This window comes from Ochotona curzoniae, unplaced genomic scaffold (assembly GCF_017591425.1).
Source record: "Ochotona curzoniae isolate NIBS_2020 unplaced genomic scaffold, NIBS_Ocur_1.0 contig_883, whole genome shotgun sequence".
NCBI classification, from domain to species: domain Eukaryota; kingdom Metazoa; phylum Chordata; class Mammalia; order Lagomorpha; family Ochotonidae; genus Ochotona; species Ochotona curzoniae.
The window spans coordinates 18,715,125-18,783,722 of NW_024466599.1; the positions used below are offsets into that span (position 1 = coordinate 18,715,125).

The window sequence follows — 68,598 nt, forward strand, 5'->3', positions numbered from 1 at the left end:
ATTTTCACCAGAAGAATACTATGCTATTAGATAGAAACACCTGAAACAGCTAACTAACCTGTATCCTATGATTACATCCTGGGATAGCTTCATGATGGAATAGCATTTAAGTGAAGTCTTCTACACCCGGTAGTGATTTTTTTTTTTTTACAAAGATTCAAGGTAATATATAAAAGGGATGCCCAAACTCTTATCTTATGACAGTGTCATAAGATAAACACTTTGACAAGGTGCCGTCAGGTGTCGGGAGGGTTAGGTTGGGGAGGAAGGCGACTCAGGCACACTGACATTTGAGACGTGTCTTCAGGATGTGCAGGAGTTGGAAGGGAAAGGTCAGCCCAAGCCGAGAAACGCACGTTCTAAATTAGCGGGGGCAGATACCACACCTGTGGAGATGCCTTGTGGCAGCTGCGCCTCCCATCCGCCATCTTTCCTTAAGTGAACTGAGGAGCCAGGACGGTGAGGAGCCAGGACGGCAGTCAGGGTAGATGATGGTCTCCCCTTGAAGAAGGTGGCCAGAACCTGCGTCCATCCTGGGACTGAAGCATCAACGCTCAGCAACCCTCAGCCGCAGGACGTCACCTATCCGGGAGCTGAGGCTTCCTGCGAGCAAAATAAGTCCCAGGGCCAACGAAGCCACCACATCACGGGCACTTCCGGTGGCGCCAAAAACGGCCCGCAATGGCGGAGCAGCACGCACGCACAATGGACTGCTAGTAGACCGTGTGAAGTTTCACACCCGGGAGGGTGGAAGGTGTTGAGGATAACCTGGCGTCTGAGAGCTACGACGAAGACAACGAAGACTACGAAGTAAGGGGCCAGGTCTAGTGGGGTCACTGTGCACCCAGCTCCTTGCCTTGGTTCTCCTCCAGGGCCTCCCCTCCACCCTTGGGGAGAGGAGGGACCCTGTCCCCGTTTCCCCAGAAGCGCCTCCCCCTACAACACCCACCCCCAGGCCAACCCCATTGGGCTTTCCTCCCTGGGGAGGACAGTTAGCTGGTGTCCCCAGCCCTGTCCCCTCTATCCTGGGGCTGACTCTGCCCTGGGCTTTTCGACGGGACCCCGGGCTGTTGAGCAAAGCTGACAGCAGTTCCTGACAGACAGCCCGCCCCTCCCCTGGCTTCAGCCTCCTTTTGAGCTCTCTCCTCCCTCAGATGTGGCAGTGTGCCAGAGGATGCTGGGAAGTGGAAGGGAGCCCTGGATGCGGCCCACAGCCTGGGCCCTGGCGTTTTCCCTCCAGTCCTACCGCTGGCAGCTGCTCTTGTCCTGTTGTGGTGTGCTTGCTTATCTTGTGGGACTTCTGCCATGCGCTTCCTCTCCTCTGGCCCAGAACATGTCTCATGTGGACCAGGCGGCCCGCCGGCTGTCCAAGAGAGGCTCCACCCTCTACGCAGTGCTGGAGCTGAAGAAGGGCGCCTCCCCGGAAGAGGTCAAGAGGGCTTACAGGTTCGCACCCAGCCTTCGTGGAACCCTTTTTTGATGCCTTACCTTCTGACCCACTTGTCAATCCCAGCAAGCCTTGGAACCAGATGGGCGCCATCACCCCCTTCCATGTGACATGGATAGGGATGGTGAACTTGGCTTCTTGGACCACATGCCTCAAGCAGGCCTTCTCAGTGGCTAGAGATGTATCCCTGTCATCCACCCTCACCCTCCCTCCATCCCCTCTTACCATCGCCTCCCCACACCACCCGTTTTGGGGGGTTTTGCCTGTGTAGGAGACTGGCCTTGCAGTATCATCCAGACAAGAACCCAGGAGACCCTCAAGCTGCAGAAATATTCAAAGAGATCAATACAGCCCATGCCATCCTGAGTGACCCAAAGAAGCGCAGAATCTATGACCAGCATGGCTCGTTTGGAGTGTATCTCTATGATCACTATGGAGAGGAAGGTGTCAGATACTATTACACAGTGAACAGTTGTTGGTTCAAGGTACATTCTGGGTGCTGGGGTAGGGCAGGGAGGGGAACCTGCACGGTAAAATAGGACAGCAGGGCCGAGGCCGTTGTCCCTCGCCTCTTAGACGCTCATCATCCTCTGTGCCCTGCTCACCTGTTGCTGTTGCTGCTGCTGCTGCTGCTTCTGCTGTGGGGCTCTGAAGCCTCCGCCCGAGGATGTCAGCCGCAGGAAACAGCCAGAGAACGTCCAGACTCAGCCTCCGCGGGCAGGTGAGGCCCCTAGGCAGGTCCCAGCCGAGCTGGGTCGGACAGCAAGGCGGCCAGAGCAGGTGAACCCTGTAATGTGTGTGCCATTAGGACAGTGTCGAAAGAGAAGGTGCATAATGTATTTCTGAGTGTCTTATCCCACACACCTGGAGTTTGAATGTCATGTGGGCTGCACCTGCCTTTTGTTTTTTGCCCAAAAAGATTTATTTATTCTTATTGGAAAGGCAGATTTACAGACAGAAGGAAAGACAAAGATCTTTCACCTGCTGCTCCGTTCCCCAAATGACCACAACGGTCAGAGCTGAGCTAATCTGAAGCCAGAAAACAGGAGTTTCTTCCAGGTCTCCCATGTGGGTTCAGGGTCCCAAGGCTTTGGGCCATCCTCTACTATTTTCCCAGGCCACGAGCAGGGAACCAGATGGGAAGTGGAACAGCCAGGACACAAAACAGTATCTGTATGGGATGCTGTTTTGTGCAAGACGAGGATTTAGCCACTGAGCCATCGCACCAGTGTTCTCTATATATCAATAAAAATTATTTAAAAAGAAAAAGTAAAGAGCAGTAACTGAAGAGAGAGTCAATGATGCAGTTAGAGCATCGATCTACTCAAGAGGAAGATGATAGTTACTCCCACCGCACACAATCTTCAAAGTTGGAATTTAACTGAAGTCCGCACTAGTGCCACCTAGTGGTGTTGTTGAGTAACTGTAAGGGAACCATTTTCTCACTGGTAGACTGAAAACTCGTTACTACATGTTTCTGTGTGTCATTGTACATATAAATTCTGTCATAGGAGCCAGAGGTGGCTTTAAAAGTGATGAAGACTTTGAAGATATTTAACAAGTGATGAAGGAAAATGAGGTATGTAAACTGAAATTAACATGAAAGAAATGAAAAGGCAGATAAACTAACTTCAGGTGAGTTGCCAGTGAAAAATGTATACCCGTATAAACCCCAAGTACTGACCTTATGGATATCAAGTTTGCTTCAAGTCCAGATGACAATCATTCCTTATAGTTAACAAGGTGCCATCTTCTTCTGCCACGAGATGCTGTCACAGTGCACCCTCTGCTGCTTAGTCCCCTGGACACATTGCAAGGAGAGCAAGTACCCTGTCCTGACCCTGACCCTGGTTCCTCTCCCTGTAGGAATCCCTGCTTCCAAAATATTGATGACACCCATCCCAGCCAGGACCCCATCTCTGCTCTTGACAGTGTGACTGGCCATATGTGGTTGCCCAGCTACTCTTCTTTTCCGCTGCCATCTCTCAGAGAACAGCCCTCTCATCGGTGTGTTGGAAAGTCTCCAGCAGTGGTAGAAGATTTTTCTCTGAGGATTCTTCCTCCTGGCCTACCTTGGTGTCCGGTAGATTGATGAGCCACTTGCTAACCAAGTAGGTGGACCCTGCGCTCTAAGCTGCTACGCAGTTAAACCTTCCTTTGCCGTAGCCTCCTTTGCTGCAACTGTGTGGACCAACAACTCCCAGATCAGCCAAGACGTTTATGGGCCGGAGCCAGACTCAGCAACACATCCTGAGTCAACCCAGGAAAGATGTGAGTGCCTTTGTTCCTTGGGGACATTTGTTCCACCTGTGGACTCTCCATGGACTCCAGCCACCAGCCCAGCACCCATTAGCCTCAGCCCTTGGGTGGGCTGAAGTTCAGGCATCGGCACCTGCTCACTCAGTCCTGTGGACGTCATCTTGTACAGGCTGGTTGCCGTGTGCTTTGTTCTTAAACCAGAGCATGAGACACGGTCAGGAAAAGGTAGGACTTTGCCGACTCTTTTCCTGCTCGTGCTTCTCCGTGCTGCCTGTTTCGTGTCCTCTCCACGCCACCTGTTTCCCGTCCACGCAGCGTCAGGGCCTAGGGACTCCTCTAACTTTTTCTCTCTCATCTGGGAGAAAGGTTTAAGACATGCTAGTAAATAAAAGAACTTTCATCAATCCCCGTGCATTGTCTTGGACCCAGAAATGACAGATCAAGAAAGAATCCTACAGAGAAAAAGAGAAAACCAGGACTGTTGTCTGTGGTAACTGTTGTCTGTTGTCTGTGGACTGTCTTGGCTTGCTGGGCCATCGGCAGGGACAAGTGTGGGGCCAGGCAGACACTTCCCAAGCCTTGTGATTGTGCTCTGAGATTTCCCTGGAGACCAACTAGCTCCTCTCAACCCAGCTCAGCGTCTCCCAATTTCCCAACAAACTAAAATTTCCTGGAGTGGCTCCAGTGTTGTGTGGGTGGAGCAGCATCCCACCCTGCCTCAGGAGCACAGCAGCCACCTGCAGCTTCTGTAGCCTCTTTAGGGGGAAGAAAGGGCTGTGCAAGAGCAAAACGTGGCTGGAAGTGTCAGACAAGAGGCCGTCTTCCTCGTGCCCCATTGCGAACCACATGGTCTTGGGGAAGAGGGGTGGAGTCACTGGCTAATCCGAGGAAGAGGAGACTGTTATCAACTCTGTCTCTCTTTAAGGTCTGGTCAGATCTTTCCTGCCACCCTAAACCATGGACTGATTTAGCTCATATTGTTGTCCTGGAAGAAGGACCCGTGCCAGAACTTGGGGCCAGGGGCTCCCAGGAGCCTTCTAGATGCCTGCCTGATATGTTTGCTGGCCCACCTTCCACTGTCGGCAGGGACACCTGCCTGTTCCCGCGTGAGTCAGGGTCACTCGCTCTCGGCGACAGCTGTGGCTCGCCTTACATGAGCTAAATTGGGATCTGGAATGTCATGCCGATGCCCCTCAGCTCCCCACCCCCACAGTGAAGTTTATCTCCTCTCAGGAGCCAGAGACAAACAGCACTGCCCACGGAGTGAGCAGGAGAGGGGGTCCTTTGGGAGGCCAAAGAGGATTTTAGAGAAGGGGAGAGACAGACAGAGCCACAAGTGTCTGGGCAGAATCCAGAGCAGAGAGACAAGAAGCGTCTGGAACCAACTCCCCAAGGGCAAGACAAGCTGTGAGAGGACGGGACAGGAGCTATAGCAGAGCCATTTCCAGAGTGAGCAGGAAGGAGAGGAGCAGCTACAGGCCAGTGGAAGTGAGGAGGGCAGGGTCTAGAGGCCCGGGCAGGCACGACCGCCGAGGGGATGAACTTCACCGTGGGTTTCAAGCCGCTGCTAGGGGATGCACACAGCATGGACAGCCTGGAGAAGCAGCTCCTCTGCCCCATCTGCCTGGAGATGTTCTCCAAGCCGGTGGTCATCCTGCCCTGCCAACACAACCTCTGCCGCAAGTGCGCCAATGACGTCTTCCAGGTTAGTGCTGGGTGTGGGCCAGGCCAGGCTTCCAGAGGAGCCCCAGCAGGTCACGGCTTGAGACCCCAGAAGCCAATAGTCAGAGCACTTCTGGGGGCCCTGTGCTGGGTAGCTGTGGTAGCAGAAGAGGGCAGGAGCTGGGACCCTGCGGATCCCCAGGCAAGCGTGAGTCAGCAGCTGCCCTGCTGGCTAGCGGGGACAGCCTGTCCTGGGGTAGCAGCTGGAACGACCTGAGTGGGAAGGGACAGGTCAGAGCCTGCCCTGGATTCTGCATTCCAGTTTGCAGCTTCAGATTTTGAGAACAGTGTGGAAAGTGAGGAGAAGGAGAGGCACTATGAGATTATGAAACATTGAAAACCGTAACCATTGGACCCAATGCAGTAGCCTAGTAGCTAAAGTCCTTGCCTTGCATGTGCCAGAATCCCATATGGGTGCCAGTTCTAATCCCAGTGGCCCCGCTTCCCTAAATAAATCTTTAAAAAACAAAACAAACAAACAAACAAAAAGTAACCACTGGGAGAAAATTCTATTCTGAAGACAGAACTGTCTCAGAAGGCAAAGTCCAGCAAAGTGGCCTAAGGCAGCCAGGAGATTAGGAACTGTCCATAATGTCGCTTGATGTCGTGACCCCTCCAGACTGCTCAGCATGGGGTCCCCTGCTGGCCCCGTGGGGAGAAGGCAAGGAGAGGTTGTGTCTCCCCACAGACAGATTTTTTTTCCTCGTAGTCACAGGGCAAAGCAGAGTGAGGCAAATTCATGTATCCTGGCTTTGTTGTTGTTGTTAAAGATTTATTTATTTATTTATTGGAATGTCAAATTTACAGAGAGGAGGAGAGACAGAAAGATCTTCCATCCGCTGGTCCACTCCCCAAGTGGCCGTAACAGCCAGAGCTGACCTGATCTGAAACCAGGAGCCAGGAGCTTCTTCTGGGTCTCCTGCGCAGGTGCAAGGTCCTAAGGCTTTAGGCCATCCTTAACTGCTTTCCCAGGCCACAAGCATGGAGCTAGATGGGAAATGGAGCTGCCAGGATTAGAACCGGCACCCATATGGGATCCCAGTGTGATCAAGGTGAGAACTTTAGGCACTAGGCCACCATGCCGGGCCCATTACATTTTATTTTTAATATTGTTTACATAGTTGAGAGGGATGCATGCCCACGTGGGTCTCGGATTAGGGTGGGGACAGTCGGGTATGGAGAAGGTAGGTGGGACACATGTGTCAGTCTTTTTTTTTTTTTCCTCCTGTGTCCTCTGGGGAGGAGGAGGCCTCAGGAGCCGCTCATTGCTGTCAGACCACACCAGCACCGATGGGGGATGGTCCTTTGATGACGCCCTAGAGACCAATAAGGGAAAGAAGGTTCTGAGGGTGTTTCTTGAGTGGTTTCGATAACCCTGAGATGATGTCGGGTTCGTAGCTCCAGGGTTGAGAAAATCTGTCCAAGGTCGTGTGCTGGTCAACAGGGTCCACCTCCGTGCGCTCACAGACCCAGCACCATGCCGCACGCTTGGCCAGAGCAGACGCCGCTTTAGCCACTGGTTTCAAAAGTGTAAGCGATGTATACTTACAAAGGGCTTTCTCGCCCTGTGCCGCTGCTGAAGGCTCTAGTGGTCTACGGATTAGAACAGATCTCTGAGAGTGGGTGGAATGCCACCAGAAAAGACCCTGTGAATGATTAAGAACCTGGGGTGGCCCCGGGCTGGATGGCTGAGCGTACGTGTCAGTGACGTGGTTATCATGAACGAGTGTTCATCTGCAGCACGCATTTGGAGAGAAGGAGATGGACATGGGGGGTTGTTAGCATAACCTTGGGGAAGCTTGTCTGGGGGGACAGAATGGTTTGGCTCCGTCAGACCAACCCGTGCTGCGCCCCAGCACACACCCTGTGTATATGCCACATGCCACCTTTCCTGAGTGCCCAACTGCTCCAGGCCTCTCCTGCCATCCCCCCATTGAGGCCCACTCCCTCCTCCTATTTAAAGTGTCCGTGCCAGCCTTCATGTGTAGCAGAGTCAGTAGTATTTCCACAACTAGGGGCCTGAGTGAGTCTTGTGGGAGAGGCCACGCCATCCCCCATCCCCTCCCCCGCCCCGCCCCGCCCGCACCTTCGCGGTATTTCCTTTGATCTAAGTAGCTCCCTGCGTGTCCATCAGGCCAAGATCCCAAGGAGGAAATGGCAGGCAGATTTTTGCCGTCCTTTCTCATGGGTTTATAGTGAAATCCCCTGAACCTGAAATATGTGAAATCCAAAAGTCCAGGAAGCTCAGTAATGCCTTGTGGTGTCATCGGGCAAAGGGACCCAGGCCTGGACACCACCCAGGGGAGCCAGCAGAGGTCTGAGCTACCGCCTAGGTGGAAGCCAGTCCTCTGTGTCAAGGCACTTCACACTTGTTTGGGTTCCTTCCAGCAAGCTCTAGAATCCTGCCTGGGGACCAGGGCAGCGGAAGATGGTTCAGGTCCAACCCGGTGCAGGGCATTTGGGAGCTGACATGATCCCCTAAGCTTTGGGGTGATTGTGTGGACCCTGCCAAGAGAGGAGCACCAAAGGCTGCTTTCTTCACTGCTCTATTTGGGAGGGCCTGGTGGGAGGTGACCCAGTTCTTCAGCCACACGGAGGTATATACGTCTCAGTACATCTCAGTAGCCCTCCGTCTGAAAGAGGAGCATATTTGGTTTTTTCACACGTTGCCTCCACACTTTGACAACTCTAGGCGTAATCAGATTGTTTTCTAAGTATGGGAACAAGAATAGGGCTTTTGATTCTTCTCTCTTCAGATTCTCTAAGATGAACAGACTCATAGAACATTGCCTAGGAAGGCCGGAGTTACTAACGGTGACAGCAGTGTATCACATTTTCCAAATCTAATCACAGACACTCTCACACAGCAAGGTCTGCGGAAAGTCCATAGGAAACGCACATTATGGAAACCCCGTGCTCGAGTGTCAGCATTCTTCATCCAAAATAAACAATTCCATTTTTCTTTTTTCCCCCCTCTTTTTTTAAAGATTTATTTATTCTTATTGCAAAGTCAGGTATACAGAGAGGAACAGAGACAGAGAGGAAGATCTTCCATCTGATGATTCACTCCCCAAGTGACCACAACAGCCAGTGCTGCGCTGATCCAAAGCCAGGAGCCAGGAACTTCCTCCAGGTCTCCCACACGGGTGCAGGACCCCAAGGCTTTGGGCCGTCCTTGGCTGCTTTCCCAGGCCACAAGCAGGGAGCTGGATGGGAAATGGAGCTGCCGGGGTTAGAACCGGCACCCATATGGAATCCTGGCACATTCAAGCCGAGGACTTTAGCCGCTAGGCCATGGTGCCGGGCCCAATTCCATTTTTCTATGAACTTTCAGAAGCAGCCTCATGCTTGCGTTTTCCAGACAGTATAGGAATCTGCATCATGAAACGTGTAGCTGTCACCCACTGCAGACCCTCAAGTCCCCTTCCCAGGTAGAAGGCACCATTAGCAACTTTCTTAGTTATCCTTAACAGAAGGGTTGCATGAAGCTGTGTGTGTTGGCACCTTCACACACATTCAAACCAGCCTCCCTGGTCTACACCTGCCTTCGTCCACCTGCTCTGCCACTCTCTGTGTTGGCCCTCTGACATAGCTGTACAGTGAGTGCTTCATGGCAATGGTCACACCAGACCGTGTTAACCTGTCACCTAAACCTGTTGGTTGCGCACAAGTGTTCCCTTGTCCTAAAAACTGCTGTGAGAGACGATAAGCAAGATGCTTCAGAAACCATGATTTTATAGGACCAGCTGACCAATCAGGAAGGCAGCTTTGAAAAGTGTAAACACATCATTGAAAGGAGGGAGGGGCTGTGCAATGGCTCACTTGGCTAATCCTCCCCCTTCAAGTGTGAAAATCCCCTATGGGTGCTGGCTTGTGTCCTTGCTGTTCCACTTCCCATCCCTGCTTGTGGCCTGGGAAATCAGCGAGGGATGGCCCAAAGGCTCGGGAACCTGAACCCATGTGAGAGGACAGAAGGAAGCTCCTAGCTTCGGATCAGCTTAGCTCCAGCCGATGCAGCCCTTTGGGGAGTGACCTAGCAGATGGAAGATCTTTCTGTCTCTCCTTTCTGTAAAACTGCCTTTCCAATTAAAAAAAAAAAAATCTTGAACCAGGCATGATAGACTAGTGGCTAAAGTCTTGCTTTGAAGCACCAGGATCCCATATGGGCACCGGTTCTAATCCCAGCAGCCCCACTTCCCAACCAGCTTCCTGCTTATGGCCTAGAAAAGCAGTCAGGGACAGCCAAAGCTTTGGGACCCTGTGACCGAGTGAAGGCAGTTGGCTCCGGGCTTCAGATTGGCTCAGCTCTAACCATTGTGACTGCTTGGGGAGTGAACCTTCAGATGGAAGATCTTCCTCTCTGTCTCTCCTCTCTGTATATATCTGCCTTTCCAATGAAAAAGAAATACTTATTTTTAAAAGCTTTAAAGAACTGTTTAAAAGAGATTGAACAGTATATAGGATTTAAGAACAAATTGCTCATAATTCTAGCTGCCCCCCCAAATTATTTTCATTTTTGCATGCAATTTTCAAACCCTTGTTCCCATGGGTGCTTTTGTATGATTGCTACCACAAGTTACCTACATCTTTTTAGAGCCCAAACATCTCTCTCTCTCTCTCTGTCTCTGAGCTGAGATCAAATAAACCATCAAAACATCACGTTCCCCCCTCCTTAATGTCTCCGTGCCTCTTTCCCCACACTTGCACCCACTCAGCCACCAAGAATTCTGACAAGAAGAAAACTGTTGGTGTGGGAATCTGACACAAACATCTTCCCATGTGTTTCTGTATTTGTAAATTCCCTTCACTCCTAAACTCCTTAAGGCGAGGCTGGGATTATTTTTAGCGCTCCCGTTGACTGGGGACACTTGCCTGTGGGCTGCAGCCTGTTGTGCAGCAGATGGCCAGAGGCTCTGCAAGAAGCTGCTTCAGGAGCAGCTTTTCTGCAAGGTGTCCGAGGAGGAGGGTTCTCCAGCCAGAGCCCATCTCTGTGATGCTCCACCCGACTTGCAGTTCTTGATTGGGTGTGACAGGCGTGCCCCCGCCAGTGAACATCCCCGAGCCTGCCTCGTGCTTTGGGCTGTCTGGCTCCCACAGCCTAGTTCTCTGACACCCTTGTGACTTGCAGAAACTTCTGTCAGGGTTTTCAGAGCCTTCTGTGGGCAAAAAATTGGGGCCACATGGCAACAAATGACTTAGTACTCTTGATTCTTCCGTTCCTACCATTGTCTTCATTGCTTTGGTACAAGTGTGAATCAGGTTGTGCCACCCCTTCCAGCCTGTTTACATATCTGTAGATTCAAAGAGTGTCTTAAACTGGTTTTTAACTTTTATTTTTTTTTAAGATTTATTTTTATTATTTTGTTATTGGAAAGGCGGATATACAGAGAGGAGAGACAGAGAGGAAGATCTTCCATTCAATGATTCACTCCCCAAGTGAGCACAACGGTCGATGCTATGCCAATCCATCCGAAGCCAGGAGCCTCTTCTGGGTCTCCCACGTGGGTGCAGGGTCCCAAAGCTTTGGGCCGTCCTCGACTGCCTTCCCGGGCCACAGGCAGGGAGCTGGAAGGGAAGCAGGGCTGCCGGGATAGAACCGGCGCCCATATGGGATCCTGGGCGTGCAAGGCGAGGACCTTAACCACTGCGCCACCACGCCGGGCCCTTAACTTTTGTTTTTAACTGAGTTTCACCAACTCAAGGAATAGTAGGCTGGATTTCCATGTGGTAAGGGCTTTGATTTTGTTGCCAGTGTCCCGGCCTGGCCCACTCTTCCTGTATCACTCCCCTCTCAGAGCAGGGCTTAGTTTATCATCCACACCACCCCTTTCTTTAAACTATTTAAAAGTAGATTGAGTGAGTGATTTGAAAGGCAGTTATGGAATAAGAAGAAAGAAATGTTCCATCTATTGATTTACTCTTCAAATCAGTGAAACAGCCAGAGCTGAGTCAGGCTGAAGCCAGTAACCTAGTGCTCCACCCTGGCCTCCCATGTGGGTGGAAGGGGCCCAAGCACTTGGGCCAACATCTGTTGCCCTCCCAGACACACTGGCAAGGAACTGAATCAAAAATGGAGCTGCCAGGACTTGAACCAGCACCCATAAGGGATGCAGGCATTGCAGGCAGCAGCTTAGCACACTGCTCCATGATGCTAACCTTACTGTCCTCTGCATCAGGCTCTCCCCTCGGTCCTCGCAGCCACAGCTAACCCCACTCACAGTCCCTTGTACACCCACAGTTTGGCTTTGACCAATAGAAACCCAAGCTTCCTCAACTTGTCTGACCTTCTGAACCCACCTGCCCATAACTCCATCCGTATATTTCCAAGCACCTGGTTCATGGTGCCTACCTAATCCTCCATCCTCATTGGCCTGGACAACAAGCCTGGGGGAGACTCAGCCTCCCCAGATCTGTGTCCCCAGTTAGCATCTCACCAGATAGCCAAGGAAGAAACACCCGGAGAGAAGTGTGGCTCTGTTAAGGTAATTGCACTTTCAGAGCATCTTGCTAGATGGAGTGCTTCTGTCAGCTTCCAAGCAAAATCTCGAAGGAAATAGGGAATGCTGCCACATGGCATGAAAGGACACAGTGCATGGCACGGGTGCCGCCCCAGGGCCCTGCACGTAGGCTAGAAAAACTCATTCCATTTTGTTCTTCACAAGAAAGAGCAGTTGCGCCTGTTCCGTGCCCTGTGTGAACAGTTACTTTTTAGATCAACACTAGGGTTAGTAATATTCCTTTATGTCTGTGTAGTGCTTTATAGCTTATAGGCAATGCAAACATGATTGCATTTGAGTTAGAAAAAAATGAGTGTCACCTCCATCTTACAGGGGAGGACGCAGGAAACAGGGTACAGTGGCATAAAGGAACAAAATGAGCGCCCTCAATCTAGCTGTTCCATTTCCTTCAGCTGTGGAATTTTCTCTATACATCACTCCATTGGCACATGAAATTCCATTTAATGGGACAGTCTCCCTTGTGTAAACGTGAAATGTAAGGAAAAAGAAGACATGTATGTGTACCATAGCGTCAGCCAGTTGTTTCCTATTTGGAAAATGGAAAGATAAGTGGGTGCTGGAGCTGAGGTTTTGCTAACTGGGTTTTAGCTGCGGAGAGCTGCCCTGTGTAGAAACAGTTAGCTGCGAGGGAACACGTGAGATTGCCATCTGTAGCCTAGAGCACACAACTCCTATTTGGGATGAGAAATTTTAGGCACTTACATTCAGGAAAGAGAGAAATGTATTTTTTTGTGCCATGGACCCACTTGTCAGCTATGAAACCTACGCATCTTTTTTTTTTTTTTTTTTTTTTTTTTTACTAACAATTGGTTTTAAAAGCCTGAACCTGAAACCCAGTACATACTTGTGCACAATGTTTTTTATTTTTATTTTTTAAGTTTAGATTTTTTTTCTATCTGGGACCAATGCCATGGCATAGTAGGCTAAACCTCCACCTGTAGGGGCTGGTGTCCCCATATGGGCGCTGATTCAAATCCTGACTGCCCCACTTCCAATCCAGCTCCTTGTTAACGTGCCTGGGAAAGTAGCAGAAGATGGTCTAAGGCCTTGGGCCCTTGCATCCATGTGAGAAACCCAGAAGAAACTCCTGGCTTCCCATTTCTTTCTTTCTTTCTTTCTTTCTTTCCTTTCTTTCTTTCTTTCTTTCTTTCTTTCTTTCTTTCTTTCTTTCTTTCTTTCTTTCTTTCTTTCTTTTTCTTTTTTTTTTAAGATTCATTTTTTTTTTATTGGAAAGCCAGATATACAGAGAGGAGGAGAGACAGAGAGGAAGATCTTCCATCAGATGGTTCTCTCTCCAAGTGAGCACAATGACCAGAGCTGAGCCAATCCGAAGCCCGGAGCCAGGAGCTCTTCCAGGTCTTCCACGGGCGCAGGGTCCCAAAGGCTTTGAGCTGTCCTCAACTGCTATCCCAGGCAACAAGCAGGGAGCTGGATGGGAAGTAGGGCCTCCAGGATTAGAACCGGCGACCATGTGGGATCCCAGTGCATGCAGGGTGAGGACTTTTAACCACTACGCTATCGTGCCAGGCCCAGCTTCCCATTTCTGGCAGCCCAGCTCTGGCAGTTGTGGCTTTCTGGGGAGTAAACCAGTGGATGGAAAATCTGTATGTATGTGTGTGTGTTCTCTCTCTGCATCTGTGTTTCCAATAATCCCCACCTCAGCTTGGGCTGGGCCAGGCTGAACCCATTGACCTGAGCTCAATCTAAGTCTGGCACATGGGTGGCAGGGAGTCAGCCACTTCAGCCATCACTGCTGCCTCCTCGGGTATGCATCGGTAGGAACCTGGAATCAGGAGTGGAGCCAAGACAAACCTGGTGCTCGGACATGAGGTTACGATCTCAAGTCATGTCTTACGTGCTACGTAAAACGCCGATCCCTAAAGTTTTAGGGACAGAGAGGCAGAGCTCCCATCTTCTGGTAACCCCCCAAATACAACAGCCAAGCCAGGTCAGAGCCTAAAGTCTGGAAATCTACCCAAGTCTCCTGCATGGCCTTCAGGGACGCACCTGCTGCGTTCCCAGGCCTGCACTAGCTCGGATCAGAAGATGGAGCTGGGACTCAAACTCAGACACTGTGACGTGGGACGTGGATGCCTTCCCATCACCCAACCCCGATTCTCTGGTTTCTCTTCAGATCAAATCTTTCCCTTTTACTAAAGATTTCCGTGGAGAAGGCCCTATCCCAGAATGATGCTTTTATGTATATAAAACATAGCATACACAATTGAAAAACATATGTCATCCAAATTTGGCACGCATTCTCAGTAGGTTTGTGATGTTGTTCTCAAGAGGAAAATTGCTTCTTGAAAGGGAGCAAATGGGCCCAGTGCAGTGGCCTAGCGGCTAAAGTCCTTGCCTTGCACGTGCTGGGATCCCAGTTATGGGCTTCAGTTTGTATCCTGGAGCCCCCGCTTCCCATCCAGCTCCCTGATTGTGGTCTGGGAAAGCAGCAGTCGAGGACGGCCCAAAGCCTTGGGACCCTGCGCCCGCTGGGAGACCCAGAAGAAGTTCCTGGCTCCTGGCTTGAGATTGGCTCAGCTCTGGCCATTGCGATCACTTAGGGAATGAATCAACAGACAGAAGATCTTTCTCTCTCTCCTTTTCTCTGTACATCTGACTTTCCATAAATAAATAAATAAATCTTTTTTTTAAAAAGGGAGCAGAAAAATCTTTGTCACTGTAGAAGGCGTAAGTGTGCCTCTCATACATAAAGAGCTAGGCGGTGTCTGGTATCAGCGTTTACCGGGGAATGTCTCTGCTCACCCAGGGAGAGGGCAGGCAGCACTCCTGAGGAAGAGCTTGGGGAACAGTGGGGTGCAACTGCCCAAATGTTTAGAGCATGTCTGATACAGTAAAACGGGTTTGTGGCTCACACCGTAAGCGGTGAACTGGAGCAGCAGCGGGCCTAATGAGTTCTGTCCCGCAGAAACAGTGGCAGGTGTGACTTTTTCTGGCGGGCGGGGGGGGGGGGTTTCCTGCCCGCAACTGTAATGTGACAGGAAAACAGCTGTCATTGCTGTTAGTGACAGGGCTGCAGGTGCCACCAAAGCGACCGCCCCGTGTTGTTGAGGCAAGCGTGCGATCTCTTGTAGGAGAGCGCCCCGCACCCCGGCCACAACAGTACTGTGTCCGTGGATATCTTTGGATTCTACGGCCCCTGGTTAGGAATTCCTGCCTCCGAGGCACCCGACCTTGCTAAGCACTGTCGCCTTGTGACATCAGCATCCTCTTTGGCTCGTTCCTCCACCCAACGCCAGTATGCAGGTGATTGGCTGGTCTTTCCAGGGTAGCACCTGCCGCTGACAAGAGGAGCGAGGCCCTGTGACTTGCACAGACCCTGGTCCTGGCTTCCCAGCTAGTCTTGGCCCGTTCTCTCATCGCTCCCGCTCTCCACCTCTCCTGTTAGGTTAGAGGCCAACGGAAGTGAATTCAGAGCCTTACCCCTGGAATCAAAGCCACCTGTGATAAAGCCCACCATCCTTGCTCCCCTCATTTCCCTGTTTTGCCACCTACACTTCTAGTATATGTGCTGCCAAAGCGAGCCCAATCACCTACACTTCTATAGTCTCCTGACGCTTTATGGCTTGCTGTCTTCTACCTTTGATCTGCCCTGACTTCAAGTCCACCTGCAATGCTACCTTCTTGTACCTGTCCTCCCTTCAATTAACATAGTTCACGGCTCTCTAGGTAATGTGTGTCTGATGGCTGGTACTTTATCGTGGCACTCTAGCGCCCCCTTTCTTTCATGTCAGGACTGGGCATTTCATTAGTAAACTGAATTTTTTCCCCCTCAAAGCCCCAAAGTCATTGTAGCTAACTCAGAAATTATTTGGGGATTTGATGGTATAGCATTTAAGACTTGGATTACAGTGCTGGGATCCCAGATGGGCATCTGTTAGAGTCCCAGCTAATCTGTTTCAATTCAGTTCCCCTACTAATACACCTGGGAAAATAGCAAGTGCTTGGGCTCCTGTACCCAGGTGGGAGGCCCAGAACAAGCTCCTGGTTCCTACTTCTGGCTTGGCAAAGCCCTGAATGTTGTGAACATCTGGGGAGAGAACCAATGTGTGGAAGATATCTCCCTTGCTCTTTGTAACCCTTTCAGATAAATAAATAATCTGATCCTTTTTTTTCCTAATTAATGGGAATAGGGCCTGGTGCAATAGCCTAGTGGCTATATCCTTGCCTTGTATCTGCCAAGATCCCATATGGCACCAATTCATGTCCCGGATGCTCCACTTCCCATCCAGCTCCCTGCTTGTTGCCTAGGATAGCAGTCAAGGACGGCCCAAAGCCTTAGGACCCTGCACCCACATGGGAGACCTGGAGGAAGCTTCTGGCTCCTAGCTTCAAGTTATCTCAGCTCAGGCAATTGTGGTTACATAGGGAGTGAACCAGTGGATGGAAGATTTTTCTCTCCGTCTCTCCTTCTCTCTGTAGATTTGACTTTTCAGTAAAAATAAATCTTAAAAAATTTGAAAACACTGTTAAAGATAGAAGAATCATAGCTTTTGTATCTCATTTAGTATCCCTTCTACTATTATATATCTATGTGTCTGCCGACACAAAAGGAGCAATTTGTATTGTTTATTCTAATTGTAGACTGGCACAAACGTATTATGTAAGCTTAAATTCCCAGATAATACTGATCGTGGAATGAATAAATCCCCCATAATTCCACTCCCTGAGACACAAATGTTGTCAACAGGGAGTGTATGGTCTGCCACTAAAAAAAAAAAAAAAAGATTATATTGTACACATGTGTTATCAAAGTTGGTATTAAGTATATTCTCAAATTACTTTTTCCACTTAACAAGTTACTAACATTTCTTATTTAAAATTGTATTTATTTTTGGAATAGCAGAGTACACAGAGATAGGGAGAAACAGAGATCTTCCATCTGTTACTTCATTCCCCAAATGGCCACAGCAGCCAGAGCCTGGCTGGCCTGAAGCCGGGAGCTTCTTCTGGGTCTCCCATGTGGGTGCAGGATCCTTCGCTACTTCCCCAAGTGTGTTGGCAGGGAGCTGGATCGGAGGTGGAGCAGCCAGGATTCAAAGCAGTGCCCACCTGAATGCCAGTGCTGCAGGCCGCGCTTCACCACGCTACACCACAGCACCACCCCAAGGTATTGATAGTTCTCCATGATAGCGCATGTTTACCGATCTCAATCTTTTAGTTATTGCTTTAATTAATTCATTTTCTTTTTCTAAAGACAGTGAGTGAGTGAGAGAGGGAGAAGTTGAGACAATGAGAGAAAGAACAGGCTGCCTGCTGTTGGTTAACTCCCCAACCCTGAAGTGCCCAGGAGCCAGGAACTGGATCCTGGGACTGGATCCTGGGTTCTTCTGTGCTGGCAGGGAGCAGCTGTCACTCACAGGATCTGTGTCAACAGGAAAGTGAGGGTGGAGCCGGGACTCCGTCTGAGGCACTGGGATGGGGTGAGGTTCTCCTGAGCAGCAGTTTAATGCCTGTCCCTACCCCAGTGTTAATGAACAGTGTCCGTGGGGTAGATTACCACTATTCACTAATCAGTCTGTAACAGGATGTTTCTGCTTCATTCCAAGTAGTAAGAACATCTTTTTTTTTTTTTCATGAATTTTGGTGTATAAATCTTTGGGCTTTGTCATTTGGGCAAGATTCCCAAGTGAAATTATCAGATCATCTTTCTCATCCCCGTCTTCATACCATCTTGCTTCAGCTTGTTTTGTACTTCTTAAGTGTCACAAGTGACAGTTCTGTGTGGTGGAAGAGGAGAAAGTATAAGTAGTTTGAAGAGAAGCCACAGATAAGCCAGCATGGGGTACAACGAATCTGCTCTTCTGTGTATACTCCAGGCTGTTTCAGAGACGGGGATTTCAGGAACTGCCTATGCCCGCTAGGAAGAGGGCGCTCCAGGGATGGTTAGCAGGTGCACCCCAGGGGAGGTGAGGTACTGGGTGGCAGGCGACAGGTGTGAGCTGAGAAGGTGGCTGCAGGAGCCACCAACTCCCTCCCTGCCTGTGGGGCAGCTGCTCAGGGTGTCTGGAATGCTTGCCACGAATCTTTCTCTAAAAATTCAGAGGCCTGAGGGAAAGGAGGCTCAGAGAGGGAGAGAGAGGAGGCGAGAGGACGGAAGGAGGGAGGGGGAGAGACTCACCGAGCAGCACTGAGCACATCCACAGCCTTCTTACAGTGCCATCCCCTGCTCTTGCTGCATTACACACCGCACACAGAGCTGGTGCCAAGAAAGAGCAACATGTTCACCTACGTGTGCAGCTGATGCTCGCACTCAGTATGTGCCCAGCACGTGCAGAAGGTTTGGGACAGCCGACTGATGAACTCCACAGAAGAGGGAGTCCAGGCAGTGTGATCATAAACACTCCAGGCTTCATTCTCTCCCCACCTTCCGGATTTTTGCCATAGCTGTGTGCCTGTACCTGTACTATGACTTAATGTTGGCATTTAAAAAAAATAGATTTATTTTTATTTAAAAGGCAGAGTTACAGAGAGAAAGCGAGATCTTCCCAACATTGGTTCACTCCTCAAATGGCTTTTTTAAAGGTTTATTTGTTTTTATTGGAAAGACAAATTTACCCCCAGAGAAGGCAAGACAGAAAGATCCTCCATCCACTGGTTCATTCTCAAATGGCCGCAATGGCCAGAGCTGAGCCAATCCGAAGCCAGGATCCAGGAACTTCTTCTGGGCCTCCTACACAGGTGCAGGGTCCCAAGGATCTCATGCAGGGTGAGGATTTAGCCACTGAGCCATCACTCCAGACCAAGATGGAAGATCTTTTTCCCTCTGTAAAAATCTGCTTTTCTAGGCCCAGTGGCCTGACATCCCATCCAGCTCGCTGCTCGTGGCCAGGAAAGGCAGTTGAAGATGGCCCAAAGCCTTGGGACCCTGCACCTGCATGGGAGACCTGGAAGAAGCTCCTGGCTCCTGGCTTCAAATCGGCTCAGCTCCAGCCATTGTGGCCACTTAGGGAGTGAATCAGCGGGTGGAGGATCTTCCTCTTTGTCTCTCCTTTTCTCTGTACATCTGATTTTCCAATAAAAATAAAATGAATCTTTGAAAAAAAAACCTGCTTTTCCAATAAAAATAAATCTTGGGGGGGAAAAAAAGAGTCCAAGGATCATAGAGCAGAGAGCTGTCCCGCCACCATTCAATTCCTTGGTATTTAATTCTGAGGACAGATGCATGCACACAGCCAGGGACACACTCAACGGAATTTGTTCCAGCTTTATGGTGGCCTAAAGAGCTAACTTCTCAGGAGTCCCCGGTCATCCTGAGGAAAATGTAGTATTGACAGCACATGCCCAGGCTCACGCATGGTAAGCTTCCCTTCACGGTGGGGCCGTGCTGCCTGCCAGCTACCAAAGGGTCTGACCGGATGTGACATGGTTGTCCACCATGCATGAGGTAGAGCTGCCATGCCCACATAAAAGTTCCTTCCAAGCCAGCACTGTTTCGGCTCTGAGTTGGAATCCTGCTGTAGGAAACACACGTCAGCAGACGCAAAGACAATGACTGTTTCCTTGGCTCCAGAGGGTGATCTTCCAGCTGGTTGGGCTCAGGGTGGAGAAACAGGGGCTTGGGGGAGGTTAGCATTTGCTTTACTGTCCCACTGTGTGTAGGCCAGGCAGGCAGGCCAAAGCTGCCTACTCACTGAGAGCTCAGCTTTCATCTTGTCACAGTCCTCCACCTGTGCCTGCCACCTGCAAGGAGCTGTTTCAACTGGAGCCTCTCCTGTCACTCAAGCCAGGTGGAAGGAGAAAGGAAAGGGGAAGCAGAAGGCCTGGCCCACCCACTAGAGGAACTTTCTGGAAAGGGTACAAAGTATTGCTAGGTACATCCCAGGACACAGCCCTCTGGGTCATATCCAGCTGTGTAAGGCTGGGATGTTTGGTCTTGCCAAGACCCAGCGGTTCTGTGACTGAAGAGGGAGAAGGGGTGAGCTTTGGGGAGCCGTCAGCCATCTCTGCCCTCCTTTGCCTCTGCTTCTTGCCAGCTCCCTCTTGTCAAAGCTTCCAACCCCTCATCTTTTCCAGGGTGGCTATGACCTTAGCCCAAATGCACGGGTCTGCAGGATAGTCAGCTGAGTCCCCACAGAAAGAACATGTGGTTAGAGATGTCTGGGTCACGTGGTCACTTCCACAGCTCTGAGGCTGTCTCCTGGGGTCTGGAGCTGGAGCAGGTGGGAGGAGCTGATGACTCCCCTGGACATCATGCTGAGCCTACCCCACCACTACCCACATTGTGCTGTACGTGATGATCTGCCAGGTGTGAGGATGGGGCTGCAAGCTTGCTCCTACCTTGAGTCTAGAGCCTAGACATTCCTTGGCACAGTCAGTATTTAATCAGCCAATCCTGTCCATAATTTCTCAGAGAGTGAATGCTGCCCTAGCTGAGCTAGGCTGATCTGAAACCAGGAGCCAGATACCTCCTCTAGGTCTCCCATGTGGGTGTGGGGTTCCAAGGCTTTGGGCCATCTTCTCCTGCTTGCCCAGGCCACAAGCTGGGAGCTGGATGGGAAGTGGGGCCGCAGGGATTAGAACCGGCATCCATATTGGATCCTGGCTCAGAAGGATTTTAACCACTAGGTTACCATGTGCCAGGTGCCAACCTTTTTTTTTTTAAGATTTATCTTTATTATTTTTTTATTGGAAAGGCTGATATACAGAGAGGAGAGACAGAGAGGAAGATCTTCCGTCCAATGATTCACTCCCCAAGTGAGCGCAACGGCCGATACTATGCCGATCCAAAGCCAGGAGCCTCTTCCAGGTCTCCCACGCAGGTGCAGAGTCCCAAAGCTTTGGGCCGTCCTCGACTGCTTTCCCGGGCCACTGGCAGGGAGCTGGAAGGGAAGCAGGGCTGCCGGGATAGAACCAGTGCCCATAGGGGATCCCGGGCGTGCAAGGCGAGGACCTTAACCACTGTACCACTGTGCCGAGCCCGCCAATTTTTTTTTTTTTTTTTTTAAAGCAAGCATTAGGCGCCCCCAGCAAGCCAGGATAGACTCCCAGTGCCTGCAGTGATTTCCCAGATATCCCCAACCAGCTGTGGTTTCTGTTTTGTGCTGCTGCCCAGGGCTACAGAGAATCTTCCCCCCAGATGCAGCCCTTGACGTTCCCAGACTTGGGGAGAGAGCTGGACTGAGTCCTTCTCCTGCCCCATCCTTCCTGTGGGGACCAGCCTCTCCCCAGTGCTCCCAGCTGGAGCCCTCTGTAAAGGCCCCACTGAGGCTAGGTCTTGGTTGAAGCTAGGATGTGGACAGAGACACGCAGGAGCTGGGCTGACCAAGCTGGCGACGAGGTAGGGACCAGAGCACCATGGCCGCCCACCTGAGGTGGATGCCTAGCCCTTCAAGAGCTCATGCTTCCTCCCCTACCACCCTGCCCCTAACCATTCTCCCCCTGTTCCTCTCAGCTCTCTCGTGGCCCTGCTGTGTCCTGAATCACATTGTCACCCATCCGTACAGGCCTCCAACCCTCTGTGGCAGTCCCGGGGCTCCACCACCGTATCCTCGGGAGGCCGCTTCCGCTGCCCGTCCTGCAGACATGAGGTGGTCCTGGACCGACACGGGGTCTACGGCCTGCAGCGGAACCTGCTGGTGGAGAACATCATTGACATCTACAAGCAGGAGTCCTCACGGTGAGTGCTCAGCCCCCTCTACCCCAACTTTGCCCCTCAGCAAAGTTGCTCACCTGCCCAGTCAAGCACCCATGGCACTGGTCAGGGCCCTTCTCGCTCCATCGACTCTCACCCTCCCTGCCTCTCTGTCCCTGCTCTCTAGGCCACTGCACTCCAAGGCTGAACAGCATCTCATGTGTGAGGAGCATGAGGAAGAGAAGATCAATATCTACTGCTTGAGCTGTGAGGTGCCCACCTGCTCGCTTTGCAAGGTCTTTGGGGCCCACAAGGACTGCGAGGTGGCTCCACTGCCTGCCATTTACAAACGTCAGAAGGTACCAGGGAAGGAAGGAGGGAGTGGCAAGGGTGTGGTACCCAGACAGGATCAGCCTCTTAATAATACTTGGCTTTGTTTACTTTCATTTCATTTGAAAGGCTAGAAAACAAGGGTCTTCCATCTTCTGGGTCACTCTCCAAATGTCTGTGATGCCTGTGGTTGGGCTGGGCTGAAGCCTGGAACTCAATCCAGGTGTCTTACATAGGTGGCAGGGACCCTCATACTTGCCTCATCAACTGCTGCCTCTCGTGTGAGCGTCAGCCAGAAGCTGGAGTTGGCAGCAGATGGGACTGAGCATCCCAAGCAGCGTCTTTGTTCTTCCCAAAGTTTTCTCCTTCACCTGGGTTTAAAGTGAAAAATCGGAGATGGTGCTATGGCACAGTGGGTTTTACTGCTGCCTACAGTATTGGCATCCCATCCCATAAGACTACCAGTTTGAGTCCTAGGTACCCCACTTTCCATCTAGCTCCCTATTAATATGCCTGGGAAAGTAGTGGAGGATGGCTCAAGTGCTTGGGTCCCTACACCTACATGGAGAGCTGGAAAAAGCTCCTGGCTCCTGAGAAGGCAGGAGAAGATGAACCCAGTACTCCTGTGTCCACTTGGGAGATCTGGATAAATTCCTGGTGCCTGAGGGGAAGGCTTTGTCTTCTATGCTATGTTGCCAGTCCCCAAAAAGAAATTTTCCTTTTATAATGTTAAAGTTATACTGGCTGGAACAGAGGAAATAAAATGAATCTCTGAGTATGGGTGGGGTGGGAGAAGAGTAAGCTGAGCATTTCCCAGAGGACCAAACCAGGCAATAAACAGTGATGTGGTGAGAAATGATTATACATCCAGGGCCTGGCACACTGGCTCAATTAGCTAATCTTCTACCTACAAGTGCTGGAATCCCATATGGGCACTGGTTTGGATCTGACTGCTGCAGCCATTTAGGGAGTGAAGCAGTGGGTGGAAGTTTCTTTCCAATGAAAATAAATAAATATGTAAAAGCAAAGGCAACTATACTTCCAAGCCTATAAAACCTGGGAAACATATATTTAACACTGCCAAGACTCCTGGAGTGCCAGGAACCATCTGGCCTTTCCTTTCTCAATGACTCTTTTGAAGATTTCTTTGAATTTGACAAAGTAATAGAGAGAGAGAGCGAGCAATCATCCACCTACTGGTTCACTCTCCCAAATGGCTCCAACAGTTAAAGTTGGTCCAGGTCAAAGTCAGGATCCAGGAGCTTCATTCAGGCTCCCACACGGCTAGCAGGAGCCCAAGCACTCGGTCCACCATCTGCTGCCTTGCCAGGCACATTAGCAGGGCATTGGATCAGACACAGAGCAGTAGAATTTGAACCCAGAGCCTGGGACATGGAGTTACAAGTGTTAGCGTAACCTATTATGCCACAACTCTGCCCCAACCACTTGGCTTTTGACAGAGCAAATGCAAATTCTTCCTGGAGGAAAATGCCCTTCATTTAGGCCCTTGCATTTACCTTATCAACCGAATATTAGCTCATAATAGAAGACACACAAAGCAAGGTATTCTATGAGTGAAGTTAATATAAACAAAAACTACAGATTTGCAATTTCCAAGGAATTATTGGGCATTATTGTTTAAGGATAAGTTTGTTTTTAAAAGACTATATATTTTTATTTATCTGAAAGAGAGAAAGAAAGCTTTCGTTCTCTGGTTCACTCCTGAAATGCCCACAGTGGCCCAGATGGGGTTGGGCCAAAGTGGAAGTCTCCCACGTGTATGGCAGACACTCAGTTACTTAAACCATCACCTGCTGGTTTTAGCATGTGGATTAGCAGGTTGCTGGATCAGAAGAGTAACTGATGGAAATTAAACCAGGCACTCCCTTAAGGGATACAGGCATTTTTAGCTTAACCACTACATTACAATGCCTTCCCTGGAATTACTGAAGAATAAAAACTTACTATGAATAAAATGCCTTCATAAACATGGAGTAAAAAAACAAGCCATAACAGAGTGCCAAACATTACCTTGTGTAAGACTTACTTATTTATTTATTTGAAAGTCAGGTTACAGAGACAGAGATTTCCTCCATCTGCTGGTTTACGCTGCAGATGGTTGCAATCGCCAGGACTGGGTCAGGCCAAAACTAGGAGCCAGGAGCCTCTTTTGGGCCTTCCACATGGATGGCAGGTGCTCAAGCACATGGGTCATCTTGTACTGCTTTTCCCCAGTACATTAACAACTGGATTGGAAGTGGAACAGCTTGGACTTGTGTCAGCAGCCATCAGGGGTGCTGGTGTTACAGGCAGCAGCTTTACCAGCTATGCCACAATGCTGGCTCCTGACCATGCATTTTGGACAAAGAGCCAAATAAAGTTTTTAAAAATAGAAACACACACAAAAGAAAGAAATAGAACTACAATTGTTGGAATAGAACAGTCAATTAAATGACAGTTTTTGTTTTTATCCTGGAGACAATTAGTAAGTAGAACACAAGGACTGAGAAAAGCAGGATGCAGCCCTGGGAGATGAAAGGCTGAGAAAGAGAAGAGGTTAACCAGACTCCCTGACTCTGAGAACAGGGCGAACAGGGCCTGGAGAAGAGTCAGTACTATCTGAATGATAACCCTGAGAATTTTCCAGAACTGATGGAAGATATGAATCTACAGATGAAGCATCTAGCCCAATGGCCAGCCTCAGGGGGCCATTTGGAGAATGCCGGTCCCTTCAAATGATATACTTCCAGAACTCATAGAACACACATCCACACTCCTCAGATGGCTCTAATCCTTCTAGCTCTTTGTGGATGCCCTGATGGAGGGCTGAGGGGGAAGGAGCATATTTTTCCAGTGCAGTGCTGGCTGGGGTGGGATGGGAGCAGCTCCTGGGCTGGACCCTCCAGTCCTAAGCTCTAGCCTGTGTGTGCATCAGAGTGAGCTCAGTGATGGCATCGCGATGCTGGTGGCAGGCAACGACCGGGTGCAAGCTGTGATCACACAGATGGAGGAGGTGTGCCAGACCATCGAGGTGAGCCTGGGCTAGCAGGTGGCCAAGCAGGGAGGTGGGGAGGTGTATACTGGCTGGCCTGGCCACCCTGGACCTCAGAGTGCTTGCTGCTCCTGTCTGAACTCTGGCCTCCTGCAAATAGTGAGATATGCTTCACCAGGCTGCTAGGTCTGCATTCCAGCTCAACTGCTTGCTAATTCTGTGCCTTTGGCCCAGTGTCTAATTTCTCTGAGCTTTGGTGCTTGGTGGTGATGGTGATGACACAGCAGCCAGCTCACAGGGTCTTCCTGAGAACTCAATGGAACAACACAAAGAGAACCCAGGGCCAAGGACACAGATGGCTGCGGGTCTAAAATATCTCTTGTCAGAAAGGCCAGGGGCTGGATTCTGGCAGGGTATGACCTTGCTTGTAACCCCCTGCACCTTGCTTTCTCACCTCCCCGCCAGTCCCATCAAATGTGGGGCAGAGGTGAGCATTCTAGCTCTCCCAGACTAGCTGTACTCATCTAGGCCTTGGGTCTCTTAGGACAACAGCCGAAGGCAGAAGCAGTTGTTAAATCAGAGGTTTGAGAGTTTGTGCGCTGTGCTGGAGGAGCGCAAGGGCGAGCTGCTGCAGGCGCTGGCGCGCGAGCAAGAGGAGAAGCTGCAGCAGGTCCGTGGCCTCATCCGGCAGTACGGAGACCACTTGGAGGCCTCGAGCAAGCTGGTGGAGTTGGCCATCCAGTCCATGGAGGAGCCGCAGATGGCGCTCTACCTCCAGGTGGGCGCGACCTTGGCCCCGGGTTCCAGGGTTGTCTGTTGCCCTATGACCTTGGGCAAGCCCCACCCCCCACCTCCCCACCCTACTCCCACCCCCCCACCTCCCCACCCTACCGCCACTCCGCCACCCCACAACCCCCCACCCCACAACCCCCAGCTCCTTTTCTCCCAAAAGAAAGGTGTGACTTGCAGGCCCGTTTAGGGGCCCTGGAGCGGGCTTTGCCCGAGGCTGTGGTCCCGATCCGATCTGACTCGCACCCTTTTCTCTCCCCTGCAGCAAGCCAAGGAGCTGATCAATAAGTGAGTAGGCAGAGCGGGAAGGGGCAGCCAAAGGGCCGTGGGCTCCAAGGTTCGAGGGTGTGGGAGCGTTGCCAGCCAGCTGAGTCGTCACGGCTCCCCACAGGGTCGGGGCGATGTCCAAGGTGGAGCTGGCAAGTCGGCCAGAGCCGGGCTACGAGAGTATGGACCAGTTCACGGTGAGCGTGGAGCATGTGGCTGAAATGCTGAGGACCATCGACTTCCAGCCAGGTGAGGGAATGAGTACTGGCCGGGGTGGGGGTAGGCACCCTGGCAGTCAGACCCACGGCGCTGGGGGGAGGGGGCTGGCAAGACCCGGCCGCCACCTCACAGGGCCTTCCGTGGGTCCAGGTGCTGCCGGGGAGGAAGACGACGAAGAGGTGGTGTTGGACGGGGATGAAGGCACCGGTGTAGGGCCAGATGAGCGGCAGGACGCGCCGGAAGGTGAGTGCCCCCACGCCCTTTGAATGCCACCCATCCCGAGCCACAAAGGAGAGACCCAAGTATCCAAGTGCATTTTCTTACTCACCGCTGGCCGCTCCCGGCGGCTTGGGGGCTCCATGCGGGTGGGCAAAGCGAGGAGAAACGCACATGGCTGGGGAACCGGAGTGGGTGACTGGGGCACCAGCTCACACAGCTGTCTCTCGCGAGCACAGGCCCACACTGAGCCGGCTCGCAGTGGAGAGTCTGCAACCCCCCACCGGTGTGGTGGGAGATCTGCGCAGCGGTGACCGCACCCCCAGCTTGGCACTACCCGTGGAAGTATGGCTCAATAAAGGACTGTAGCGTCCCAGGCTCGCATCTCCTTTCGCTGCCCACTCCCACTGGCTGCCTTCTTCCCTTCCCCAAAGACCACTTCGGGGAGGGGGCGGCAGTGAGATGAACCTGTGTTGGGCCTCGTGAGCCCGGTGCTATGGGAGGGAGAAGGGGATCCAGGGGATGCCGAGACCGCTACCTTCCGGGATTTTGGAGAGAGGGGTGATGGGACCCCAAGGGGAACGGCCGGAAGCTTTTCTGGAGGAGCCCCCTGCAACACGTGGGTCCCTCCCGCCAGCCTAGGAGACCCGACTCTCCCACAGGTTCAGACCCTGTTGCGGCTGCCGCGCTCCCACAACAAAAACCAAAGCCCGTCCTCATTTTTTATTTAAAAAGAGAGAGAGAGAGAAGAAAAGAAAGAAAGGAGAGAAAGAAAAAAGACACGCAGAGTGCCCAGGGTGAATGGGCCCCTCTGTCCCACGCGACTCAGTTCGGGGCGCGCTCCTTCCAACCGGTGGTGGGGGAAGAGACCAGGGTGTTGCCCGCCCCCGGCCCGATGGATCACTTGCCCACCGAGTCAAATATGATGCGGTTCTGCTCGGCGCGCTGCCTCTGGCTCTGCGTCCGCGCCAGTTCCAGCAGGGTCCGCAGCAGGTGGAAAGTGAGGTCGATGGATAGTGGAGGGTCATCGCGTCGCAGCCGCTCGCTCTCCGTTTCGGGTCCCCGGCGGCCGGGCCACACGCGGTGCGGGAAGCGCTCGGCCAACAGCAAGAGAAGTGCGCGGGCCCCACCGCCCTGACTCCGTGTCCCGGGACTCCAACGTAGATTTGGGTCCCGGACCCCTGCCGCCGCTGCTGCCGCCGAATTCCACTGGCTGCTCCCGGGGCGCAGTTGGGCCAGTAGCAGTAACGCCCCCAGCAGCGCCGCGCGTGCCGCCTGTTTCATGGTGCCCTGGATACACAGAGGGCAGTGAGGTGCGCCTGGGACAGCCGCAGGTGGCAAATTCCCTTCCGGCGCACACCCAGCGCCCCGCGGGTCACCTCGGGCTGCTGCCTAGTGCACACAGCTTGCCTCCCGTCACTGCTCCAGCCCTGGCCACTGCCGGATCCACCTCTTCCTCCTGCTCCCCATCTCCCTGCCTCCCTCCTGGCGGGCCACTGCCGGTGGTCTGAGCATGGAGTCCTGGTGCCCAGGGAGTCTGAGCAGAAGGGAGGAGCCACTCACAGGGTGTCAGAGAGCGCAGGGCCGGTGCGAGATGGAGCTGCAACCTCTGTCCCTCGGGGTAGACCGAGTGCGCTTGGGGAAGCGCGGGGTCTGTCCCGGGACCGCCGCCAGCCTTATATAGCGCCAGGACAGCTCCGACTGACGTCAGCCGGGAACAAGCACCGGTGGTGGAGAGCAATGACAGACTCAACCTCTTGACAAGACGGCCGGGTTGCGAGCCCCCGGAGGTGCACACACTCCGGATACTACAGCATGTCCCGGGCCAGCGCTGGATTCCCAAGAGCGAGAAGCTGACTGGACGGAAATGTTGCTCTGGAAGTCCCGCAGTGTCCCTCTCCCTCTTAAAGCAGCCAGCAAGGACCGGGCCCATTCCCAAAGATCGCTCCCAGCCGGCTTTCCTTTTCGTTAAAGGAAAGGAAGGCCGCCTGTGGCGGCTGTCCATGGTGCTGACGCCGTCCTGGGCCTCCAGAAAGGAGCCAGAGGCATTAAGAGAAGGCTGCACTGTGTGGATCCAGTCCCCTGCTGGAGCTATTAGTTGTACAAACCCAGAGTCACAGCGTGCTGCTGGCACTCAGCCAACACCAGGGGCTGAAAGGGGTCTGCCACATCAAGGTCACCGATAGAGACCTCATTACAGCCCTGAGTCAAGTCATCCCTCTGAATGAGGCACCATGTGCTTGCAGGCACAGGCACACATGCGAACAGACACACAGGAGGGCCTCCAGCCTCAGGGTGCTTCCCAACCACATAAAGCTGGCTTTTTTTTAACCACATAAAGCTTTGCTTCTGAGTTTGTCCAAAGTGGTGGCTTAGCCCAGATCAGTGTTTGTGTTGGGCATTGGCAATGGTATTACTACACCTTTAACCTAGTTGAGACCATTGGGAAGGCAGTGAGGATACAGGTCCAGGTTCCTACTCTGTCACTACCTCATGGCATGCACAGGCGACTTTACTTCAAGGTGTCCCTGTTGGGTTTCGTGCTCCCAGACCTCTTGCAGGTTTGAGAAAATGTGACTACCCAGTACTCATTACCTCTGCAGATTCCAGATTACATATTCAATGCCATACTTGCTGCAGTATAGAGTTTAAGAGACCCCAAAGAGCTGGAGTGACAGTCTGGGAAGAGAGGATGAGTGACATTTGCTGGACAATGGTCACAGGATTCAATACAGATTTATGGAACTGGTGTGGTGGCACAGCAGGTAAAGCTGGCAATCATGACACTGGCATCACATATGGGTCAGCTCAAGCCCTGAATATTCCATTTCTGAGTTGGCTCCCTACTAATGGCCTGGAAAAGCAGCAGAGGCCCTGGCCACCCTTGTGGGAGACCCAGAAGCTCCAGGCTCCTGCTTTCAGTCTGGCTGCCCAGCTCCCAGGCAATGTAGCCACTCGGGGAGCAAACCAGCAGATGGAAGATCTCTCTGACTGAAAATCTTTCAAATAAACAAGTAAATAAATCATTTTAAAAGCCAAGCATGTATTTTGGGAGTAGGTACTGCAGGTGGGTATAGATCGCAGTTGGGTACTGCCCAATGCTGATATGGTCAGTGATGACCCACACACACCGCAATGCCCCGCGAGATGAGCCTGATGAGCACAGCACCCAGGAGCAACATCCGGATGTGGTAAATTGAAGTGCAATGCATTCCTCACCTGTTCGTGATGATAATGATGTAAACAAAGCTACCAAGTTACCATCCTATCAAAGTACAGCACACGGTTATGCAGAGCACATAACTCGGTAAGAAACAACATTTGTAAGCATGTACTCCCACTTAGCAACCCGGGCCGCGTGCTGAGTGACACTGGTGGTGGTCTGTAGGCTTCACGTTTATTACCTTTCTTGATTGAACAAGAGGCCACCTCAAGTGGCTGGCCCATACCATCTTGGTTTGGGTAGGTCCACTCTGGGAGGTTCACACTGACAAAATTGCCTAATGCTACATTGCTTGGGAAGTAGCGCTGTTGTCAGGTGATGCATTGTGAAGGCTCTACCAATTTCAGAAGCAGTCAGTTTACATTGCAGAGTGAATCATGCCAGCTCAAAGTGCCAATCCCAAATGCTTGGACCCTACCCCGGCCCCTTGGAGGAGGTTGTCTGACCATTCCAGAGTCAAGCTGTGCTGCAAGGTACACACCATGGAGCAATGTGGGTCTAGAGCTGGTGTGCCTTCCAGGACAGGTACGAGTTCCAGATGACAGCAACACACTGGACAACGGCCAACCTAAGAGGAAGAGTGAGGCAAGCTGGGAAGGCACAGATTGGCAAGGACAGTGAGAGGCTGGGGGAAGGGAGGCAAGACTTCCAGATTTAGGTTTCTTTCCTCAGCCCTTAGAGGAGGGCACAGCTCCAATCCTGCTGCTGTCTTCCTGGGTGACAAAGGCTAAACACCCTCAACAGCTGTGGGGACAGGCAGAGATTTGCCATTCACACCCTTGGTCAGGCCCTCTGCATATACACTTATGTATGCACCCTGCACAAGCTTTCTGCTTCCAGAAATGTCCTGCATGCTGGGTAAAGTAGCATCCTCTTTTCTTTATCTTAAACTAAGTTGGTTCTACTTTCAAAGCAGTTATAAAGGATCTTAGTGTTTGGGATTTGATTCCCAAGATGCTACCCCTTTTAGCAATGTGAATTATATAAATTTTGACTGCCTCCTTTGAGGAGTTTTGCGTTCTCCCCTATAACCCAAACCTGTCACCTCCAAGTATTTGCACTATTCATTGTGAGTTTCACTCTATGCGATTTTTAAAATTGTGGTTGAGAAATTACCTTTATTATTAGGATAAAATTGTACTTTGCAGTGAACAGGCCTGATCAGGTTCCTACCTGGGCCTTCTGGTCTACCTATCTGTGTAACCTAAACTACAGCGCCCCAAGGAACTGCCCATCAAAGGCACAGAAACCAGAGTTGTGGATGCAGGATCCTCCCTGGGAAGATGAGAGGTCCGTGGGCAGGCACCTCAGAATAGATCCTGTGAAGTCTAAGATGTTTTAGAGAAAAATGCTTGGGAGTCTGAGAAGCCTTGCCCAGGAAAGGGTATGCCAGCTGGGGCCCAAAACAGCTCAGGGCTAAAATGAGTTCTTTGGCTGCTGGGTGACAAGGGTCTTCCTTGAAGGCTGGGGTAAGGGAGGGCGTCATACCTGTAATGCAGGGGCACCAAGTAGAAGTTGGCCAACTGCACAGCAGGCCAGAGCTGCAAGACATGGAAGGTGAGGGTTGGGTGGCTGCCTCCCTCGGTTGACTGCTAGGCTCAAGCATCACCTGGCCCCGCCCCAACATCTAGACAAGAGTGACAGCTGAAAACCTGCCAGGCACATCCCTGAGCATGCTACCTAAGGAAATGAGCACCCCACTGGAGGGGGTCCTGGGTTGGAATAACCCACCCCCAGGGCATTTCTGAACTTAAGGAAACAGGGCAGGCTATGAGTGTGTCAGCGCTCACGTAGTAGTTGGTGATGAGGGCATCCGGATAGTCCTAAAGAGACAGAAACAACAAATTAACATTTCCTCCTCTAGCAGCTCCCACATCCCAACGGGAATACTACACACCGCTGTCTGCTCAAGGAGTTTACTCCTGCACCACGCCCCCCTCTGCTCCCCTGTTCTATCTGCCTGCACCCCCACCGTTTGCCTCTTGCCCCTGGGCTGCTAGCTTGGCAGCCAGAGACCTTGCCCACACCTGCCTGGCTTACCCTTTGTAGCTTAGCCCAGTTGTCCCGGGCTGACAGTCCATTGAGGGCACCTGCCAGTGGGAGGAAGCAGCCTAGAAAACATGGGGCAAAGCCCCCCTAGGGCAAGAAATGAAGGCTTCTGTGAGTACCTGCCCCCACCTGCCCTTTCTGGCTCCATTCTCTTTCTGCTTACCTGATCCACCAGCATCTTCTTCAGTGCATCCACTTTGGCATTCCCTGGGATGAGCCGGTCCAGAACCTTATACCAGCCTCCTACCACAGGGCCCTGAAAGTCAACCCCATGCAGGGAAGGGGACACATGGCTTTTATAACCCAAGTCCCAGGTGTTGCAGGGATGGCAGGGCTGGCTGACGTGAGAGAAACCACGGGGAACTAAAGGGTGGTGCAGAACCAGAGCACTGTCCCTGCTGGGTGCAGAACTTACCACAAAGCCACAGCCCAGAGACACCATGGTCAGAGTCCGGCTGGCCTGGTGTTCCCGCAGACCCCGCCTCTCCACCAGCTGCTGTGAGATAATGTCACCCAGGCCCATCAGGGACCCTGTGCAGGGTACACGGGGGTTGTCAGAACATGGCTGCTGTTTCCAGGAGGGAAGTGAGTCTGCTAAGCACATGAGGCACCCTGGGCCTCAGAGCTGCTTCCTTCTGCCTCAAGCCCCACCTCTCCCCAAGGACAGTCACACCTCATGTATGTACTATCAGAAACTTGGAAGAGGGGCTGGCATTGTAGCATAGCAAATTAAGCTGCCACTTTCAATGGCAGCATCCCATGGTGGTTTGAGTTCTGGCTGCTCCATTCTGATCCAGCTCCCTGCTCATGCACCTGGGAAAGCAGCAGAAGCTGGCTCAAGTGCTAGGACATCAGCTCCCACATGGAAGACCTGGAAGAAACTCCTGGCTTCAGCCTGGCCTAACCCTGGCTGTCGTGACCATTTAGGGAGTAAACCAGCAGTTGAAAGACCTCTTTCTCTAACTCTGCTTTCAAATCAGTAATTAAACTGTAAAAAAGAAACTAGGATGAGCAGGGCAGGGTCTAGGAGCTCTGAGCAGCAAAGAGGAGTCAGAGGACCTGGCATGATGGCTCAATGGCTGAATCCTACCCCTGCAAGCACTGGGATTCCATAAGATTGCTGGTTCATGTTCTGACTGCTCCACTTCCCGTCTAGCTCCCTGTTTATGGTCTGGGAAAGAAACAGAGAATGGCCCAATGCCTTGGGATCCTACACCCTCATGGAAGACAGAAGCTCCTAGCTCCTGGCTTCAGATTGGCTCAGCTCCAGCTGTTGGTGCCAGTTGGAGAGTGAACCAGCAGATGGAAGATTTCTCTCTCTCTCTAAATCTGATTTACCTTTCCAATAGAGGTTATTATTATTATTATTAAGATAAAGGAGGTGATGGAGTCAGAAACTAGACAGAGGAAAGAAAAGCTAAGATCCTGGGCCTGAGAGCTGCAGGATTATCTCACCTAAGCCCCTTGCCTTCAGAAGTGTGGAAATGAAGGTCCAGGATTTCACCTCTCCAGCCAGCCATCACACGATGCAGTCACGTGTAGTATGGCAAGGAACCATTTTGCTTTTCCCTCAACTCAGTAAAGCCAAGGCCAGTGCTCTTTACCTGGGTCTTGGGGTTTCCATTTATGGAGCAGAGCAAGAGTGTTCAAGTGATGCCAGGCAGGTAGGTGACTAATGCAGCTAGTCCTGCCCGCTCTCGTGCAATCAGCTTATCCCCAACTTCCGCATTGCACCCTCAGACTGAACTGGTATAGGCATTACAGCCACGACTTCCAGCTCCCTGCACCGGCTTTCCCTCCTGTCACCCCACAGGTACCTCGCTCCAAGCAGCCCTAATCAGACGTCCCCACCCGGAAGGCCAAATAGATACCCTTGTTATTGACAGGGCCCCCTCAGTGACAGCAGTGTGATGCCTTCTCCCATATACAACCCAGTCCCCACCTGGACCCTGGGGAGTGACCCTGCGATCTCCAGCTTGCTTGTCTATCCTGTTGAGTAATGAGAGCCCCTCCAGTTCCGCAGCCACCACCGTCCCTATGCCCTCAATTAGCACTGGACAAATACAGCTTCCACCCTAGTCCTTGGCCCGAGCTGGCTCTGACGTCCATGCTGGCTGCACACTCACTGCTCTGCCCTTCCCCCATGGCTCTGCTCTACAGCAGCCTCGTCATCGGCATCTGGGGAAGGCCAGGAGCTGGGCTGGGGCTGTGGTTCTGGACCCCCTAGCTCACGCATCAAGGCAGCCCTGCCTGGGCACCCTGGGGCATTCCCCAAGTGGTGGGGGCTCTTCCAGGACACTGGATCTCACCTCCCCAAGGGGAATGATAGAAGCCTAGACACCTCTGTTGTCCTGGTTCCTCTCACACTCGGTGGAATACACTTGGTAAAGCGCCCCTTGTCAGGAACTCAGAAAATCACAGGCAGGCTCTGTGGAGAACTCCAAGCCCAGCCCCAGGAACTGTGGTCAGACTGGAGGATGGAGGAGCAGGAACTGGGACTTGTTTCCCGCACAACCCCCACAAACTTCCATCCCACAAGGATCACCAGGTGCATGCCCAGGGAGGAGGGACCAGCCGTGGGCAGGGGTAAGAGTGAGAGGGCCAGGATGGAGGGGCAGAAAAGGCAGTCACTTCCTAAACAGAGGAACAAATGTGTGGTCTATCTCCTCAGACCACATGGTCAGTCTGCCAAACAGCTTCATTCATTCACTCCTCACAACAGGCCTGGGTGGTGGCTGGGCCCACCTCCATCTCATGACAAGGAAAGTCTGAGAGCTAAGATGGACAAAGGCCAGCTCTCAATGGGTGCCCAGGAGCTCTGCAGGGAGTTCCCACCAGGCTGGGAACTGCAGGTCTGCACATCAGAGCTGCTTCTTGGACTAGGATGCTCTTTACTCGCCAGAATCCCATCATCCCTGGTCCCTGTCCCCTATGGAGATGCGGGCAGCAAAACTACAAAGCAGTGGCTTGCCTAGTCACACAAGCTAGAGGCCCAGCTTCTGCTATCTGGCAGTCATGGTTCTGGCTTTGAGGACATTGGATTCTAGGTCTCTGGAGTGTGCCCATCGAGGCAGAGGGACACCCAGGGGACAGCAGTAGGGCAACCTCCACCAGTCCTATTCATCGCAGATGCAACAGAGTCCACCTCTGCCCACAGATGACCTCCACGTTGGTCTAAGGCCTGTATTCATAGCCCACGGGATCCTCTGAGCAGGAAGGAATCAGACACTGAGATTCTTACCCACCTTTCCCAACTCAAAGCCCAAACTGACCACCCTTGGCATGATGGGTTGGCTCTGCATTCCCTCTCCGTGGACTTGGAAGTTGCAGTTGGAGACCTACAGACATCCAGCCCAGGGCCCTGATGGGGTAGGGCAAGGGGATGCTGGGCAATGATGCCCCAGTGCCAAGCTGGGCGTGGAGCCCAGGAGTAGACGCTGGCGCGGGTGTGACATCATATCCCTGGGCAGGTGCCAGTTCTCATGCCGTCACTGCCCACTAGATTGAGGGGGCAAGGAGCTGCCTCCCCCCATGCACAGGTCTATTTGGAATCACCTTCTGCCTACCAGCGGAAAAGCCCCAACTTTCACGCCAGGCCTGGGGAAGGGTGAACTCCCAACTTTCTATATTTTGCTCCTCTTCCGGCTTTTGTGTACATCCCTATCATGACACACTAAGCGTGTTCACAGCCGATGAGAAGGTGGAGGAACAGGAAGTGGCTTCTTGGGATGAGGAGCAGCACATGGGGCCTGGCTGGGCAGGTCAGGCAGCTTCTGGCAAGGGGCAGTTGCTACAGATCTAGGAGTCCACACTACTGATTTGCCTGGTGAGGAAGGAACTTGGTTTGCTTTACAGCCCAGGGGATGCTGCAGTTCAGCACCTGAGAGAGCAGGTGTCCACCTAGCCATGGGCACTGTACTAGGTACCGTTTTATTTAAAATTTATTTAAAAGAGTTTCACACTCACACAGATATTTCACCTATTGGTTCACTCCTCATTTGGCTAAAACAGCCAGTGCTGGGGCAGGCCAAAGCCAGAAGCCTCGCCAGGTCTCCCACAAGGGTGGCAGGGGCCCAAGGACCTGGGCCCTCTTGCACTGCTGCGCCCAAGCCATTTCAGGGAGCTGGATTACAAATGGAGCAGCCAGGGCTGAAACTGGCATCCACATGAGATATAGGCATTGGAAGGCTTTACTATATATGCCACAGCACTGGCCCAGCATCCTGGGTTCTAACAGCAGCCCTACCACCAACCACAGGAGACCTTAGTGCATGTCACTGTGCCCTGGCCTCAGGTCCCTTCTCTGGCATCAGAGAAGAGGCAGGATAATTTCCAAGATTGTCGAGCTCTCCCACTCTGGCTTAACTCAGACTTCAGGGACATCAGTATCTGCAGGAGCTTGAGTGCTTCCATCATGGGACCAGGTGACCTAAGATGTCTAGAACCAGAAGGGCCCTCATGAAAGGAAGGGATTCAGCTTATGCAGACCCTGCAGAGCTCATGGCACACCTCTCCCCAGGCTGCCCGGCTCCTGACTGTGGCTTGACCAAAGATGAGGATTACATACTTCCGTGGAGCCATTTCAGATCTTCGTCATTTACCTAAGTCCAGTCAGCACTGCAGTTCAACCTAGTAGTAGTAGATCCTCCCTTCAGGCCCATCCCTGCCTGGGGCTTCACAGATGATGCCTTCTGGGACCAGGCAGCCCACATGTGAAGGCAAGGTCACATCCCATAGGATGAACCCTTGACCAATGCAGGATGGGAGTTGGAAAAAGATCTTTTCTCTAGAAATGATTGGTCCATCCAGACAGCAGTTCAAAGAGCTTCTCAACCAGTGTGAGACTGAGCAACAGCTGCCTGTAGCAAGGGCCAATCTGATCACATGCTTTTATTCCATTCTCCCTCTTTCCCACCACCGGGTTACTTCCTACTCGTTAACTAAGCACCTGCACCCAGCCTAAGACAGTCATCTCTGTTCAGATCCATGGCAAGTGGAACAAACCCAACCCCAACACCACCTTGGGAGAACAACCTGTTGTGCCAACAGTCACAGGGAGGGCCCACCTCTGGAAACCTTAAGTTGATCAAGCATGTCTTCATCTCTAAAGCTTTTTGGAAAGGTTACATATGTTGGCCCCATGGAGTTGTTCGTATTATTAACGTCAAGTCCTAGAGAACTGACACCTTCAAAGGTTTATTGACTTGTCCTGATGATGCAGCCACCATGCCCTTATGGCTCTTACGGTTTAAATCCTTGATTTCCCAAAGCTGAGTCTGAGATTTTGCTTCTGTTTTCCTGGTGTGGTGGCCATGGGACCTACATCTACTACATTTGGCTCAGTGAGCTAAATCCACTGACTGCTACCCATCTCTCAACTCACAGTTTTCTCTGAATATAGAAAGTCAGGGGCTCTATCACCAATGGCCCAGCAGCCCCTTCTGCAGTCACATTTCTGCCCTCAGGCACCTCGAAGGGAGGAAAACAAAAAGACCATCCTTCCCTCCCTTGTCTGAGGGCCAGGAGGGGGAAACTTCCACCTGGCACTTGCTGGCCCTGAGGGAATTGGAGGCTGGGCAGAGGGCCCAGCGTGTCAGTTCCCATCACAGCCACACAGTCCAGTGTGAGTCACCAAACACACGCACAGCCAGGTGAGTCATGCAGGGTTGACGGATGCTTTGGGGACAGGACAAGAGGTGGCTGGGCACAGGAGGCTGGAGAGGGGTCCAGCAGGGGCAGGAGTCCGTCCGCTGGCCAGTCACCCCGTGACGTTCCCAGCGCTGACGCAGGGCTCTTCTGGCACCAGGATCTCCCTTTTCAAGCTGGCTCAGCATCCTCATTCCAGATGGCTGCTCTTTCCTCTCAACTCAAGCCAGACCCCATCTTCACCCAACCCTCCTCCCCTTTGCACAGCCCTGATGGTCCAGTCTGAGAGGCCTACAAAGTTGCTTAGCTCTGCGCTGTCCCCTCACATGAGCCACCTTGCAGAGTGAAGAATACTTGCAAGTAAGTCACTTGATTATTGTGGTGAGGCTGTTACTCAATCAACCAATTTAAGTTTTTTTTTTTTTTTTAAGTCTTGTTTAGTGCAGTGTTTGGGGATGCATACATACAGAGTAAACAATAGGCAAAGCAAACGATGACATAAACAAGTCAGTAGAGCCGTAATCTCGTGAATTATACACACTCTGAGTCTCAAAGCTGGGTTGATCCAAAAATGTCAAAAAGACTGTAAATTAGTGTTTTTTTTTAGTGTATGTCACAATAAGAAATACTAGGAAAAATAAACCGGCACTGCTTTGGATCTTGATTTCAGATGTAGGTGTTTGATCTCACATGGAATCAAGCACTGCTTTGTGGGCCCCGACTAGGTAATGTATCAAAGTGCTTTGGACATTACAAGCCGCACAGGGAGTCTTAGCTGGGGGCTATTCTCCAAGCTGCAGGCTGCTGGGGCAGGGCCTTGCCCCTCACTTCCAGTGGGGCTAACCTGCAGGCCTCTTGAAGAACAGTCTCCAGGCACCTCCCCTTCCCCAACACTGGCAGCCCCAAGGAACCACAGCCAACTTCCCCAGGGGTCTGAAGAGAAGCAGGAGGTGAGGGAGGCGTGGCTTCTCTACTACGGTGTCGAAAGGACACTCACCCGCAGTCAAGACCTGGACTTTCCACGGGTGCTCGGCCAGGACCCGCTGGTATGCCCGCCAGAGTGCCATGCTTCCTGCCAAGCCGAGAAAAGAGGGGGTCACCCCCACAGCTCCCAGGGATTTAAGACATCCTTGGCCCCACTTCCCACGTTCCCTTTCGCATTCGTCTTAAACGAGGGTGGGCCCGAGAGAGATGTTTTCACAGAAGTCGTCCTAGACCATCGCGTGCGGAAAGGAAGGCTGAGGACAGCCACGGACTTCCCGAGATGACCACCTGCTACCCACCCCAGGTCCCGACTGAGCCACTCCTGAGGGCGAGCTTGTCCTGGCGCCCCATAATTCAGCTAGCACCCGCACGCATGTTGAGCCCAATTCCACGCCGGGCACAGTACCATCACTGCCGGAGCCTGGAATGATCATGTCCACTGTGGGCGCTCGCGGCGCGTGCCACTGCAAAGCAGTGACCGCACATCGCCCGCCACTCACCTGACTGCGCGCTCGGTGCCCTGCAGCCCGCCCACGTGACCCACGACGTCCGCCGCGAGCCCCGCCCCTTCCGCTCGGCTGACTGCGGTCGGGGCTGCTGGCGGCCACCCGGGAGGTGGAGTCCCTGCTAGTCAGAGGAAGCAGCTCCGCTGGGCCACACACCCTACAGGCAGCCCCTTGTCCTGGTGGGCTGCCGTTGCCAGCAGTTATTTCACCTCCTTCCACCCTTAGACTGCCCGCAAGCCGATTGGCTTGTGCCTGCTCGCCCTTCCTGCAGGCGGCCAGGACTGTCGCCCCCTCGGAGCACACCATCTCAGACACTCCTACAGGAGGAAGGTCCCGGCCGAACTCAAGGCCCTCAGCTGTAAAAAGAAGGGGTGGCACTTTCAGGCTGGACCCTTCACTTCCAAGGGCTTTGTAAATAAGTCTGCGTGGGAGTGGGACTAGCGGTACAGGTTCTCAGTTGTCTTTAAGATAACACACCTCTAGAAAGAACCAACTGAAAGGGACCCACACTGGCAACTGGCCCGCAACTAGTTAATGCCCCTGCAAGCACTGGCATCCCATATGGGCGGCGGCTGACAAGCGGGACTCTGTGAGCACCCTGCAGTGTCCTCCAGGTGCGAGGGCCTCCTGCAGGCCTTTTCCCCGCATGCTCCACTTGCCGGCCTCCAGCCCCCAGTTCACTCAATTCATCGTGTGATATTGGTGGAGAGAATCCTGTCAGTGGTGCTGGAGGAAGAGAGGAAGGGCATTCACTGTCACACTTCACGAAAGGGCCCCTGTGTGCAAAACAGCCGTTCTAAGTGGACTTAGAAACCTAACAGACCACACTTGAAGCAGGTCAGAAAGCCATATTACACTGAAGTCACACAGTCAGGTTCAACCCCTTCATCCGAATGCCTAATCTCCCGGGATCTTTAAGCAAAACAGCAATGCCTGGCTCATGGGAATAAGTAACAAAGTTCCTGAAACGGTACTTGATACACTTGCATCTGCTTTCCTTCCTCCTGCCTTGGCAAACATGAACACAGGGATGTTTACTGACAGATCTGGGAGGCTCCCTGGTGCAGGCAGAATTTGAAGAGGGATCCTAAATGATGGGTGGGACTTAGGTGGGAGAGGAAACAGCAGGGACAAGGGGACTGACAGATGAGAAGCCTGGGGGACACAGGCTTCTGACAGAAATGCATCTGAGGCATCATGGGGAGTCTGTTGGAGGTGGAGCCTGTGGTCGGGGACCAGGGCACCCAGCAGCAGCAGTGGGGAGGGTAGCACCGGCTGAGTTTCCCACCGCAGCAAACAGAAGAGGTGCTGCCATAGGCCACAGAGTTTGTCTGCTATGGAAGGCACTTTCCCTTCCTTCAGCTGCCACACCTGGGTGTGGCCTGGGCTAGGTTACAGAGTTAGGCGACCCTTGGCTCCACCACACTACTACGTTGTGGTCCCTGCACTGCTGACAGACCTGGGCTTCCTCTTCTGTTCAGAAAGGAGCTGGCATTTCTTGCTTCCCTCATTCTCTGTAGATTTCTGACCTGTGATGAACTCCCCAGAAAGGCAGAGCTCTTCCTAGATACCTGCCAGTCATCCCTCCAGAGGGTCAAGTAAAAGCTAACCTCTGCTGTCCCCAGTGGGAGCTGGTTGTCTGTTTCCCCATTTCCTAAGGACTTCTACCTCCCTCCAAATCCTAGCCTGAATTCCTGGGTGTCATAAAACCCAGCACAATGGCTCAACTGGCTTATCCTCTCCTTACAAAGTGCCAGGATTCCATATGGGTGCCAGTTTGAGTCTCAGCTTCTCTACTTCCCAATCCAGCTCCCTACTTGTGGCCTGGGAAAACAGTGGAGGATAACCCAAAGACTTGGGACCCTGCACTCGTGTGGGAAACCTGGAGGAAGCTACTGTCTTTGGATGAGCTCAGCTCCAGCCACACAGGCATTTGGGGAGTGAACCAACACATGGAAGATCTTTTTCTCTGCCTTTGCCTCTCTATGTAAATTTTCCTTTCCGATAAAAATAAATCTTTAAAAAAAAAGTGGATATTTCCAGACATTACCTGAAGAATTGCTTATCCCTTCTGGAGAGACTGCAGTTTGCCTGTTCCTGGTTAATGGGTCTGCCATTACCCAGGAGGCAGTACTGTCGTCAGCTGAGTTGGCCTCGTCACCCAGTCAGTTAGCAATGTGGCAGTATCAGGAAGGAGGGGGCATTTAGCCTAGCAGCTGAGACACCTGCATTCCACATCAGGGGGCTAGGTGGGTGCTCCATTCCTGGCTCCAGCTTCCCGCTAATGCAGACCCTGGGAGGCAATGGGGATGGCTCAAATAGTGGGGTTCCTGCCACCCACACAGAGAACATTCCCACCCTCTGGCTTTGGCCTTGTTTGCTGAGGGCATCTGGGGAGTGGACTTGCAGACAAGATCTCCCTCGCTCGGCCTCTTAAATAAAAAAAAAAAAATGACGTGTGAAAGAATGGTTGAAGTAACTGAAGATATTTAATCTAGAGAAGGAAAGTCTTGGGAAACACATGATAGCTATTGTTAAATACTTAAAAAGGCAATTACAGGGGAGAATGGCTAGATTTTCTAACACTCATGAGTAAAATTAAGAGATTTACTTTCTGACTTGATATAAAGAAAGATTTCAAAAAGGTGACTGGGAGTGCTCAAGTAGGGCCAGGTGATTAGTGATGGGAGGAGATCCCCAAACAGGAGGTGTGAGGGCTGAGCCGCCACTTTCCTGGTCAACTGTCGCTGGTGGTCCTCAGTTCAAGGTGCTAGAGGCAGCTTCAGGCCCATGCGTGACCATCACCCCATCGGGCCTGTGTGTTGGCTACACTACAGAGGACGCGGGGGAAGGCAGTGATGATGGACCCTGGAGCACAGCCCCACAGCAGCCTTCATGAGGACACCCTTTCCAGTTCTCCAAACACCACTCACAAGTGGTCTCAAAAACACCCAGTACCTTTACTTAGCTTTCACCCTCTTCACAATGTGCTCAATATGAGCAAGTTGACTCCCAAGCCGGAGTCAGGCCTGAGTGTTGCCTGTGAGTCATAGCTGTAGGCTGAGGCGCCTATGTGGAAGGAGAGCCCCTACCCCTATGCCCACAGGGAACTGTGCCCGTAGAAGTCTGTAGAAGGAGAGGGATCTACGGAGTCCTGGGGAGGCAGGCCTCAAGGTCAGGCCTAGCAGCATCACTGTCCAGAAGGGCCCCAGGTCCTATGGCTCTGTGCATAGGGGCCGCTTGTTCCTGATAGAGTCACTCCTGCTGGACCAAGACTAGGGACTAGACAGAAGGCGGTGGCTGGCTGAAGGGAAGCCAGGCCCTTTCGGGGGAGAGGTGGCTTGGAACATAGCACTGAAATGGGCTCGGCTTTCCAGCTGCATTCGGTGGCCCAGAGGGGAGGTGAGTCCACGGACAAAATGGATCCGAACCAGCCCTGACTGCCCCCCGGATACCAGCCATCCATAGGAGTCCAGGTTGGGGCTGAAACGTACCTGTGAGAACAGAAAACAGAGAAATGCCTCATGATTGACCAAGCCCACTGTGGGAGCAAAGAAACGGGCCACAATCGAAAGGCTAGGACTGTGTGCAAGTGAACAGCAGAGAAAAGGGAAGCCACTGCATGAGGAAAAGGTTAACAGGCTGCTTCCCTCCAATTTCACTCACCACAGCCCTGAGTCGAGGGGAAGGCAGAGGCTGAGCCAAAGCACTTACCTTATGAATGGCCTCGAGCTGCAGCCTGTCCAGGCAGAGCTGAGAGTGGCCCTCTCCCACCTGCATGCGCAGCATCGGCTCTCTGTGCAGCAGGTTGTGGAAGGAACCCTGGCGGGAGCGGGCACACAGCAACAGGAAGCAAGTGGCTCTTTAGTTCTGCATCTCTGTGCCGGGACCCCTGAGGATTCCCCGTCATATGGGGAGCTCACTCCCCACCTCTTTTAATGCCACACTTGTGCTTCTGGTCTTAACTTACCAAATCTGTATCTTGAAAGAGTAAGTAGTGATGGGTGACAGTTTCAGCATATGTTCGTGCCTTGGGAGGATCGGGGACTCCAGATGAGGTGGAGGAGTGCTCTGGATCATCAGGACTGTCCTGATATGGCATCAGGTCCGCTTTGTAGATAGGCTGGAAAGGAGACCGGGATGTTAGGATCCGGAATGCTGGAGTCAGAACAAGAGCAAGGAGAAGGTAGGGTGGCAGAAGGACTTCAAGCACAAGAAGGTGGTGGTGTTTGACACCAGGGCTGAGAGACCTCGTACTAATTTAGATGCTACAGGAGGAGATAGGAGGCCATATGGTGGAGGATTCAACAGCGGGTGCTGCTGCTGGATGTTCATATACGTACAAATCTTCGCTCCACAGGTCGCTTGACATTTATCGGATTCAGTGCCATGTCAGGCAAGATGGCTGCAATGAGCTCCCCGGATATATCTCCTGCGGCTATTGTCCCAAGCCAGTCAGATCCTGAAAGACTCTAATAGGGAGAAACAGCATCACTCATTCATTCATTCATTCATATAGATAGATCTGTGAACTGGAAATGTCTGTATAATATGACGAGAGACACACACAAATAAATTTATCAAACATAACGCATATCCTTGATGGTACAGTTACCACATGCCTATTTTCTCTTATTTCTGCCCATAACTACTGCCTTTCGCTGATCATCACTAGTGAGAGAAGGAGCCTTTTCCCACGAACTGCAGAAGAGAGAGGCTCACCCAGACAGTGCCTTTCCGAGGAGCAGTGAAGTAGGCCTTGAAACCAAGGTAACCAGCATCAATATAATGGATCCCACAAAGTCCATAACTGGAAGAGAAATAAAAAAAAAAAAAATCTCTCTTCCCTAGTTCCTTCTAGAATCCAAAGTATCCCAATGAACTGCCCCTTTGCACCAAATAACCCAGTACATGCTGCACCCCAACCCCAAGGCCCGGCCCCAGAGCTCCAATCTCCATCTTGCCGTACGAGGCATAGCAGTTGTCCTGAGCCACAGTGACGCCATTGTAGGGGAGCAGCCAGGCCAGCTCTGTACTCAAGAAGCGCTTGATAGAATTGATTGGCTCATACGGTCGTCGAAGGTCCCAGAATTTGATTTTTCGGTCACTCCCTGCAGAGACTAGGAAATGGCTGAGAAGACAGGAGATCAAATGAGAACACAGAAGAGCTGGCTTTGGTCTTGCCCTTCCCCGCCACAGCTCTCCTACCACTTACCTGTTGGCTTTGCACCACTGAAGAGTACGCACGGCCTGGTCATGGGCCAGGAAACACTGGAAAGGGTAGAGCTTTAAGGAGCCATCTGAGAGCCGTATCCGCTGCAGAGGCGAGTTGGTGGGAAGGTTCCAGAAAACCACCATGCCTGAAGGGACACAGTGTGTAGGCATTAAAGGCAGGCTCTCTCTTTCTTGTTGTAATTTCTTTCTCTGGGCCCTAAGACCATTTCCTGTCCTCAGATCTGATATACCATGAAATAATTTGGGAATTACAATTAGCTACTCAATACTCCACAGTTTAAAAAGGCTCTTAACCGGATATCTTAGTCCCATTTTTTATTAACAAAGCTAACCATTTAATCTGTAATCTGTGGTTGAATGAAATAGATTATGTGTACATAGCAGCTAGCCTCTACACCAAAGTAAATTAAAGTAAGGGACTTAAAACAATTTTTTTTATTATTTGAAAGGTAATACTAGGGGGAGAAATAGAGGGAGAGAGATCTTTCAACCGCTGGTTCACTCCATAAATGGCCACTCTAGGCCAGAGTTGGGCTGATCTGGTGCAAAGCCAGGAACGTCTTCCAGGTCTCCCACATGAGCGACGGGGCCCCAAAACCTGAGCCAGCCACCACTGCTTTCTCAGGCCAGAAGCACGGAGCTGGATCAGAAATGGAGCAGTACAGACATAGCTAAAGTTCTCGCCTTGCATTCAGCCAGATCTTTTTCTTTCCTTTTTTTTTTTTTTTTTTTGAAACATTTTATTTATTTTTATTGGAAAAGCAGATACAGGAGAGATGAGAGACAGAGAGGAATATCTTCCATCAGCTGATTCACTCCCCAAGTGGCTGCAATGACCAGAGCTGAGCTGATATGAAGCCAGGAGCCAGGAGCGTCTTCAAGGTCTCCCACGCAGATGCAGGGTCCCCCCAGGCTCTGGGCCGTCCTCAACTGCTTTCCTAGGCCACAAGCAGGGAGCTGGATGGGAAGCAGGGCTGCTGGGACACGAACTGGCGCCCATATCGGATCCCAGTGAAAACTTTAGCCACTATGCTACTACACCAGACCCAATCAAATAAAACATTTGTTTTTAAAAAAAGTTCATAGATATGAATTATGAAAAAGCTATGCATGGGTTTAAAAAATTTTGTATCCAAATAAACATTTTTAATCCCACTTTCTTTTTAGATTTCTTTTTTTTTTTTTTAATTTACTTTTCGAAAGACAAAGTTAAAGGGAGAGGCAGAGACAAAGAGAAGGCAAGAGAGATCTTCCATCCCTTGGCTCATTCCCCAGGTGGCCACAATGGCTGGGGCTGGGCCAGACAGAAGTCAGGGACCCAGAGCTTCTTTCAGGTCTGTCACACAGGTGTAGGGGCCAAGCACCTGTGCCGTCCTCTGCTGCTTTCCCATGTGCATCAACAGGGAGCTGGATTAGAAGTGGAGCAGCTGGGTCTAGAACCAGTGACCATGGGATGCCAACACTGCAAGTGGCACCCTAACCTGTTACTCCAAAGCACTGGTCCCAGCTATGAACTTTCTGAAGACCTCTCTTCTGCTTGTACTTCAAAGTTTTCTGCACAGGCCCAGTGTGGTTGCCTAGCGGCTAAAGTCCTCATTTTGCACATGCCAGAATCCCATATGGTTGCCGGTTCTAATCCCGGCGGCCCTGCTTCCCATCCAGCTCCCTGCTTGTGGCCTGGGAAAGCAGCTGAGGACAGCCCAAAGCCTTGGGGGACCCTGCACCCTCGTGGGAGACCCAGAAGAAGCTCCTGGCTCCTGGTTTCAGATTGGTTCAGCTCTGGCCACTGTGGCTACTTGGGGAGTGAATCTATGGACGGAAGATCTTCCTCTCTGTATATCTGACTTTCCAATAAAAAATTAAATCTTTAAAAACACACACACACAAAGTTTTCTGCACTAAAATAAACATCTAAACATATTTATTTACTTGAAAAGCAGAATGACAGAGAATTTTCTTCTGTTGGTTCACTCCATAAAGTCTCTCACAACAGTGAGAGATGGACAACAACAGCCTGAAACTCCATCCAGATCTCCCCCATGGATGGCAGAGGCCCAAGCACTTGAGCCACGATCTGCTGCCTCCCAGACTGCATTATCAGGAAGCTGGATCAGAAGCAGAGATGCCAGGACTCTGCACTCTGCTATGGGGCGGGAGTGTGGCAGGTGGTAGCCTAAGCTACCGTGCCACAATAACCATCCCTTAACTTCTTTGTAAGTCCATTTCCCATGAACATTTTTAAACTATCCTCGTACAACTGTGGTAAAAATAAAGGACAAATAACAATAAAAATTATCTGTAGCTTAATCTCTTCTGTACATAAACTCAAGGAATATGACATTCACGGGTTTCTCCAGGAAAAAAAAAAAACATACTGACACATAAGCAATATAAATAATTCAGCATGGGAGGAAACTGAGACAAGTGCAAACACTACTCAGTCATTAAATAACATTAGGAAGGACGACAGCTGAACACTATCGAGTAGCCTGCTCCCTGACAGTATAAGAACAGCATCACCCAAAGACAGCACATGGAGAGAGGCATGTTACAGGAGGATGTGTAAGCGTGTGCATTCCCTCATCTTTGCAGCACAGTCTACTGGTGCTGCCTAAAGACAAGACTGCCATTCAAAGACATCACCACCTCATCACTCCACTCCACCACATAATGCTCATGTATGCATCTCCCTCCACTTTCTCGCCTTAAACATAAAACTAATGGGAAGCGACACTTACTAGGTGTTCAGTGAATTTTTCAGTTTGACTTCAGTCTTTTACTTGTCTTTAATTAAAGTACAAATACATTTAGTATTTTTAATTTAAAATTATTATGTCTTTTAATATAAAATAGCTTATATAGTGAAAACCCTTTTTTTTTTTTTCAAAATTTTTGCCTTTAATCTTTTTAGTTTAACTACATAGATACATGCATGGAATTATGCTTATTTACTTTCATAATTTTTGTGTAGAAAAATTATGAACATTTTTCTTGGCATATTTTTACCTTGCTTACTACTGTATATAATGTACAATGAAGCAAAAAAGAACCAACAGCCAAAAAAAAAAGCATAGCAGCAAAGAGCAAATGGTCCCCTTATGTTCTGTTTGTTTTTACCATTATAATATCCAGCAGCCAGGTGATGGTGGGGCCTGGTTGGCATCCAGGCTAGGCTAAGGCACTGCCCACACTCAGAGGGGTCTGTGGCTTGCATAGATCCCACCTGAAGGGTTGCCACACACTGCACCTGTAGAAACAGAAGAGAAGCTTAGGAAACCTACTGTTTGCAATAGGCTCAAAGCCATCTCAAGGTACCAAGAGGAGAGACTCACTGTGGAATCAGTGAGGTGGGGCTCCATGGAGATGGAACCTCAGCTAGGTAGCAGGTTCCTCACTCACCTTATAGATGGTGGGCTTCATTGCATCTGTGAGGGAAGAAGAGCAGAAGCTGATGTGGTGGGCCTGAGGACAGAACTCCTAACCAGACCTTGCTCTCGGGCCAGGCTCTGCACAGGGACCTTCCCTGACCTTATCTTTCTGCCATTAAGCCTGTGAAGCCATGCCTATCTGTCCCCACCTTCCTTCTTCCTGTTGCTCCTATCAGAGCAGCTTAACGCCTCCTCTGCTCTCTTCTCATCCTTTCCTTTTCCAGAACTTTGCTCTGTATCCCTCTTTTCTCCTGCATTATCCACTTGCACCTTCCCTTCTCATTATTCCTGTATTCCCAAGGAATCATGTTCTATCTCCTGTCCAAACAAGCAGATAGCACTGCTCCTACCCCTTAATCAGACCTGCCACCTCATGCCCCTGTTGCTCTTCGCTCTTTTTCAACACCTATTGAACTACTTGGAGGACTTGGAAGCACCTCCTGCAACTCACTTCCTATCCCCTCCTCTACTTACCCACTGCACCGGACCACCATGTGCACCAGCAGGGCTCAAAAGTAGGTGCCTCTTTCTTAAATACTCAAGATTGTTGAAAACAGACAAATTCAACACACAGAAACTGTTTTCCCTGACCCTTTCTTCTTTGTCAGCTCAGATTCTCTCCTCTACACAACAGGATGTGTGCTTGAGTGTGTGTGCTGGGTGGGCAAATGCACGAGAATCCTGGTAGGGAGGCAGGGCAGGGGGACCAGCCCTACGCGTCAGCATCAGCCTTTAGCAGATTTTTACATAGCCAATTCATGGTGACACAAAGGGGGAAAATCTTGAGACATGAGAGAATGGGGAAGGGGACATAAAAGTCACCCACTGGGACACCCGAATCCCATATCTGAGCACCTGGGTTTGAGTCCTGGTTCTGTTGGGCCCCAACTTCCTGCCAATATACACTGTAGGCAAGTAATGGCTCTAGTCGCTGGCTTCCTGTTATTCACATGGCAGACCTAGAATGTGTTTCTGCTTCCTGGAGATACCCCAGCCAAGGGCTGCTAAACGCCTCTGGCAAGTGAACCAGAAGCTGGGAGCTCTCTGTTTCTCTGTCCCTTGAGTGTGCAATGTGTAAAGGAGTGCAATAAAAACTGCAAAAGAGACAGCCCAGGAGCAAAGGCATAAGGACCCAATAGAACAGAGGCAGGAAACTGAGCAAGGCCTTGTGTTAGGGACTATGCCAGAGGACTTTGGGAAGATGGACAGGCAGGCCTCGCTCTGGCCTCTGCTGCTCACCTGGAGGCTGCAGGGCCAGCAAGGCCTCAGGGTGGGGTAGACTGAAGAGCAGCACCTTCCCATCTGAGCAGGCAAGAGCCAGGAGACCCAGCCGGGGCAGGAGGGGAGCCTGGAGGGAAAACAGACCCAGCTGAGGAAGGCTGCCTGCAGGCACCTCCCAGAAAACTACTGAGGCTTGCAGCCCTGAAACCATGACACTCCACTGGCCACATGCCAACCTCCCTTCCTTTGGCTCCTAACAGCTCCCAGGGCCTCTTTGTCCTGGCTCCAAGTCCTGAGACCATCCCGCATTCAACAGGTGAGTACCTTCCGAGGGGTGCCTGGAAGTTCCCATGCTCCACTGGGGCAGAACTTGAGGTCCCAGATGCAGCCATGGTCACATGCAATGCCATACACAAAGTGGGCCCTGTTGCCAGGACTGGGGGGAGGGAAAAATGCATTTGTGGACAGTGGGTAGGGAGGAGCCTGGTGCTGCTAGAGCTGTGCTCCCTGGCTCACAGCACAGCCCAGGCCCTCCTCTCCATTCTGCCCAACCTCTGTTTTTCTGTCCCCCTCAACCACCCACCCATGGCAGTGTCCCAGCCCCACCTCACCAGCTTTCTTGCTGCAAGGTTCCAAGACCCCACAGCTGTAGCAGCCCAGGGCCCGAATGAAGCTGACTTAGTGAGTGTGTCTCATTCATGTCAGGGCTGGAGAAGAGGGCCACATACTGCGAGGCTCCTGCCCCCTCTGGCACAGGGCACCAGTCCAGAGCCCAGAGCGGGCCGCCTGTGAAGAAGGACACGTCCCAGCGCTCGGGGTGTGCTGTGATGGAGCTAAATCTAGAGCAAAGTCAGAGATGAGATGAGGAGATGAGTTAATTAAATAACAAGGACAGGACAGGTGCTTCACCTGAAGCCAAGCGTCCATCCAGGACAGCTTGCAGGGGAGAACACCCTTGGCCACCCTTGTCTTCCTCCATCCACCCCCTGCCCCCAAGTCTGCCAGTTCATCTTTGCTCACTCTGGTCTCCTGCGGTATTCTTGCTAGGGCTCACCCAGCCAGTTCTACCAGAGTAGCTGCCACCTCGTAAACTGGTTTCACCCCTATAGCTCCCCAGTCTCCCTCCATCTGGGTCACAGCACCACGCATTATGAATTAGAGGGCGGATCAGCTCCTAGCCAGGACTCCCATCCTTGGCACCAGGAAAGAGAGGCTGGGGCACATCTTCACCTGTTTATCCTATAGAGTGTGCCATCTTCAGGGAGCCCTTCCCGCTGCACAGAAAACAGTGGTGACTTCTCCTCCTGGGGCAGGTAGGGAGCCGCTTCGCTGGGGGGCGGAGGCAAAGGGAACAGCATGAATCTGGAAACTTCCCCCATCCTAGGAATCTCACCACACATCCATAGTCCCCTATTCCCCTTGCATCTCTGGTGTCACCCCCTTTTGGCCATTAGGGACACTGTTCCAACTTACAGCTCTGAAAGTAAGTGCCACTTCCAGGCCAAAGGGATCCATTCGGCAAACTCCCAGTAGGAATGTTTCTGCTCCCGGCTGGAGAGACAGGAGAGGCATCAGTGGAGCAGGAGCAGGATTCCAGACAGCTCTGCCTGCACAAGCTTCTGTGAGGATCTGCACACTGTTACCAAGCTGGCAGCCACTGGGCACCTGGATTTGTGGCTGCCATGATAGCGAAACCGGCTTTTTGTTTTACTTAATTTGCACTACACAGCTCCAGAGCTCTTGCCCATGGAGCAGCATCTTTTGGTAACAAACCAGTCATCCCCCTGGCCCATCTGTGGGTCCGTCTTTCCCCAGGCCCTGTCAGCGGACTTCCCCACCGCCCTCTGCCTCTGGCCCCCGGGCTCACAGGTCCTTTGTGAGGTGGAGACACTTCCACACAGGAGCCATGATGTGGTTCGGTAAGCCGTTGGGCGCCATTCCCCGGCAGTGAGGCTTCTGCTTCTGAGGGTTGAATTGACGAGAACAGAAGAAAGAAATTTCTACTTTCAGTCCCCAGAGAAAGCTCTCTTTTCCAGCTTTTATGTAGCATCATATACCCTCCAAATACTGACCTATCAGCAGCTTAAAAAGATCATAATCTGGGATCAGCATTGTGGCATAACAGGTTAAGCCACCCCTTACAGTGCCAGCATCCCATATGGATGCCAATTCAAGTCTTGGCTGCTCTACTTTTGATCCAACTCCCTGCTAATGCACCTGGGAGAGCAGCAGCAGAATGGTCCAAGTTCCTACTCAAGTGGTTCTTGGCTTCAGCATGGCCCAGTACTAGCCACTGTGGCCATTTAGGGAATGAGCCAGCAGATGGAAGGTTTTTCTCTATCCCTCTTGGCTAACTATTTGAAATAAATATATCTTAGGAAAAGGAAAGAAGGAAGGAAGGAAGAAAAAAAAAGTTTGGTTTTGACCACAATGCTTTCTCCAGCCTGTGGGGAGTCCCTCCCTGCCAGGCTCATCCTTCTCTGACATGTCTGCTGCTGCTCCCACACCCCAGATGGTCCGTTCTCTTCCCAGCCCTGCACTTACTCTCCTGGTAGTCTCCTAGGCTACCATCTGTGTCTGTGCTGGTCTTGTTTACATCTCAGTAAATGTAAACTTGACTCAACTTTTCTACAAGTACTAGACTCACACAGTGTTGTGACAAGCCAGGGGCAATCAGTAAAAGAATCTGCAAAAGTACAGCCTTTGTATATTGGATATTTTGTCCATCATTAATTTCTTCCATTAACTCTGCCTTTTTTCAGTGGGGGGTGGGGGGGAGTTGCATTGAGGCCCCTGCACTGTCTCAGTTGTTAGAAGACAACTTCAGTTCTTCTAAAGGAGGTCTGGCCCTGCATCAAGCAGTGAAGGAAGGAAGGGGCAGACTTGGAGTAGGGCAGGGTGAGGAAGGAGTTGAATGGTTAAAGTTTCTAGTTTAAATGGAAATCAGCTAAGCAAAACAAAACAAAACAAAACAAACAAACCAAAAACCAAAAAACAAAAAACCAAAACCTGGTAGCCTGATACTCTGAACTTGGGATGCGGGACCATGATGGGGCTGGGAGGGCTGCTAGGAGGCAGGGGAGAGCTGGTGTCACTTCCTGACACGCTGGGTCTGCAGTGCCTCTGGGCCATGGGGACACCAGGCCCTCACATACGTTAAGTCAGCGTTTAAGGGAACAATGAAACACTCAAGAGGTCAAGATAGATGATAATTCAAGTATACCTTTCTTAAAAAGATCTATTTGTTTGAAGGTGAATGGGAAGAAAAAGCCATCTTCTATCTGCTGGTTCACTCCCCAAATGGGCAACAGCCTGGAACTCCATCTACATCTCCCATGGGGGTGGCAGGGGCTCAAGCACTTGGACCATCCATAATCCACGGCTTTCACAGGCGCATAAAGGAGGAGCTGGTTCAAACGCAGAGCAGCCACGACTCAAACTGGTACTCTAATACGGAAAGCCAGCATGATAGGCAGCAACTGAGACAATGCAGAGACCTCATTTATTTGGGTCCGGCACGTTAGCCTAGTGGCTAAAGTCCTCGCCTTGAATGCACCAGGATCCCATATGGGCACTGGTTCTAATCCCAGCTGCTCCACTTCCCATCCAGCTCCCTGCTTGTGGCCTGGGAATGCAGTCGAGGATGACCCAAAGCCTTGGGACCCTTCACCTATGTGAGAGACCTGGAAGAAGCTCTGGGATCCTGGCTTCGGCTCCAACTGATGCAGCCGCATGGGGAGTGAATCATCGGACGGAAGATGTTCCTCTCTGTCTCTCCTCTCTGTATATCCGCCTTTCCAATAAAAATAAAATAAATAAAGATTTAAAAAAAAAAAGATTTATTTATTTTTATTGGAAAGACAGATATATAGGGGAGAGACAGAGAGGAACATCTTCTGTCCAATGATTCACTCCCCAAGTGAGCACAACGGTCGATGCTATGCCAATCTGAAGCCAGGAGCCTTTTCTGGGTCTCCTGCGCGGGTGCAGGTTCCCAAAGCTTTGGGCCGTCCTTGACGGCTTTCCCAGGCCACAGGCAGGGAGCTGGATGGGAAGAGGGGCCGCCAGAATTAGAACCGGCGACCATATGGGATCCTGGGCATGCAAGGCGAGGACCTTAACCACTGCGCCACCGCGCCAGGCCCAATAAATCTTTTTTTTTAAGATTTTATTTTTTAAAGATTTATTGGAAAGGCAGATATACAAAGAGGAGAGACAGAGAGGAAGATCTTCTGATGATTCACTCCCCAAGTGAGCGCAACGGCCGATGCTATGCCAATCTGAAGCCAGGAGCCTCTTCTAGGTTTCCCACGTGGGTGCAGGGTCCCAAAGCTTTGGGCTGTCTTCGACTGCTTTCCCGGGCCACAGGCAGGGTGCTGGATGGGAAGCGAGGCTGCCGGGATTAGAACTGGCACCCATATGGGATCCCGGACGTGCAAGGCAAGGACCTTAACCCTTGTGCCACCGCGCCGGGCCCAATAAATCTAAAAAAAAATTCTATTTATTTGAAATACAGAGATACAGAGAGAGATACAGAAAGAGAAAGAGAAGCAAAGAGAGGGGAGAGAGCCATGGAGAGAGGGAGAGAAAGAGAGAGAAGTATCTTCCATACTCTGGTTCATTTCCCATATGGCCATAACAACCTGGTCTGGGACAAATGGAAGCCAGGGGCCACAGGCCTTACCAGGTCTCCCATGTGGCGGCAATGAAAACACTTGGTCATCTTCCACTGCTTTTCCCAAGTAATTAGTAGGAAGGCAAACCTGAAGTGGAGCAACAGGCTAGCACGATGGCCTAGTGGCTAAAGTCCTCGCCCTGCATGTGTTGGTTCATGTCCTGAATGCTCCACTTCTTTTCCAGCTCCTGGCCTGCGGTCTGGGAGAACAGTAGAGGATGGAGGATGGCCCAAAGCCTTGGGACCCTGCACCTACATGGGAGACCTAGAGGAAGTTTCTGGCTTTGGATTAGCTCAGCTCTGGCCATTGTGGCCACTTGGGGAGTGAACCAGCAAATGAAAGATCTTTGTCTCTCCTTCTCTGTAAATCTGACTTTCCAATAAAAATAAATGAATCTTCAAAACAAATAATAAGCAGTGGAACAGCAGGAATACAGATCAGCGGTGCTAATACGGAATGCTGGCATTGCAGGGAGCAGCTTTGTCAGCTACAGCACAATGCTGGTCCCCCTGTTATTTTTCTACTTCAGAAAAAGTTCTGGAAATGGATAGTAGTGATGGCCGCATGACATGGTAGATGCATCAAATGCCATGTTACCAATTTAAATGGTTAATTTCATGTTATGCATATCCTATCATGATGTAAAAACAAAAACAATCCTTGTTGGCTCTTCCTGCTCTTGGTCCTTTCGTTTGCTTAGTTCAAACCCTGCTGCAATGCTATTCATGAGCATTCTACTTCTGGGAAAGCTGTCCTCTGCAGGGAACTTCTGGTCCCTCAAGATCCTAGCTATCAGGCCTCTGTGGCGCACAGCCACTGAACCACCCTTCAAAGCCTATGGCATTGGGTTCATACCCAGTGGAGTACCCTGTGCCTCACACCTCTGCATCTCTCAGCAGAGAAACAGTCAACACATGAGTGAATGCAACCCTCCTGGAGTGTCCCTAATACCCCAACTGTCCTAACGCTAGTCCCCCTTTCCCATCTCATTGGTTTTGGTCATCCACGCCAGAGCCATCTGTCCAGACATTTTGCTGACCGCACCCTGCCCTCTGCCCCCGCAACAACACTGTTATTTCCCCATTCACTTTCCTGTCCATTAGGCTTACCGCAGAGGTGGATCCTCTCGGGGTGCTGCGTGGCGCTGCAGGCTCGGGTTCCGATGAGCTTTCACTTGGGGCCTCACTCTCTTCCCCATCTTCAGCCTCAACCTGGAAGATGAAGTCTTCATCCTGCCGGGTGCTCTCTGCCTCTTCTCCACCTTGATCTGCAGCCTGTGGCGGGCTCTTCGGGGTGCTGGGGCTGCCCACCTTGGGGCTCTCAGGACGGGTCACTGGGGCTGGCAGGGTGGTCGAGAGCTCTTCAGCCAGTTCCTGGAGGTACAGAAGTGCCCTGTGGGACAGGGCAGAGTCAGAGCCACACTTGGCGACCCCTCACAGAAAACCCACGTGTTCAGACTAGTCTGACTCTTCTCACTGCATCCTCCCAGGAACTGTGTTAGCCAGCTGTTAGCTTCCCTCTCTCTTTTGCCTCCCCTTTGCCAGGTAAAAGAAAACAGAAATCTCAGGGAAGCTCAGTGGAAATCCCAGAAAAGTTTAGATCACAAGGGCCTGGTATGATAGCCTAGCGGTTACAGTCCTTGCCTTGCATCTGTCGGGATCCCATATGGGCACCAGTTCATGTCCTGGATGCTCCACTTCCTTTCCAGCTCCTGTGGCCTGGGAAAGCAGTTGAGGATGGCCCAAAGTCTTGGGTCCTTCCACCCATGTAGAAAACCCAGAAGAAGCTCCTGGCTCCTGGCTTCAGATCAGCTCAGCTCTGGCCACTGCAGCCACTTGGGGAGTGGACCAGCGGATGGAAGATCTTTCTCTCTCTGTCTCTCCCTCTCTCTGTGTATGTGACTTTCCAGTAAAAAGAAATGAAAAAAAAAAAGCACCCCCACTTTTTTTTTTTAAAGATCGGACCACAAATGAGGAATCTCAACCCAGGCCTTCTGATTTCCAAACCCAACTTGCCTTTCACTCCAGCACAGACCAGAACACATAGGGCCAGGGGAGAGAGTGGAAGGGCACATACAGGTATCAACAGGCCCCAGCAATGGGGAAAGCCACATGCAAAACATGTTATGGGGCACAAGGCTCAGTCAGTCAGCAGCACACATCATGGAGGCAGCTGTGGTTAAGAGCTGAAGGAACCCCAGCATCCAAAACCCATCTCCCACCCCACTTACCTGCTACCTGAGTAGTGTTTAACACCCATTTCCCCAACCCACCTCCACGAAGCTGCACCCCAGTATCCTTACACTTGGGCAGCCCTCCGGCGGGGTCGCTCCCCAGGAGGGGTCTCAAAGTCCTCAGGAGGTCTCTTCGGGGGTGGAGACTCTGGCTGCTCCAGGCCTTTGGACAACTTCAGCAGCAGCAGCTCTGCCTTGGACTTGCGCCCTCGCTTCTTAGGCATAGGGGCAGGGAGAGGGCCACCTTGATCTAAGAGACCAGGAGCCAGTGGAGCTGGTGGAGGGTTTGGTAGCTGGGGCCTTTTGGGGCCTTTCCGGGCCCTACCACCTTTCTTCCGGCCAGGCTTTGCAGCCCTGGGCTTTGAGACCTTGGACAACTCTGAAGAAAGATCTGTAGAGAAAAATATGGCTCTGTGAGACAGGATTAGTGCTCTGACTTCTTTGGAGTAATTATGCTGTCCTGTGAGCTCAATCTGCTCCTTTTGGTTTCTGTTAGGCCCCAGGGGACACAAAGCGACAGGAAGACAAGGCGGTACCTGGCTGGGTACCTGGCTGCGTAGACAGGCCGGAGAGGCCCTCCTGCCCAGAGGCATGCCTCATCTTCTCAGGGGAGTCCTCACAGCCAGACAGAGGCGTGGGCAGCGCGATCTCCAGAGAGGCTTCCGCACCGGTCGCTTCCGCAGAGGCCTTGACATCCAGCTGGCTCAGGGTCTCTTGTCCAGGACAGTCTCCCACAGTCATGGTCCCCACGGGGTCGGCCTCCCGCAAGGCAACACAGCCGACCCCGCAGGTATCCATCGGCACCCCCCAAAATGGCTGTCCCTGCATATGGAGACACACACATGAGAAGGAGGCAGGAACCTTTCACAGTCACTCAGATCTTGTTCTAGATTGTGTTTTTTCCCCACACTCACAACAGAAACAAACCCAAGTTCAATGATCATTCATTCAGTCCTTCAATGGTAATTGTTAAGCACTGTGTATATCAGACACTTTTAGAAACTGGTTAATATGACATGATGGCTGCCCTCAGGGAACTCACTTTCTGTATCACACACACACACAAAAAAAAGACAGTAAACAAATGATAACAGTGCCATTTATTAAGTGTTCATTATGTGCCAAACACTACATTGCTGTATATCCATTAAATTCAATCTTCAAGCATTTTTTTGAATGGGTATTGCTGTCAAAGCACACTAATTCCTCTCCACCTCTTTGAAACCCAATGAAACAAGTCACACACACTCTCACCTCTCAGAGAGAGAGAAAGAAGAAGCTATTATGTACCTAGGAAAGGGTGCCAGTTTCCTAAGCAAACTGTAAAGCATGGCTGACAGAAGCTAGGAAATTTAGACCCAACTGAAGGGGGCTGTCTATAAAGCTAACACTCATCTGTAAATCCTACACCAAGAGCAACTTGTTAAGGAACATGGAATTCCGTCTTTACCAGGGTTGGGGAGGTTAAGGAGGCTACAAGACAACTGAGGAATCCCATTAAGAGAACTTTTCCACACTAAAGAGTGGACTTGCCTGTCACCAATTTTTTTTTCTCTACATCCAAAAAGTCAGCTGTGCAACTTAACTTGAGCCAAAGTAAATGAATAAAAGTCAAACACTGACCATGGAGTCAAAGCCTAAGCAGCCCAGGGCCCTGCAAGAACTGCATTCTCACATTAACTTGCGTGTTGGTGACAAAGGCAGAAATGGTTCAAACCCCAGGAAGGAATCCCCACAGTTCTGTCTAAGCCTGAAGGATAAAGGACTCAGTAGCCGCAGTGGAAAGGTATGTTATTATAAATTCTGACAATTATACAAAGTAAAATTCCCAGCTGCCCTCCGGAAGAAGCTACCATAAGCAGACTTACAAGCTCTAACAATGCTAAACCAAGTGCTGTCAACAACACAGTGGAACTTTCTATGATAAAGGAACAACAGAGCAGAGTCTAGGTAAATAAAACTCTGTTCACATTGTTCCTCAGTAACTAGTGACCCAAGACAGAACTACTCCATTCAAAAATAGTAATAAATGAAGAGGCTGGAACACAAAGTAACAAATGTACAAGATATCCTTTCAAAGGACATTTCTAACCAAAAACAAACAAACAAAATAAATTTAAAAAGGAGACTACAGAATCCAAAATAAAGAGTTCCAGAGGAATAAAACAATGGCAATTCAAAATGTAAGTGGGCAGTCACAAAGAAAATAACAGAGTAAAAGAAAACCCCAGGAGAAACAAACAAAAATGACACTGCGGGAAAGCAGCAGTGACACGGAAGGACAGGATTGAGAAAACCAGACTGCACAGGGAGAAAAGTGCTTAATGAGAAGCTGACAGATGGGAAAGAGAAAGTAGGACACTAACATGAATAATTGATGCTTCTCAAGAAGAAAGCTAAAAAAGGAAGAAAAAAAACTTCAAAAATTGAAAAGAAACTCTTTCATGATTAAAAAAAAAAAACTAGAGATTTCTTGAAATTAAAAAGGGGGTTGTGCAACAGGTGCCCCACTTGTGCCACTTGTGTCCCACATTCCATTATCAGAGCACAGCTGGAGTCCTGGCTGCTCCACTTCCAAAGCAGCTCCCTGTTAACGCACCTGGGAAGCTCCCAGCCACCCACATGGGAGACCTAAACAGAGCTCCTGGCTCCTGGGTGCAGCCTGGCCCACCCCTGGCTGCTGTGGCCTTTTGGGCAGGAACCCTCTGTCACTCTTAAAAGAAAATCCAGAAGGGAACATCACAGCTGAAGAAACATGTCTGTTACACAGAAAAAGAAAGAAAAAAATCCACTGGTCTCAGAGTTCCCAGAAATACTTGCTGGCATAAAATGCAGAAAAGGAGAGGACTGAGAGAATTCTCCACTGAACTAAGAGATCATTCATGCAAAAAAAGACAGGATGTCACCGTGAGCAAGCAACCTATTAGGAATTACAGCATGTAAGTACCTTTCCTTCAAACAAAAAGGTACCAAATATCTCTCCACCCCCCACAAAATCACTTGAAAACCTAACCCTGAGAGACAACTTGATACAAAGAATATTCTAATGGAGAAAGTTATGGTAATGCAAAGACTGGCAATAAGCATTTAATAAAGCAAACCTTATGTTCACACTTCCATGGCAACCAGAACCATAAAATAGATGCTAACTTGGAATTTGTAAAAGATTTCCCAAACATAAAAAGACTATGATCAAAAAAAAAGTCTTTTAATTTAGCTTCTACAATTGATGAACTGAAAAATATACAATATCATTCAGATATTTAATGAAACTAAAAAAGCATTCTTTATTCTACCCGAAATATTCAGCATAAAGAAGCAGAAAAATTTTTAAAAGACCACAACAAAGGATCTATAATAAAGAAAACAACTAAAAAGAGAAAAAGAAGATATTCAAACTATATCATAAGAACATATATGCTAAATTCAGACATTTAAAGAATAAACAAAGTGGACTTAAAAGTCAAATTATTTAGTTTTTAAAACCAAAACTGAAGAAATAAGTTGAAGGCAAAGTCATGAAAATACACAAATATAAGCATAAAGAAAATAGGAGTTTTGATGGTTGAATTTACCAAAGTTGAATTCAGAGGGAAAATATCAAATGGGAGAAAAACAGTAATTTACAATGAACTAAATTTCAAATCATATAAAAGCTATACATGCCAATAACCTTTAGACATCACATAACATAGCCTCAAAACATGTAAAGCAAATTCTTTACGAAATAGAACTAGCTCCCTTTAGTCACTGTCAGGTCAAGTGAAGCTCCGGATAATTACTGACCTTTCTGTTGCTCAGGGTAGAGCTGCCCAGAACAGAATTCTCTCAAGTCAGTTCAAGTGCAAAGGGACTCCCCGCGGGCCACCTAACAGCTCACATCAACGGTCCCAGAAAAGCAGCCACTGCATCACCTACTCCACACCAACAGACGGACTCAGAAACTGCGTGGGGCCAGTGCTCTGCCTTTGACCAAGCCTCCAGGGGACTCCAACAACTCCCATACAGGAGCACTGGGAGGATGGGGGTGGGGAAGCTGTTCCGGAACAACTGCTTGTCACAGGGGAAGCGGCTCCTACAGCTGCTGGCTGCAGAATCAGATGGCCTCTCCTATACCACAACGGGCAGCCACCTGCTGAATTAAAGAGCCCCTGCCACAGCTGATGGTGCCACAGACAAGCTGTCACTGCACAAACTGCAAAGGGACTTGACCACAGGAGAGGCGACTTCTCTGGCTGCCAACCTAGAATTGCACACCGCCACCATCTGCACAAACAGAATGCATGCCACCTACCTTGCCTGCCTTTCTCCTCGCTAAAATTGGGTCCAAATTTGATTTGCAAACCCTAAATCATATTCAGAGACTTAGGTGCAAGGATAAAAACCTCCAGGAAATGCAATTTCCAGCTTTTTAAGTTCTCATGCAGGGTTTGCTCACGCTCTCACATCCCACTTACCTGATGGTAGGAAGCAGGACAAGTGTCTCAACTCCTCTCCAATGCCACTTTCAGACCAACAGTCTTCCCCTAACTGTAAAAACCCTGTTTCTCCTAACAGCCAAACTATCACCGCTATTCCCTTCCCTGACATTCTTGCACCTTGTGATCACCCCAAACCTCTCAATTTGCAAACCATGGAGACGTTCCACCATCTGGTCACCAGCTTCCATCACAATGTCAACGACTACACCTAGTCTTCCAGCCAGCCACCAGAATCCACTCTCCCTGGGACTCCCAAACGTCCTCCCAGGTTAGCCCAATCCTGTTTAGCAGAGGTTCCCTCATTTCAATCTGATTTTTGCTGACACTCTGAACTTGCCCTCTTCTGAGCTTTTGTTCCATAGGACTGGCCAGTGCCAAGCCCTGCATCTAACCTCTAGGCACACACATGGGACTACCCAGCACCAGCAAGCTCCCTTTGGGCAGCTCACATGTGCTTCTCCTCAGAGGATCCCCATCCTCTGGCTCTCTGCAATGACTCTGCTTCCAGTTTCTGAACAAAACCTAAAAACCCCTGGATGGGAAATGCTTCAATTTCTTATCAAGTGAGCTAACCTTTCTTGCACTTGAACCCCTTACCCACTCTCTATGACCGCCCCAGCCCCCTTCCCCTGCCTCCTGACAACCAAGTTCGTAACCGTCCTCTCCGGCTGGCTCCTTCCAAACAGCTCCTTAATATGCTCATGTTCTTATCGTCACACACCCACGAAGTTATTGTGGGGTCCCCCCACCAACCACCATCTTTTTCCTTCTCAGCCACCTTATGAGTGAATTCTTCCCTTGATATTTCTCTGCTACATCCTAACAAGGATATTCCCCTCCAGCTCATCATCAAAGCTGAAGCCATCAGTCATCGCTGTGTCGTTAATCCCAGGGCTCTTTTCTAGCTTCCCAACAGCATGGACACTGATGCCCATGCCTTTTCCTTGAGAAGCACTCCAAATGGAGTAACCCCAAAGTTGTGCCAATTTTCCTGTCTTTTACAGTTGTCCGGCTCACACCTATTTGACAGCTCTTTGTAAACTCAGTTTTTTTGACTTTGTAAAATATTCAACTAAACTTATTTTAAGAATTATTTTCATGAATTATAGTTGGTACAAAATACAGATATGTACAGAACAAAGAATTACAAAACTCCTACACTCGTACATACCCACCAAGTTTCAATCCAGTTTTTTTTTTTATTTCATTTTGATGATGTCTACATAGTTGAGAAGGATATATGTCCATGTGGACCACTGATTAGGGTGGAAAATGTAGAATAGGGGAAAGTGGATGAAACAATTGTTTCCAATTTTTTCTTCTTCCTATATCTGGGAAAAGGTTGGAGAGAAAGGTGAAGGCTGCACTCAGAACCCTAACCGCGTCAGTACCTGCGGATGTGGGACAGCCACTCAATGTCATCCCAACGTCCCCAATGTGGAGCATGTTCCAAGGGTACTGATCAAATTCAACCCAGTTCTAATAAAGTTTATTTCATACCAAAATGTTTTTGTGATTAAATATATACATGCAGCATTTGAACAGACAAAAAACTGACACTTATAAAAATATGGCAACAGAACTGACCCAGCAATTGCAACCACCAGTATGTGCATTAGCCAATTGGGGCGACAGACTGTGCCGGACTCTGTATTGGCAAGCACACACAAGAATCAGGTCTGCGATCACCTCAGAAAGTTTCTTTGGAGATCCCTCCAACTGAACTGCTGATCTCAAAACCCCAACCATGTAGGAAATTGCAGGTTCCATGGTCTGATTGTGGAGTGCACGTGTCAGAGCTGGGCTTCCTCAGAGGCTCAGACGGAGTAGTTGACAGCATGTCCAGGTGCACATGGAGGATATGGCAGTCCATCAGAGCCTGCAGAGGACACCCGCTACCACAAGAGAGGATGGAGGACAGAACAAATCAATCATCTACCACAGCCACTTATTGGCAGTGAAAATCTGGGCAAATGGAGAAAGTGAACTATATCAGTCAGTAGATTCTGGAAAGATTACATCGTGCTTGGAACGGCGAGATTGGCAGCAATTCAGAACTGCTGAACTCTAAAAGCCACTTGAGCAGTGCCCTCGGAGCATGCCCCACATTGGAGACCCTTGGATGGCTGGGGAACTGGGTGGGGCTTCTCCCTTTATCTCCACCCATACTCAAGATACAGAAAAAAAAAAGAGAGAATGTGGAAACAATGGTCTTACCCACTTTCCTGTAGCCCTTCACCCTTTGTGCCCTAATCAACTATGTAAAGATTATTAAAATATGTATATATATGTATATGTATAAATGGGAACTGGAAGCCTAGTGTGGTAGCCTAGCAATTAAAGTCCTCACCTCAAGAATGCCGGGATCCCATATGGATCCGAGTTCTAATCCCAGCAGTGCCACTCCCATTCAGCTCCCTGATTGTGGCCGGGAAAGCAGTCAAGGAAAGCCCAAAGCTTTGCCCCTTGCACCCACGTGGGAGACAAGAAAGAGTCTCCGGGCTCCTGGCTTCAAACTGTCACACAACTCTGGCCATTGCAGCCGCAATGGGGAGTGAATCAACGGATAGAAGATCTTTATCTCTGTATATCCAACTTTCCAATAAAAGTCTTAAAATAAATAAATAAATAAATAAATAAATAAATAAATAATACAGGAACGGCTTAATGGCTCAGTGGCTAAATCCTCGCCTTACATGCACAAGCATCCCAGATTGTCTCCCTGCTGCTCCACTTCTCGTCCAGGTCCCTGCCTGTGGCCTGGGAAAGCAGTAGAGGATGGCCCAAAGCCTAGGGACCCTGCACCTGCTTGGGAAACATAGAAGAACCTCCTGGCTCCTGGATTTGGATCAGCTCAGCTCCAGCTGTTGTGGTTACTTGGGCAGTAAACCAGCACAGGGAATATCTCTTGGTCACTCCTTCTCTTTGTAAATTTGCATTTCCAATGAAAATAAATAAATCCTAAAAAAGTATTCATATGAATAATGGTGAGCCTGGCACAGTGGCATAGCAGCTAAAATCCTCGTCTTGAATGTACCAGGATCCCATATGGGTGCCAGTTCTTATTCAAGCAGCTCCACTTCCTGTCTAGCTCCCTGCTTGTGGCCTGGGAAAGCAGTCAAGGACTGCCCAAAGCCTTGGGACCCTGCACCCGCATTCTGGCTGTTGCAGCCACTTGGCAAGTGAATCATCAGATCTTCCTCTCTTTCTCTCCTTTCCAACAAAAATTTTATAATCTTTTTTTTTAAGAGACTATTATTTCCACATTTTGTTTTTCTGTGATCTGGAGTAAAAAGGGAGATAAAGGGAAAAACCTCACCCAACTTCCCACCTATCCTGGTCCCCAATGTGGGGCATGTTCTGAGGGTCTTGCTCAAGTGATTTTGATAGTTCAACAGTTACAAGTTGCTGCCAATCTCGCCATTCCAAGTACGATGAAGTCACTGCAGAATCCACTGACTGACATAGTCCACCTTAAGAGTCTCCATTTGCCCAGTTTTTTACTGTCAACATATGGCTAGGGTAGCTGATTGATTTGTTCTGTCCTCTGTTGTGGTGCCAGGTATCCTCTGCAGGTTCCAATAGACTGCCATATCCTCCATGTGTGCACCTGGTTATGTTGTCCACTGCTCCGTCTAAGTCTCTGAGGAGGCTCAGCTCTGACACAAGCACTCCATGGCAGACCATGGAACCTGCACGTCTCTTCATGGATAGGATTCTGAGACCGGCAGTTCGACTGGGGACTTTGTCTGATGTGATCTCAGACCAGATTCTCTCTCTTTTTTTTTTTTAACTTGGCTTATAGTTTTTTTTTTTTTAAGATTTATTTTTATTGGAAAGTCAGATATATATATATATATACAGGAGGAGAGACAGAAAGATCTTCCGTCCACTGATTCACTCCCCAAGTGAGCACAACAGCCAGTGCTGAGAGGATCTGAAGCCAGGAGCTCTTCCGGGTCTCCCACAAGGGTGCAGGGTCCCAAGGCTTTGGGCCATCCTTGACTGCTTTCCTAGGCCATAATCAGGGAGCTGGAAGGGAAGTGGAGCTGCCGGGATTAGAACCGGCACCCATATGGGATCCTGGTGGGTTCAAGGCAAGGACTTTAGCTTCTAGGCCATGGCGCTGAGCTCCCAGACCAGATTCTTGTGTGTACTGCCAGTACAGGACCCGGCACAGTCTGTTGTCCCAATCACCAGTGGTTGCAATTGCTGGGTCAGTTCTCTTTTCAGCCCTGTCTTCCACTAGAACCAATGGGTGTTGCTGTCCAGCCTGATTCTGCCCAGCACACACTCGGCCCTCACATAAACCAGTGGGCGCTGCAGCCTAGTCAGAGTGACCCAAAATAACCCCACCGGGCCTGCCCCTGCTCTGGTTCCCATGCTTGCCAGTATGTACAGCAGACTATATATAGGGGGGGGTGTGTGTGTACATATATACATATATATACATATATATACATATATACACTAACACACACAAACATATATACATATCTATGGTAACAAATACAACTCGGCAAGCTCAGAATATAGCTGACGGGAGCAGAGTGAACTGGTCCATAGGAGAAAGACTCAAGCTTCAGGACCAAGGACATCGTGTGCTATCTAGAGGAAATAAGAAGTGTGTGTTAACAGGTCATTAACTAGACAGGTATCATTTAGGAGAATTCTGTGTGCCCTGAAGACTTTTCTGTATCAATATACCCTAATCTCATTCTTCTTAACTGCTGTAGAATGTTCCATAAAAGCAGCTTATTTAGGTATTCCCCTATAATGGTTACAATACTATCGCAAAAATGCTGCAATGAGCATCCTACTATAGATTTCTTTACTAGTGAGAAATCATCTTTCTAGAATAGTCATCTGATAATGGAATTATTGTGCCAGTTGCAGGATGTACATATTTCAAAAGATTCTACTTTGCTGAGTTAATGAATTAATTTTATCTGAGAGGGAGGTAAAGAGCTCCCACACACTGGTTCACTCTCCAGCGCACTCAGTGGGAGGGCGAAGCAGACCACAACGGGGAGATCAACCTAAGCCTCTCACTGGTTCACAGGGGCCCAGTCACTCGGCCCACCACCTGCTATCAACCATGTGCTGCTTTAGCATGAAGCTAGAATCATAAGTGGGGCCAGGATTTGAACCCAAGCACTTTGACATGGGACGCAGGTGTCCCATATGCCATCCCAACCATTAGGCTCAAAATCTATTAGGTACTCCCCAAAAATGTATCAGAAGAAAAACCTGCTTATACACCCACCAACCATGTTATCAATACTCATTTTACCACCTTTAATAATGCTTATTTTCGTCAATCTGATATATATGATGTTTCCTTATATTAAACTGCATTATCCTCATAATTAACGTTAGAAACTTTTTATATTTGGACACCTACACCTTTTTCGAATTACCTGCACACATAATTCCCCTATATTTCCACAGGGATTCTTTCTTCCCTTACTGAGCTTAGGAGTTGCTACTTTTAGTGCAAACTTTTTTTATATCTACTTCTCTTTTAACAGTGCTTAGAACACTTACTAAACTTAGGCTTTTAAATTTTGAGTAAAATTTCTCAATCTTCATAACAGCAGCAACTTATTTATTTTTATTAGAAAGTCAGATTTACAGAGGGGAGACAGAAAAATCTTCCATTCGCTGGTTCACTCCCCAAGTGGCTGCAACAGCCAGAGCTGAGCTGATCCACAGCCAGGAGCCAGAAGCTTCTTCTAGGTCTCCCATGTGGGTGTAGGATCCTAAGACTTTAGTTCATCCTCTAGCACGTTCCCAGGCCACAAAGCAGGGAGTTGGAAGGGAAGTGGAGCAGCTAGGACACAAACTGATGCCCATATGGGATCCCAGCAAGTACAAGGAGAGGACTTTAGTCACTGAGCTATCACGCTGGGCCCCGACTTATCTTACAAAAAGGAATTTGCCTGGGCCTTTACCCTTGCTGTTCAAGCGACTGTATCCTACATCCAGGATCCTGGGAAGCAGCAGCGATGGGTCAAGAGGCTGGGGTTCCTGCCACCCGTGGGGGAGACCTGGACTGAGTCCCTGGCTCACGTGCAGGGGAGCCAGTGGATCAAAGCTCTCTGCCTCTTTAGTTTCTAAAAATTCTCTTTCAAGACATTTTCTGTTCCACTGATAAAGTCTCTTATTTTCTATAATATATTTTCTATTTTTGGAAATTAGAGGAAGCACCTTAGTTCCCAGGGAGTTTTCATGAGTAGGAGATAGGGAGTATTCACTGCTGCGCCATTATTCCTTGGCAGTTTCACAAGACAAGAACCTGACCCATCTGGTCCACAACTGTATGCAGAACCTGTTAGCTGCCAGGTCAGCGATCATGCCTGAGCATGTACTGACTAAATCCTGGCTGCATCTCTCCAAGGACACACACCTCCTGGGAGGCCAGGGGAGGCAGGTCAGGGGGCAAGCTGGTTCATTTCCATGTACAAGCTGACAAAACTGGGTGTACAGCCCAGGAAGGGATGTTTAATGAATTCATACCTGCATTTACAAATCACAAAAACAAAACAAACAAACAAACAAAAAACCTTACATTTGTAGCCTAACCTGTTTGGTTTCCCTGATGCTCCAGCCTACCAGCCTGACCTCCTCAGCCAAAAAAAATAATAATAATAATTAATCTGCCAATTAACTGGTGGCATCCAAAATGACTTTTTAAAGTTTATTCACTTATTTGAGAAGACGAAAGATGGAACATGAACTGGTTCCCCCCAACATGTCTGCAATGAATGGTCAGGACCCAACAGCAGCTGGGAGCTCAACCCACGGCTCCCTGTGGCGCAGGGACAAACCGACTTCCACTATCTTCGCTGCTTTCCATGGTCTGCAGCAGCAGGATGGGGTGGGGGGAGGAGGAGCAAGCTGGGCGTGTGAACGGGAGGCAAGGATTAATGAGGCTATGGGACGTGGTTGTCTTAAACCGTCAGGCTAAACAGCCCCAGCGCAAGATGAGTTTAATGGTGCAAAAATGAGCATTTTCATTTGATTAATTGTTTTTATTATTTATTTTTATTTGAAATAGTGAGGAAACGTGGAAAGTGAGGGAGAGGAAGAGAGACAAAGAAAATTCAACTATATTCTGAACAGCTGGGCCCCTGAATTGAACTTGGGTTTCCTACGTAGACAGGAGGGATCCAAGTACTTGAACTAACATCTGCTGCCGCCCTGGCGCGCACTAGCACAAAGATTAAGTTAAACCTAGGCATTTGGGTATCCCAAGCAACATCTGAACCACGACCGCCAAACATCCACGCCAAGTGGTAACTTTCTCTTAACCACGATGCCGTATCAAAGACGAATGCCTTTCAACTTGGAAAATCTACCAAGCACGGCAAAAAATAACAACGGAACAGGACCGACTGAAACGTGTGGTAACAATAGACTGCTGGGACCAAGAAGTGTGCCCTCCAACAAAGCAAGCTACCTCTGGGGGTGCTCCGGTCGCCCCCTCAGCTTCCCCAGCAGCCAGCCAACCTGCCGCGGGCATCAAAGGACGAGACCGGAAACACAACTGGCCCTTGGCTGCGCCAATGGGGTTGCAGCGCGCGGGGCACAACCCCCGGGGTTAGCGGCGGCTCGGGGAGGAGACGTTGGGACACAGCAGAAAGAGGAGACTGGCCCGTCCCCAGTGGTGCAGGCCACGGTCCGCCCTTCCCCAGCCTTGGTCAGGGGGTCAGCTTTGCAGAGGCGAACCCCGGGCTTTTCCTCAGACTCGGGATCCCTGTGGGTGGGTCAGGAGCGAGAGACAGTAGCGCAGCCCCCATAACGGACGCTGCGAAGCGGGGCGAAAAGGGCGAGCGCTGCGGCTTGCAGAGAAAAGCTGGGGGTGGGGGGGTTGCACACGGCGGCCTGGGTGAGGGAGGTGGGGGCGTGATGGTTTCCTACGGGAGCCGCCAGGGTGCAGAGTGCGCAGGGCGGGGAGAGCGGGGCCAGAAGCCGGTTCCCAAGATCTTTAGTGCTACGGCGAAAGAAGGGGACGAGGAACCGTGGGGGGCACCCCGCACACCCCGCTGCGGTAACACTCACCCTTGCCAAAGTCCTTCCGGAAGTCCAAGTTCGAAGATGGCGCCGCCTGCCCGGTCGCGCTTTTATGACGAAACCCCGCAGCTGCTCTTCATTGCCTTCCTCTCCCGCCCCCGGCCCCGTGCACAAGGTAAACACGTGAGGCCTGCCGGGAGTCGTGGGCGCGTCGGCCGCCGCGCGGGGCCTTCTGGGAGTTGAAGTCCCCCGCCAGGGAGGTGGACGCTTGCGCGGCAGAAGCGCCGGTGTGCGGTCCTGCTGCTTTCCTGGCCGAGTGCGTGGCTTGAGACGGTCAGCACCAGGCCGCCCGGCAGTCTGTGGGCGCAGCCCTGGAGCCGTCCGAGCTGGCTGGGAGACAGACCTGTCGGCTGCCAGCCGCCAGGGAACGACTCTGATCTCTGCCACAGATGAAGTCGGGTGGACGTGGGGACGGGAAGAACCGTGCAAAGGGCTTGGGAAGAAGAAAAGAGAGTAGACAAAGTAGGAAAAACCCTGGGCCATCCGTGA

General features: G+C 50.6%; 5 protein-coding genes across 5 annotated transcripts; 2 read left to right on the top strand and 3 right to left on the bottom strand.

The window, feature by feature from the left end:
• The first annotated feature begins 1,333 nt into the window (after positions 1-1,333).
• Positions 1,334-3,645, top strand: DNAJC5G (DnaJ heat shock protein family (Hsp40) member C5 gamma). The gene is made up of 5 exons (XM_040993962.1): positions 1,334-1,446; positions 1,659-1,932; positions 2,024-2,168; positions 2,959-3,026; positions 3,214-3,645. The coding sequence occupies exons 1-4, from the start codon at positions 1,334-1,336 to the stop codon at positions 3,003-3,005; spliced, it is 579 nt and encodes a 192-aa protein (XP_040849896.1). The 3' UTR covers positions 3,006-3,026; positions 3,214-3,645.
• A 1,598-nt stretch (positions 3,646-5,243) lies between these two features.
• On the top strand, positions 5,244-26,656 carry TRIM54 (tripartite motif containing 54). Its single transcript, XM_040993963.1, has 9 exons — positions 5,244-5,411; positions 21,411-21,583; positions 21,726-21,897; positions 24,804-24,899; positions 25,405-25,638; positions 25,915-25,937; positions 26,041-26,165; positions 26,286-26,378; positions 26,591-26,656. Exons 1-9 carry the CDS (start codon positions 5,244-5,246, stop codon positions 26,599-26,601), a joined length of 1,095 nt encoding a protein of 364 aa, XP_040849897.1. The 3' UTR covers positions 26,602-26,656.
• A 595-nt stretch (positions 26,657-27,251) lies between these two features.
• UCN (urocortin) lies at positions 27,252-27,635 on the bottom strand. The gene has a single exon (XM_040992735.1). It carries the CDS (start codon positions 27,633-27,635, stop codon positions 27,252-27,254), a length of 384 nt encoding a protein of 127 aa, XP_040848669.1.
• Positions 27,636-29,523: 1,888 nt separating this feature from the next.
• On the bottom strand, positions 29,524-38,782 carry MPV17 (mitochondrial inner membrane protein MPV17). Its single transcript, XM_040992969.1, has 8 exons — positions 38,754-38,782; positions 38,267-38,341; positions 32,039-32,154; positions 31,787-31,879; positions 31,615-31,710; positions 31,365-31,397; positions 31,063-31,115; positions 29,524-30,142 (listed from the first exon to the last, which is right to left on the bottom strand). Exons 2-8 carry the CDS (start codon positions 38,334-38,336, stop codon positions 30,073-30,075), a joined length of 531 nt encoding a protein of 176 aa, XP_040848903.1. The 5' UTR covers positions 38,337-38,341; positions 38,754-38,782; the 3' UTR covers positions 29,524-30,072.
• A 2,447-nt stretch (positions 38,783-41,229) lies between these two features.
• Positions 41,230-57,327, bottom strand: GTF3C2 (general transcription factor IIIC subunit 2). Its single transcript, XM_040992970.1, has 18 exons — positions 56,101-57,327; positions 55,622-55,943; positions 54,429-54,711; positions 50,511-50,605; positions 50,117-50,194; positions 49,874-49,972; positions 49,255-49,482; positions 48,968-49,079; positions 48,662-48,770; positions 47,394-47,419; positions 47,112-47,241; positions 43,975-44,119; positions 43,729-43,890; positions 43,482-43,569; positions 43,103-43,231; positions 42,730-42,882; positions 42,474-42,581; positions 41,230-42,253 (listed from the first exon to the last, which is right to left on the bottom strand). Exons 1-18 carry the CDS (start codon positions 56,378-56,380, stop codon positions 42,035-42,037), a joined length of 2,766 nt encoding a protein of 921 aa, XP_040848904.1. The 5' UTR covers positions 56,381-57,327; the 3' UTR covers positions 41,230-42,034.
• Between the last annotated feature and the right edge of the window lie 11,271 nt (positions 57,328-68,598).

Excerpts from the sequence above, each read along its gene's own strand:
- TRIM54 (XM_040993963.1), top strand. The coding sequence starts at position 5,244 with ATGAACTTCACCGTGGGTTTCAAGCCGCTGCTAGGGGATGCACACAGC. Across the intron at positions 21,584-21,725 it reads TACAAGCAGGAGTCCTCACG|GCCACTGCACTCCAAGGCTG; the intron begins GTGAGTGCTCAG and ends CCTGCTCTCTAG. Across the intron at positions 21,898-24,803 it reads CCATTTACAAACGTCAGAAG|AGTGAGCTCAGTGATGGCAT; the intron begins GTACCAGGGAAG and ends TGTGTGCATCAG.
- GTF3C2 (XM_040992970.1), bottom strand. The coding sequence starts at position 56,380 with ATGCAGGGACAGCCATTTTGGGGGGTGCCGATGGATACCTGCGGGGTC. Across the intron at positions 49,973-50,116 it reads TGGCACTTACTTTCAGAGCT|CGAAGCGGCTCCCTACCTGC; the intron begins GTAAGTTGGAAC and ends TCCGCCCCCCAG. Across the intron at positions 42,582-42,729 it reads TCTTTCAAGATACAGATTTG|GGTTCCTTCCACAACCTGCT; the intron begins GTAAGTTAAGAC and ends CGCTCCCGCCAG.
- DNAJC5G (XM_040993962.1), top strand. The coding sequence starts at position 1,334 with ATGTCTCATGTGGACCAGGCGGCCCGCCGGCTGTCCAAGAGAGGCTCC. Across the intron at positions 1,447-1,658 it reads GAGGTCAAGAGGGCTTACAG|CCATCCCCTCTTACCATCGC; the intron begins GTTCGCACCCAG and ends CTCACCCTCCCT. Across the intron at positions 2,169-2,958 it reads GACTCAGCCTCCGCGGGCAG|GAGCCAGAGGTGGCTTTAAA; the intron begins GTGAGGCCCCTA and ends ATTCTGTCATAG.
- MPV17 (XM_040992969.1), bottom strand. The coding sequence starts at position 38,336 with ATGGCACTCTGGCGGGCATACCAGCGGGTCCTGGCCGAGCACCCGTGG. Across the intron at positions 31,711-31,786 it reads AGAAGATGCTGGTGGATCAG|GGGGGCTTTGCCCCATGTTT; the intron begins GTAAGCAGAAAG and ends TTCTTGCCCTAG. Across the intron at positions 31,398-31,614 it reads ACTGGGCTAAGCTACAAAGG|GACTATCCGGATGCCCTCAT; the intron begins GTAAGCCAGGCA and ends CTGTCTCTTTAG.
- UCN (XM_040992735.1), bottom strand. The coding sequence starts at position 27,635 with ATGAAACAGGCGGCACGCGCGGCGCTGCTGGGGGCGTTACTGCTACTG.